This window comes from Chinchilla lanigera, unplaced genomic scaffold (assembly GCF_000276665.1).
Source record: "Chinchilla lanigera isolate Chin_1 unplaced genomic scaffold, ChiLan1.0 scaffold00092, whole genome shotgun sequence".
Classification (NCBI taxonomy): domain Eukaryota; kingdom Metazoa; phylum Chordata; class Mammalia; order Rodentia; family Chinchillidae; genus Chinchilla; species Chinchilla lanigera.
Genome location: NW_004955493.1, coordinates 5,084,085 through 5,156,173, shown reverse-complemented (window position 1 = coordinate 5,156,173; position 72,089 = coordinate 5,084,085). Strand labels below are relative to the sequence as shown.

General features: G+C 45.4%; 1 long non-coding RNA gene across 1 annotated transcript; it reads left to right on the top strand.

Moving 5' to 3' along the window:
• The first annotated feature begins 37,302 nt into the window (after positions 1 to 37,302).
• LOC102005154 lies at positions 37,303 to 47,345 on the top strand. Its single transcript, XR_264083.1, has 3 exons — positions 37,303 to 38,355; positions 43,946 to 44,013; positions 46,392 to 47,345. It is a non-coding gene; the product is annotated as an uncharacterized LOC102005154 (long non-coding RNA).
• The last annotated feature ends 24,744 nt before the right edge of the window (positions 47,346 to 72,089 follow it).

Sequence of the window (72,089 nt, the reverse complement as noted above, 5' to 3'; positions counted from 1 at the left end):
CTCACTTGCCTCCCAATCAGGGCAATCTGTTTTCAACAAGCTCTCCAGCTGAATCTGATGTGTTAGAGTTTGGAATACGAGGATGTTTTGTTCTGAATAAAATGGTTCTACCGGGGTTTTTGCAGTAGCCCTGTGCCAGGGCAGAGGTGCAGAGGCTGAGGCCACAGGAAATAACAGTTGCACAATTAAGGTCATGATTTGAATCCAGAGATCTGACTTCACCCACGACCAGACTGAGTCTCTGGTCCCAGAGCTGGAGTGTAAATAGAAGCCCTGACCTCCACAGGGCAGTTTGAATATCCAGTGCCACCTAAAGTTGGTCAGTTCCATGGTCTTTTGGCTTCACAGGGTGCCCCCCACCTCATGTATTTCTTAACCATTCTAATCAAATCTTTAATCTCAGAGACAAGTGATACCTCAGTACTTCTGGTTAGAGGCCAAGCACACAGAAGAAAGTCAGTAAGGACTGAACTGATAGTGAGCTAGAACTTAAATGTCATTTCAAAAGTTATTCCAGCCTGGCAGCCCCTTTTACAGGTGGGGAAATTAAGGCCTGGGGAGAGGTTAGGATGCTGGTCACAGGCTAGTGAACCAGGCCAAAGCTCAGAGCTGTGACATCCAGCCTGTGGTGGCCAGGGAATGCAGAGGCCCCGGGGATCTGGTCCGGTGATGTCTTGGGAATTGGGAGTCCCAAGACACAGGGTCCTGACATTTGCAGTGAACTTGTCCTGGCTTAATCGTAGGCCCAGCCAGATCTGGAATTGAATTATCAAGATGCTCTGGACATAGCTGATCAAGTCTTACCTAGCTGACCCTTTAAGGGGCCTCCCCAAATTGAATCTTGGGTACTTTGTGTTGTAATCTTAGCTTTGTGTTAAGCAAGGGGCTGGACGACGGCCATGGGGACTGAAAGGGTGAGCTGAGCTGTGGGAGGGAAGAGCGTTCACATGCCTCACACCCTGCTCGTCCCTGATGGGAGTGTCAATCAGGCATTGAGTTAAGTAATGGACACTCATCGTCTCACTCCTGTCGACTATTACAACAGCCGTGCCAGGCAGGAGTGTGTGGTATTCCAAGTTTACATGGAAGGGGGTTATAGAGCATCCCGGGGAGCCTGAGCAGGTCCCTGGGTTGATAGGTCAGGCTCCACACCACACCCACTCTGCCATACTACCTGGGAGGAGCTAGTAGACAGATGAAGAACACACCTGGGTTCACCTCCAAAGTCCAGTCATTGAGTATCCTGGGTGGGGTGAGCCCTGTTTTGCAAGTTTCACAGAGCGTCTGGCGCCTTCTCTAGAGGGGGATCCTTTACAAAGTCTTACACTGTGATGGCCTCTCTGCCCCAGTTAACAGCAAGGCGACCAGTGCCCAGAAAGGCGGGTAACTTGCCTGAGCTCACACAGTCTGGGGCCCCACTGTCTGGATTTGAACCCGGGTTGGTCACACTCTGGAACACAGTGCTGTCCCTGCCCCCACACTACTGCTCTTATGAGAAGCACAGTGCAGTTAGGTGCTCCAGGCTCCCCATAATTCAAGAGACACTTGACACCACAATCTACCCAAGATGCCATCCATACTGGAGTGGTGACAGACAAGCCATCCTGATGACAAGCATGAGATCCTACCAGTCAGACCCTTCATCACCATTACGCCCGCTGCATCTCCATTATCTTCCCCGTATGACATATTTACAGCAACGTGAAAGGGGGAAGAAGGGACATATTATCTTCCCTACATATGGCATGTATTATATGCCCATACTCCATCAGAGCTCTGCCGATGTCAGACAAGCAGAGCCCTCCAAGCCATGGCTGCAGGAGAAGAGTCGTCTCTCTTAGTTTCAAAGGTGGGGCTGTGGCTGTGAATGCACCCCTGCTCATCTGCTCAGTACTCGACAGTGTGTAAGGTCTTCAGCCTGCATTTGCTCCTCTGATTGGCAGGGAGCCTGGTCTCCATCACGATCCCCAATCACAGACAGGAAGCATGTGGCTCAGAGGAGCCAACTCTTCACCTCAGGACCCCATGAAGACTGATGGAGGCAGGACTGGAACCCAGACCTTGTGACTTTGTGTTCCCTGAGATCTTCATGGAGCAACTGTCTCTGGGTATGCATTCATATATTCATCCACTCACTCATTAGCTAAGACTTAGTGCATCTATTCATGTCTCACTCATTCATTAAGACAGCGCATTCATTCATCTATCCATTCATTCATTAAGACTTAGTTCATTCAACACTCACACTATGAATTCACTCATTTACCCAGTCATTCATTAAGACAGTGCATTCATTCATTTAGACAGTGCATTCATTCATTTATTCACTCATTCATGAAAACTTCATAGCACAGGCTGTGAATTCATTCATTTTTGTCACTCATTCATTAAGACAGTGCAATCATTGTTTACTCATTCATGGAGTTCAGTGCATTCATTCACTCACTCATCACTACTCACCCATTCATAAGACTTAGTGTGTTCATTCATGTACTCACTTATTGATATGCCTTAGTGAATTCATTCCCTCAGTGTCTCATTTATAGACTTAGTGAATTCATTCACTCACTCATTCATTCAGACTTAATGTGTTCATTCAGAATTAGCGAGTTCATTCAGAGTTAGTGTATTCATTCAGGTTAGTGCATTCACTCATTTACTCATTTATTAAGACTGCATTCATTCATTCGTTTATTCATTTCCTTTGATGCTCAAGTCCTTGGGTGTGGGAAGGAGATGGTGAAGGAGGCTGACATGCCCCCTGCTCTCCCAGAGCTCAGAGCAGCAATACTGCCAGGACTTGGGGGAATCTGGGGACATTTATTGTTGTCACATAAGGGGTTCTCGTGGCATGGAGTGAGGAGATTGTCCTACTATGCACAGGATGGCCCCTGTAGCAGAGTCGTCCACCCTCAGTGCCAGTAGAGCTGAAGGGTAGGAGCAGGTTGCAAACATACTGGAAATTAATCAACTGAGCACTCTCACAAGGATGAGTCACCACAGGGAGAAGTTCCCCGCAGCAAGACAGGCATCAAGAGCCACTGCAACTGCTTGGGCCTGTGCATCTCTCATCCGCTGTAATGCAGTGAGGCAACCAACCCCGCAGGAGTCATCTCCACTCTTTAGGGAAAGAACGGGGCTCGAAGAGGTTAAGAACCTTGCCCAGATTCACACAGACCTGAAGAGGCTGCACCGGGATTTGAACCTAGACCACTGGCCTCAGTTTCCAGGCTTCTGACCACTGTGAGACAGTGGAATTTGCTGCACTATGGGGGTTGAGGGATGCTTGGTGGGGGGAGGAATACGTGGCTTGAAATGTAAAGCTCCCTACAGGGGCAGAAGAGGGAAAAGCCTTCTCGTCAGAGTGAAGAGCATGTGCAAAGGACACGTGTCAAGAGGCAAGTTAGAAAGCAGATGCAAATAGATACAACTGGAAAATGACTGTGGAGGTGAAGTGGATGGAGGATAACTCAGGGGCTGCCTGGGCTACACCCACAGACCTGAACACGACTAGGAAGTGGGTGGAGCGATGTGGCAATGCACAGGTGCTGAGGCAGGTGGAGGTGATGCCTTGCTCACTGTAGGGCTCTGATCCTCTCACCCAGTCGCCTAGAGGATGTTGGGCGACAGCTCTGGATGGTGCTGGGAAGGCTCTGCGGCCTTGGCTCTGATCTCCCAAACCTGAAAGTTCGTGCCCCTGCTCAAGGTCCCAGCTACAAGACAGAGGAGCAGAAGTGACGCCGCATTGCTTTGCTGACAGTCCTGTGTTTGCGCTCTCAGAGGCCTCTAACTCACAGATAATTAATGTCAGCTGCTGTCACTGCACCTCAGCTAATCACTGTATGTGAGGGTGGGCACACTGGTCGATGAGCAGCCCGGGGATCTGTCAGAACCAGGCAAGGGCGCATCACCTGCCAACTTGCCGTGAATTTTAGCACATGCCTGTCTGCTGCAGAGGCACCGACAGTCTTCATCCCGAGGGACACGGGTGTCCAAGGTCACATCTGCAGGTCTGAGGCCTGTGCCAGACAGGAGGAGAGAGGTGAGGAGGGAAGGTTGCTCCTGGCAGATGTGGACACTCCCTTTCCTGCCTACCTGTGTGCAAGCCACATCTGCAGACTCAATAGCCGTGTTCACAATTCATAGAACTGTGTTTGCAGAAGACTGAAGTGCTTTCTGAATCCATCCTAACACGCTTGGAGCATATTTCTTTGTCCTTCTGCAGCTCCTCCTTCGGGGTCCCAGTGCCCTCGTCCTCACCCCCTCTCATTTCTAATACACACAGCCACTGTGAGCCTGGTCCAGGAAATGAATGATTTCTGCAACAGTCTGTTCTTCAGAGGAGCTGGCATTGACCCTCTGTTCCAACAGCACACTGTACAGACCTCAAGGGTACCTATCCATTCATTCATTCATTCATTCACCTCCATTCATTCATTCACCTCCATTCATTCATTCATTTATTCACCTCCATTCATTCATTGATTCATGAGATCAGCGTTGAGCTCGGCTACATGCGGGCTTTGCAAGGTTAGACTGTGCTGCAGTGAGACATAGGCTCCTGGGAGCCCCCAGTCAGCAGAGAATGGTGCCCAGGGTGAGATGATTTTTGGGTGATCAGGTCTCCTTCCACATGTCATTTTTCTCACCTCTTTCCCTTCCTGTGATCCCGATTCCCTTGGGATCCCTGAGGTCGGAGGCTGTCTGATTTGGGTCTGGGTGTTCAGAGCCAGTGCTGTGTATCTACAGTGAATGTTAGTGAGAGAAAGAGGGAAATGAGTAGATGAGACCCAGATTCGCAGATCTAGAATTTGTACACAGATCCTTGTCTGCCTTCCTGGCCACCCAAGGTGAGTTCTGAGTCTCCCACACAGTGACGCTAGCAGGCTTTGATGGTGCACTCAGAGATCCTGGGCGGGGGGAGGCCACCTCCTCCCAGGTCCCCTGGGCAAAACCCAAGAGACAGATATCTCAAGCATCAGTTACCCTCCTAACACTGTATGCATATGTGAAAGATGGCAGCTTTGCTCTGGTGGTGGATTTCAGGCTGCACAAGGCGGTGGGAGTCAGGACCAGGCAGTGGAGGCCCTCCCCCTGAACCGGGAAACCCCACCAAGCATCAGCTTACCTGCCACAGCAGGAATGCAAAGTCGGAAGCAGCAGGGAAGGAGCGAGCCCCGTTTGGGGAGTGGTAGGGGCTGCCTCACCCTGGGTGCTGCACTGTCAGCTGGAGCAGGCAGCCCGTCAGAGCTACTGGGATGGAACAGGTGTAAGATGGGGGAGAAAAGACGATGAGGATGCAGGGGAGAGCCCTTATCTTAGAATCACACAGACCTAAGATTCAGCCCCAACTGACCTTTCAGCTGCAATTGTGTCATAGTGAGAAAATCATTTAAGTTCTTCGGTCCTTGGCTTCAATGAAACTGTGTGTGCGTAGCTGGGGTGACTGGCACCAGGAGAAAGCACAACCCAAGAGGGCTGCCTGGGGCAAAGCCAGGGGAGAGTGCGGGGTACCCTGCACCTCCCTACAGGAAGAGGGCAGCACCTGGCTGAGCTCCAAGCTGCAGCTCTCAGCTCACGTGGAATCCTGGGGTCGGGGGAGCCTGCAGGACAGCGAGGGTTGCCTTCTGCTCTCTTCCTGCTCTGGGGTGTGGTTTTTAAATTATTATTTCTTTTATTATGGATGGTACTGGGAATCCAACCCAAGGCCTTTGCACTGAGCTACATCCTCAGCTTCTTTTTTATATTTTATTTTGAGACAGGGTTTCACTACATTGTTGTATCCCAGGTTGTTTGCACTAAAGATCCTCCTGCCTCAGTGCCCCAGAGTGCTGGAATTTTAGGCACGTACCATGCCACCGTGCCTGGCTTGGTGTCTAGTACTTGTTGTGATTCTTATGTGTCCCCTGCTTCGGTGGAGGGGACTGTCGTGTGCGGGGGACCCGGTGCCACAGGTGTCATCAGGCCAGTGCAACAGCACTATGTGCTCATGGTAGCTCAGCTGGCTTACTGAGGCTGTGCCATGCTCCCTGGTGGGAGGGCTGGGGCTCCGCCAGGCTGGCTCACACCGCCAAAGTCACACGAGCTTCACCAGTATGCGCTCCTAAACCCTGACAGGCAGCGTCCCCCTGGTGTCTCACTCAGTGAGCAAATATTTATTGAGCATCTATGATGTACTGGGTGCTAGGATCAGGTGCTGCAACAGAGACTAAGACAGCCACAGTCCTGTTCACATGGAGTCCACGGCCTGACCAAGATGCTTTGCAGAGAGAGATACACTCTTCTGGATGATGCATTCACAGGGAAGGTGATTGTCCATTGGGTTCTGAGGCCTCCACAGGAGTTCTCCCGGAAAAATGTGGAAGGGTGGATGTGTGTGGTGTGAAGTTGAGCAAGTCTTTATAGGAAGCAGGAACAGAAAGTGCAGAGGCCTGAACATGTGTTCCTGAGTAATGGGAATGTTTCCCTCCCCATCTTTCTCCCTCTCTCCCTTTTCTCCTCCCTTCCTTTCCCCTTTGCTCCTTTCCTCTCTTCTTCTCTTTCGTTTCTGAGTGGGTGATGTTCCCATAATTAAAAAATGTAAGGGCAAGGAAGGGCACAGAGAGGAATATTCCCCACTCCTTCCACCCACCCCCACCCACCCACTTCCCTCTCTCCTCTCTGCTTCCTTTCCCTCCCAGAACCACCTTCTTATTTCCCAAGTACACTTTCAGGCTGCTTTACACAAACACCCATGCACATGACTATGTTTTCTTGTCACCCCCTTTTGTTTCTGAGAGAACACAGTATGCCTACTATTCCGGAGAAAGGTGGGAGGCCTAGGACTTGGATTCTGAGCGCCAGGGAATGGTGGACTGGGGTTAGCTTGTGAGGGACCTTGAAGGCTTCTTGGGGGTTGAACATACTCTGAGCCATGTCTCAATTTTTCTCCAAGCCAAGACACTTTCAAGGAAACGACAAACACAGGCAGAGTCATCAGGAGCTGTGTGATTGACTTTATTACCAACAGAACCACAGCTGCCACCCACCCCTGTCCCCTGCCCGAAATTAAGAAAAATGAACTTGCAGGAAAGATGAACACCAGGAATCCGTATCACCTTGCCAGCTAGCTGCCTCTCCTGTTTGCTTCTTAATTTATTTTCTGGAAAACATTCCCTGACTATCGGAGCAGCTCTCTTCCCTTTGTCAGCAACCAACCCTTGGAATAAAACTGCTGGCTAAAAATAATGTATTTTTATTAAACACCATTTTAAATGGGTGCCTATTTCTAAGACAGATTCACATATGGATAACCATCCAGTATTGCTTGTTATAGATAAGTGATGAATTATTTTAATCAGAAATGGATTTAACAGCACTGCAAAAATAAATTTGGGAGATTTTTCACAATCTGCATGTCTTTTCTGATTCTTCATATTTATATTTAGTATTCAATGAAGACTAATCGCGACTATTGGGCATTCAATCAAACCTGCCCAAAGTGGATTCATCCCACCCATAATAAAGATCGATACTCCCTCCAGTCTCACTGGGAAATTGCTCCCTTCTCTTGATGCAGGGTTAAATGGGGAAAGACATCCACAGAAACTTTCTCCCCGACACCAGCAGGTGTCCTTGGTTGTGCAGAAGAAGAGCGCGTGGCTGTGTTTAGTCAACGTTATCCGATGCCTGCTGTGTGCCAGACACTGCTGCTAGGAAGAGTGAGTCTGAAAGGACCCAGCTCTGCCCAGGATTCCTGACCAGCTCTGACCTGAGACAAGAAAAGCCCCAGCAGCCTCTATACGCTCATGCCCGGCGTGGAAGCTTGTTTTATTTCTCATCCTTGATTCAAGCATCTTAGTAGCATTGGGAAGCAGGGGTGTTAGGCTCAGGACTCGGAGGTCAGAGCAGGAGCTGGGGGTTGATCATCAGAAGATAGTGCCTCAGTTGGGGTCTCTGGATGTGAGCATCAGAGACAGGTCCAGGCAGATTTAAGGCGGAAGTCCCAGCCAATCAGCGTGGCCGGAAACATCACTACGTATTAGCTGGTACTGCAGAATGCAAGTCTCAGTTGCTCCTTTCTGCTGTTAATATTTCCCCAGCTTCTGCTCATTGCTTTCATTTACGAAGGGAATGTGAATTTCAGACTCTCCATTTTTATTAGGCAGGGATATTTGTTTAGCTCTCATCCTGTGTGTCTTTATGACTACTTTTTACTGGTGGCAAGTAATATCAGTATTTCATTTACAGTAGTGATAGAAAGTGGGCTTTAGTGTGTATTTACTGGAGGTAAAGAACGAGTCAAATTAAAGATAATATAATAATAATACTAGAATAGGGACTATAAGAAAGGTTAAAAAAAAAAGAATGGCTGAAACCATGATGATACTCACTTGAGGAGATAAATATTATTCACATTGGTTTCCGAGGCAAAGAGAGGGTTGGTGGGTTTAAGCAAGAAAAGGAATCTTTCTTTAGCCATCTGTTTTGTAAGGATTTCAGATGTCTTACATAAATTAATTGAACTGCAGCCAGTTGAACTCAACAAATGAGGTCAGTGTCTCCCCCGTATATCTTTCTTAGTCGTATCTTTCCAAGTCATCAGTGCAGAGGGTGCTGGGGGCGGGATTAAGGGCAGAGCAATGGGACACCAGTTCACTGTAGACCTCCAGCAGCTTGACTCCAATCAATTAGTAGCACCCTTGGCCATGAGGGCACGACCTGCTGTGGCTTTCTCTCCTTCTCGGGGCTGCTGGGAATGAAGACTTTCCTTTCGGGAGTCTGGCTGCCTCAGGAATACGCAGGACTCAGCAGAGTCTCACCTCCTTCCTTTCCCAGTAAGCCAGTATCATCAGACTTCGTTGATCAAGACATCTCTCTGGGTTGATGGGGCTGACATTAGCGGCCGGGATTAATATGGTTTTGTTCCCCTTCCATTTATTTGTCGAATCTCATTAAGGCAGGTTTCCTTCAGGAAATTGATGCTTTAATAATCTGCATTGTCAGCTGAGGACCCGAATTTTATTTCTTGAATAACATTTAATTAAACGTGCAGACTGCCTTTCCCTGACGCACCAGTGATCACGGCCCTGGTCCCACCTCTACCGCTCTTTGGAAAATCAGCAGAAAGCAAGGTTGGGGGCCACAGCACTGCTGCACAATAAAGTTTATGGCCTGTGCCTCTATGGTAATCAGTGCCCAGGCTCCTGCCGACACTCACCGTTTCAGGGGCCTCCACGGAGGCACAGCTGCTTTATACTGTAACTCGGTTTTGTGTGAGAGATAGTCCAGAGGGAGCAGGACATAGCAAACCAGGACCCGAGGACCGCATCTGGCTGTCAATCTAGTTTGGCAAATAAAGTTTTACTGGAGCACAGTCACACCCATTTATTCATGTATCACGTCTGTCTGCTTTTGTAAGATCAATGCCAAAGTCCTCCAGGACTCTGCAGCAGGTCTGCAAAGCAGGACCAGAGTGTGATTTGCACACCTCGGCACTCCCTAGCGCCCCAGGCAGAGTGCTTGTTCTGTGTCAAGCAGTCTACATACAGTTGTGCCTGTGTCCGCTGGGAGTTGGTTCTAGGACCACCCACAGGTACCAGCATTTGTAGGTGCTCAGGTCCTTTATATAAAATGTCACAGTTTTGGCAAATAACCTATGCACTCCCTCCTATATGCTTTAATTAATCTACAGAGTACTTGTAATACCGAATACAATGTAGATGATCTGCAGTTAGTTGTTGTACTGTTTAGGGAATAATGTCTCTGTCTGTTCAGTACAGATGCAGGCTTTTCCAAATAGTTTTGACTCCTGGTTGGTTGAATCCTGGCTGCAAAACCTGTGGAAACTGAGGCTGATTGTGGTTAGTCTAATTTTAAGCACTCTTCCAAAAACTAAGGCATGGACCAGATGTGGTTCTAGGCACTGAAGATGAGAAAGATATTGAGGATAAAGGACTGAGCAAGATGGAGGAGGACCCAGCTTCCTATCCCACAGAAGGAAAACAGGTAGTAACAAAGGGTGCATAGAGATATATAAACAAGAGGGTTTCAGGTAGTATGTTACCTGAAAATAAAAAAGTGTGACCAAGTCTGATGGTTCATACCATCAGAAGAAGGAAATCTGTTAACACAGGCTGTTTCTATCGCTATCTCTCTGTCTCTCCTTGTCTCTCACTGTCTGTCTCTGTTTCTGTCCCTGCTTGCTATTTGCCATGAGAAATTTCCCTCCGGTATGCCCTTTCACCGTGATCTTTCTGTCTCACTACAGAACTAAAAGCAATGGAAACATCTTACCATGGACTGAACTCTCTGAAGCCATGAGTCAAAATCTATGTTTTCTTTTTAAAATTGTGTTACTTAGATATTTTGTCACCGGGACTAACACCTGACATCTACACTGCCCCCGGTATTATCAGTGTTCTGGATTTGGGCCATTCTGATAGGTGTGCAGTGGTCTTATTGTTTTAGTTTGCATTGCCCTGAGGATATAGAGTGCAGGGCATTTTTTCACATGCTTTTTGCCATCTACAGATCTTCAGTGAAGTGGTTAATGTGCTTTAAAGATTCACTTACTTTATATGATGTAGTGAGATCAGTATTTTTTATTATAGTATGCTTTCTCTGCTATTTTTCCCATTATAAAGTCTTCTCTCTATTTAGATAGAAATCTTCAGGTTATGAAAACTGTGAGGGCACTGGCCAGGATCACCCATTAGGAAGAGGCAGAATCAGAGTTTGAACCCAGTACCATCTGACGTGGGGCCCACGACTCTGAGCCCGTCTGGGCTTCTACCTGGGCCTGAGGGGAAGGCACTGGGACAGCCAGTGGTGGTGCCTGGAGGCCACATCGCATCATTCTGAGTTAGTGTGCCCCAGTCTGTTGGATCCCCATTCCTGGTCCGGGCACCTCTAAGCAAGTCAAAGTATCTCTGCACCTCTGTTTCTTAAATCTGTAAAATGGGAGGATGATAGTTCCTGCCTGGAAGAGGACAGGAAGCAGCAAAGTACTGAGGAGCCTGGAGGTTTCAGGGAATTCCCACCTCATCCCTCCTTCCCAGCCCTTACCCATGGGACTCACAGGAGGAGAGAGGGAAGGAGAACTGCAGGTGATGGCTGGAGTTGCCCCCTGCTAGTTCAAGGGTGAGCAGCACGGGATCCCTGGCTCACAGCTCTGCAGAGTTTCAATTGGCCTTGTGTTTGTTAAAAGAAGCAACTGGTCAACCCAACTAGCAAGGAACAGCAAACCCAAATGAGGAATTTAGAAAGGGGAGAAAGAAGTCTTCCATCATCTATTTCTCAGGTAAGACGACTGAGGCTCAGAAGGGAAGTTCCAGCCCTGCTCTCAGGAAGAATTAGGCCCTCAGTCCCCTGTCCTGTCTCGAGCTTTTTCAGGGCCCATGACTGTGTACAGAGCTGCTAGCAAGGCTTTGCTCCCCTTTTTTCTTCTGTAGTAAGAATTGAACCCAGAACCTTTACAGTGAGCTACATCTTCAACTATATTTAAATTTTTTTTTTTGTATTTGAAGGCAAGATCTCACTAAGTCACTAAATTGCCTAGGCTGGGTTTGATCTTGGGATCCTTCTGCCTCAGCCTCCCAGAGTCCTGGGACTAAGGGCGTGCACTCCCGTGCCTGGCTTGCTGCTCCCCTGTGCTGTAGTGGAGTTGTGCCCGTATCCATGAGCACCACCCGGGGGCCTTCGCCATGGGCCTGATGACGCTCCTGGCCCCTGCCTCACCCTCAGCGGCTGAACCAGTCTCCGGGGGCGAGGCTCAGGCACCAGCATCTTTACACAGCTTTCCAGGTATTTCCAACAGGCGGGACCAGGACGGCCCAGTCTTTTCTCTGCAAAGTTGAAGCTGGAGCCGTAAGGGAGGCCCCAGTGGACCACACGCTTCCACGATCCCCTCCCGCTCCCCTCCTTCGTCTTGTTCTCTCTCCCTTCCTGCTGTCATGCTTCTTACTCGCTCAGAGTGTTCGCTGTGCGCAGACTCTGTGACAGACGCTGAGAGCAGACGGGCGGAGCTCTGCCCTCTCAGTGCGCACGTCCGGAGGGCGTGGGAAACACAAGCACCCCACATCCTCCGACCACACGTGTCATCGAGAACGGTGCACATTAGGGGGTCCTGGAGCCCCCAGGAGCTCAGCAGGGAGGGCTGAGGAAGGCAGGGGTGTGGGCAGCGCTCCCCTGGGGACAGTGAGGAGTTGAGGTCCAGAGGTGTCCGCTTCTGTCATCGTCAACCAGGTGCCATCTTCTCTCCTGAGGCCAGCGCCTCTGGGCAAGACCACTTTCCAAGGAATCAGAAACCGCAGGTATCAGACGGGAGAACGTTTCCTCCTTTATTTCTTTTGGTTCTACTTCTCTCTTCCCCTCCTTTCCCCTCCCCTCCCTTTCTCCCTCCCTCTGAATCGGATCCACAATTGCTAGGGCAGTTTTGGGGGATAATTATGGAGTCAGCCGTCCTTGAAAGGTGACAGAGGGGTGAATTTAGGAAGGAAGCTTCGGAGGAGGGGCGGAGGCTTCATCCCACACCCGGGGCAGAGATGCTGAGACCCACGGGGACTTCAGGCTCTGCCTCTCCTGTCCTTGCTAGGATGGTTGATGGACAGGTTTTCCTTTTGTCTATTTGTGGAAAATTTTTCTATGTGCTTGCATCAGAAAAGCAAGCAAGCAGAATTTTGAAACAGAGAAGAGCTGTCACTAAAAAGACCATTAGCTACTGAAGAATTCTCTTTCTCTATACAGATAGGCAACCTTCTTATTAGAAGCAAATGTAGATTCACATTTACTTAGCATATAGTCAGAACTTACTAACCTCATGTAACATACAAATATCATCACACTGCAGTGTTGCGAGAGTCTCAGGAGATACTCAGGATTTTTCCCAAGACCATCACAGAGGAAGAGGGGAAGGGGGAGAGTGGATTTGCGTTCTAAGTCCCATGAACAGCACACACAAAGTCCCTGGGGTAGGAGGAGTCATGAGAGGTTTAAGGAGCAGAAATGAGGCTGGGATAGCTGCAGTTTGGGGAGCAAAGGTAAGATAGTAGATCCAGAGTTTGGAGACAGGGTAGAAGCTGGACCATGTATGGCTACAGTGAGGGCTTGGATATTTATCCTTCAAGCTGGTGAGCAGAGGTAGAGGGATGAGCAGTTCCCTGCATCTCAGTGTCTCTCACTACCTCCTCCTTTTTCCCTTCTGCGTCTTTAACTTCTCCTTTCTTCCCCCTGGGTCCGGGCTCATGGCGTGCACCTGTTACCAAGCCACTTAGGAAAACAAAGAGAATGGCTGGACACGTCACAGTACCGCTGCACCACGGCTTCCTGTGCTGTCACTGGGAAGAAGAAGGCACCGGGGGTCTCAGAGGGGTTTCCAGGGGGCATGGCCGATGGCCAGGAAGCATGTGTAACAGGATGCACACACACGCACACACACACATACACACTTACAGGAGTGATGGTCACAACACTGAACAACCATAGCCATTTGGTGTCTGGGCAAGGCGGGGGTGGAGGGGAGGCGGATCAAGGAGGCCATTTATTCCCACCTACACCCCCTTTCTTCATGTGCTTGGATCAAGCCCAAAACCTCACACATGCTAGGCAAGTGTTCTCTACCACTGAGCCGCATCTCCAACGCTATCTCATTTTCTTTTTCGGTGCGGAGAAGATGTACAGAATATTGAACTCAGGTCCGTTGCCCTGAGCTATATCCCTAGTCCTTTTCCTATTTTTTATTTTGAGACCGGGTCTCACTATGTTATTAAATAGCCCAGGCTGTGCTTGAACTTGCCGTCTTCTGCCTCAGCCTCCCCGAGCGCTGGGGTTAGAGGGGCAGGCCCTCTCGCCTGGATCCCTTTGAATATTTTACTGAGCGCCGCAGCCCTCCGGTGGTGCTGGCGGCACGCTGACGCTGCTCTGTGTCTGCGTAGGAGTTTGTGAGCTCGGAGATAACAGGAAGGATGCAGGGCAGGCTGTTACAAGAGGACTAGTGCTGGGTATAAAACACGGATGAAGCAAGAGAGACCGTAAATAAAGTAAAATAAAAGCAAGCAAACAGCCCTACTTAGATGTTTATGACACCGTGTGAAATAGATTTACGAAAAATGAAAGTAACCACAAACACTTAAACTGGACAAGACATTCGGTGGCCTCACTTCCTGCTGCAGCCGCCCTCCTCCTCCTCCTCCTTGGCGTGGGCCTCGGGAAGCGTGGGCATCACTGCCCCTCTTCACCTCCTCCAGCCTCCGGGGGCTGTCGCCCTGGGTCACCCCTCCTCTGTCCTTCCCTGGGTGATTTGGGATCTTTGTCCCGGCTGACATCGGACCCCGTGACGGGACGGGCCCTTCCTGCATCTCCTCCTCTTCTGGGGTCTCCAGGGTCCCTGTGCCTCACCAGCCGGGGCCTTTTCTGAGGGATCCACTTTCTCAAAGCACGGTGACGGGTGGTGGCACGCTCCCCCCGGGTCCCGGCCAGCGCGCGCTCCTGTCGCTGCATCCCTCGGGCCCCTTCCCTGTGCTTCGTGGGTCTCCTTGTCCTGCCGGCCTCCTGCATGGCCTCTTCCTGGCGCTGGGTTCCGCTGTCTGGACCTTCCCAGCTGCCACACACCGGGGAAAGCCCATAAGCTCCTGTCTCACGGCCCCTCTGCCTGCCGGTCTCTCCTACCCAGGGAGACCGATATCGCCCGTCCTCTCGCCCACAGTTAGAGCCCCTGTCCCCGCCCCCACCGTGGTGGGGCCTCATCCCTGCCACACGCTCAGTACCGACAGTCCCCGCCGCTCACCTGGTCACTGAGTGGCACAGGTGGCTGTCGAGCCTTTCTTCTGGGCTTGGTTGTTGGGCCCTGGGTTCTAACTCTCCATCTTTGCCCGAGTGCTGCCCCGGATCCTTCCAGGTCCCCTGCCTCCAGTGTTATTTCCTTCCCGTGTACTTTCCTGATTGCTGCTAGAGGGAGCTCTTCGAAAATGCAAACCTAACTGTGCCCGTCCTCACTGTACACCCACGTCGGCTCCCCTCTGCCCTCCGCTTGGGGTCCTGGTCTCACCCAGTTCCACCCATCTCTCCCGCATCACCTCTCATTCTCCTGCGGCCGCGGCCCGCTGGCTGTGCAAACCGGCAGTCCTCGCTCGCGTGGCCAGCCCTCCGCCTCCCGTGCTCCCCATCCTCTGCCCCGCAGACACTAACTCGCTCCTCCGGACTCAGTGTGAGCGTCTCCTCCTCCGGGCGCCCTCCCTGACTCCTGCTTCTCCGCGCCTGGGCCGCCCAGCCGTCCAGCGCACCCTCCAGGACCACCCAGGAGGACCCAGGGAAGTGGGAGAGCCTGGTGCCGCCTAACCCTCTCCTGCTTCTGGGAAGCGTGAGGGCGGGGCCAGGGTCCACAGGGAGCCTCGTTCCAGGACGTTCACAGAGACTCCCAGTCCAGGAGTGTGAGTGTGCGCTGCTTCCAGCCACCGTTTGTCGGCTGCTTCACTTGTCTGTCTCCCCTTTCAGTGCCGGGTAACCACAGCGCTCCCAGAGGCCCCTTCCTTGGGGCCTGCCTCACACTCCAGGGAGATGCCGGCAGGTGGGCGTGGTGGCTGGCCGTGTGGCCGGCAGGTGAGCAGGGCCGAATTCTGTGACCTGGGCAGCTCTGCTCAGATCCTGTGGGTGTGGGTCTTGTTCTGCCCTTGTGAGGAACTCGGGTAGCAGAGCGCCTCCCAAGCAGGTCAGATCTGCCTGGAGTGAGACCCCCGCCCTCAGAAGGTGGTGGCATGACTGGCAGTTCCCACTCCCCGTGGAACCCTCCTGAGTGACAGCTGTGCTCTGGGGTCCCCAGCAGAGACCTCCAGAGCTCCAAGGCTGTCTGAGGACCCCCCAGACCAACGGGGCTTCTGCCTGGTTCTTTGTGTAGACCCCTTCCATTAAGCTGCCACACTCCGTGAGAGCCACTTTTCCAACTCCACAACGCTGTTCCCGAGGCCGGCTGCTTTATAAAGAAAAGAGGTTTATTTGACTCACAGTTTGGAGGTTCACGGGCACAGCACCTCATCAGCTCAGTTCTGCTGGCAGAGCCCCGAAAATGTACGCGGCAAGAGGCAGGGAGGACGCACATCCACGCCTGCGCCTCTGCTCTGCCTTCCTCACCTGCAGCCCTGGGGTTGCATCACTGGGGCCCACCCTTAACACCGTGATTAATCCCGATCGCCTTCCGAAGTCTCGCCCGTTAACGTCCACTTTGGCAGGTCAGTTCTCGCGTGATTTGGGGCAGGGGGACAAAGTACACGCAAACCCCAGCTCTGACTTGGCATCTGCTCTGGAGGACCCGGCTGGCTTCACTCCTTGGCTCTGCAGGCTGTGCCAGCTCTGGCCGCTGTGTGCTCTTCTCTGGGCTGGGCTAGGAAGGCCCTGGTCAGAGAACGCCTGAGGAGGAATGAATTCGTGCTCTGGCCTGGTCAGCACCATTTTTAGCCTATAGAAAGCACGCAGTAGTGTTCTTATTTATTATTGTTACTATTATTATTACTTTTTTGCACTGCTGGGAGTTGAACCCAAAGCCCTTGCACTGAACTACACCCCCAGCCCCTTTTTTTTGTTTTTAAATTTTGAGACAGGTCCTTGCTCAATTGCCCAGGCTGTGCTTGAGATTTTGATCCTCCTGCCTCAGCCTCCCAGAGTGCTGGGATTACAGATGCGCACATCACATCCAGTGTGTAGGTCTTAGGAGCTATTCTATGCAAGTGGTTCTTCAAGGAAGCAGAGCTCCTTGGGTTGAACACTTGCTAATTTATGCCTCAGGCTGGGATGTGTGCCCCGGGGATGCCTCTGTGTTTCCCCTGTTTGGTTTTCGGGCTCAGCTCCTCCTTGGGCTAACTCCAGCCCAACACCCAGCGCGGCCCAGTCAGAAACCTGGAGCCGGTCGACGCGGACGGCTCAGCGCTGAGCCGGGGTGGGGGTGGGGGGGCTGGCAACTGTGCAGACCAGCATGTTCCGGGTGATCTATGAGGCCATTCCTGGGAAGGACGGCTTCAATTCTGCCTTGGAAGTGTAGCCAGCGCCGTATTCCCCATCAATCTCCCGGGCTGTCAAACAGTTCACAGGAGCCAGCTTGGGCCGGGGCACAGTCGATCAGCTGCGTTTGTAGCCTCGCCATCCGGTTGCGCTGTCTCTCTGGCATTTTTAGTCACATTTTGACTTGTACCTACTTGGGGGCCTGCAGCTGGTCCATCTGTCTCTGCAGCGGTGAGGGTGGGAGGGAGACGAGGAGGAGGAGGGAGGGAGGGCAGAGGAGCAGGGGGATGAGGAACACAGGCCTAAAGAGGACCTGGATGTCCTTAATCCCAGCATCCTGGGAGGCTGAGGCAGGAGGATTCTAAATTCAATCCTAGCCAATTTAGGAGGTCCCTGTCTCAAAATAAAAACAACTAACTAAATAAATACGGTTGGCAACGTAGCTCAGTGTAAAGGTGCTGGGTTCAATTCTCAATACTGCAAAAAAGAGAAACAAAGTCTAGAAAAGATGGGGTGTCCTAGAAAGAGCACTGTACCCCTGAGATTTGCAGCTGTGATGTTGGCTGCGTGACACCTGCCTGGCCCTAGGAGTGTTTGTACAGTTTAGGATCGGGGCAAGCTAGGTACATTATACAACCTGGGCAAGTCAAGCTCCATTTGTGAACTTGGAGAACGCTGGGGCCGCCCTTTACACACGGCCAGGGCTTCCCCCGGCAGAGCCTTGGCCCTGCTGCCCGGCTGCCTGCAGGGGTCGCTGTGCGCTCTGTCTCGCTTACTGCTCATCGCCTCCCAGGTAGCAGCTCACCTGTCACTTCAGGACGACCTCCCTGACCTCTGCTTGCGGGCCTTCATTGCACGCTGATTTTTCCCGGAAGGGATCCCTCCCCGCGTGCAGTGAGGCGCTGTATCCCTGTCCCTCTAACTGTGCGAGCAGGGGCGGTGTCTGTTTCCTTCAGCCAGATGACCCCTGCGTCTAGCACCCTGGAACCCAATGCGTGAGTGTAGAATAATTGGATGGACACATGGAGGGCAAATGAATGACCTAGAGCTGTCCCCAAATATATACCAACGCTCGTTGTCCTGGAATAACCAGGAGCACAGGCCCTCCCCAACCTCACCCCCAGCCCTGGGTTTTGAGGAGGCTCCTTCTGTGTGCTGGTTCTGCGGCTCGTGGTTCTGGGCTCCCAACTCTCCCGAGAACCTTCCCTTTCTCCCGCCTCCCCGCCAGCACGGCTGGCACACAGATCTGGGCACAAGCCACCCCCTAGAAGATGGGCTCCTTTTATTGGGTAAGCCCCTCCAAGAAGCTGTCCAAACCGGAGGATGAAAGCTGCAATAATACCGAGATTGAATTTCCCTCCAGCCTGGAGGGACTGGGGGATTCAAGTCAGATTTAATTTGATTTTAGACAAATAAAGTACTATGACATTTATTGCACACCTGAACTGCTGGAGAAAAATTCTCACCTGTTTTGCGGTGCTCAGAGGGCTGCTGAGTGACAGGCTGGCCGTGTGCTGGGCGAGGAGCCCAGCTAGGGGCACCCTGTTCCCGCTCGGAGAGCGGATGCCAGGTCGCGCAGCGTGGGCGTGTGTCTGTCCACCCGGTCTGGTGCGAATGAGGCTGCAGATCTCCAGGGGGCATCCGTTTCTAGTTCCGAAAACGCCCTCTCTTGTGGGAACAGCTTGGGTTCCCACAGCAAGGGAGGGCGGTGGGTGTGTGCAGGGGCCCGGGCTGCGCTCCCGGAGCGAGAAGAAGGCAGCCTGGACCAGGACAGTGCTAAGGGGAGACGGGACCGGGCTTGGCTTGGGAAATAAGGGGGAACAGAGCAGACGTGTCTTTCTGTTTGTGGTCCTTTCAGTACTTTGTGCTCCAGAGCCCTACTGAACGTCTTTTTTTTTTTTTTTTTGATCCTTTTAAAATTTTTTTTTTTCACCCAATCTACTGGAATGGATCTGAGGAGAGGACATGCTATCCATCCATCCATCCCCTTAAAAGTACTGACTGCACACCTACCGAGTGCCAGCTTCTCTCTGAGGAGGTGGAGCATACGTCAGAGAACAAGCCGGACAAGCACACTTGCTCCTGGCGAGCTTCTGTCCAGGGAGGAAATAAACAGTAGACACAAAACACAAGGGATTTGTATCATAGGATAAGAAAGGTGACCAGTGCCAAGGGAAAATGCAACTGGGTAAAGAGGCTTGGGAGTGTGGCAAGAAGGGACAGTGACAGCTGAAGAGTCACTGGGATGATATTTTGCAAAAGCAAAAGCCAACAGAAGATGAAATGTGAACTGTGCAGGTATCTCTGGGTGAAATTCTTCCGGGCAGAAGAAGCAGCTTGTGCAAATGTCCTGGGGTAGGAGAGTGTTCACCACACATGAATTTCACACCACAGACAGCCCGCATTATCATTTTTTACTTTGTGTGCTCATCAAAGTGGGGTCCATATGCTACTGGGAATCATCTCCTTATGACACAGGAAGATATTCAGGGTAAACAAGGCTCATTTTGCTGAAATCTCCATTTTATGAAATCTTTAGAAAAATTATTTTTGGTTTTGTTTTTGTTTTTTGAGATAGGGTCTCACTGTGTAGTTCAGGCTGACCTTTAACTCACAGCGATCCTCCTGCCTCAGCCTCCCGAGTGCTAGGAGTACAGGGGTGCACTGCCACAGTTGACTGGAAGATGCTAAATTGAATACAAAAGCTGCAGTCAGTTTTATGTGAAAGTGTAAGGCTTGCCAGGAGTATCAGGTTCACAGCTGACTTCCAATGCCTCTGTGGGACTCTTGTCTTGAGGCAGGAGACCCTGGTGCTCTGTCATGTTACACCCTGGGGACGGAGTGGGAGGCGCTGAGTTTAGTGTCTCCGTCCTCCAGGCTGTGAGCACAGACCCTCTCTTTCTCGAGGCCATTTTTGCCTGTGCGGGGCCTCTGACCTGCGTGGAGCGTGCCTGATGGCTGGCAGTTTCCCGCTGCCTTCTGCCTTCCCCTGCAGCCCTGCACTCTGAGCCCTCTGACCTCTCAGGTTCTCTGCACACGGTCCACACCGATGCCCGCCAGGCAGGCGAGGGAGCTGGGGATGGGGCGCTGGGTGTGAGAAGGTGGGGAAAGGACAGAAGCCTGGCAAACCTGAGAGCGCGGGGGCTGCCTCCAGGAGCGGCGGCTCTGCACCTCCATCGAGATATCGCGGACTGGTCTTCCTGTTTGTAAATTTTACTTTAAGAAGAATCAGACATCTGGATTTTTATGTGAGAAATGTAGACAGTTCAATCTAGGCAGCCACATTAAAAATATCTGTAGGCAAAGTTTGGGGAAATGAGACCTTGCGGTACATCCCTAGAGGAGAGGCGACAGGGCTCCAGGAGTGCCCAGGGAGCGGCAGAGCTCTGAGCAAGGCCAGCCACACTTGGTCTCTTGAGGTCTCGGTGGCTCAGGCAGGTACGGCCCCTTTGCATGCTGGGTTATGGTCGTTCATTTTCTGTTACTGTAACAAACATCCCAGAATGATGTGGTGGGCTGACAGTCCACTTTAACACCCCGCTGAGCTGAACCAGTGTCATGTTGGATGTGGACGGTGCATCCGAGGATTTTGCCAACAGGATAAAAAGGAGAACTGGAGAAGAAGAGGTGTTGTTGGGGGCTGCTGGTTCCCCGGAGGAGCTCGTCATGCTGGCTTTCCTGACGAACTCGGCTGTTCTCATCGTCCAGGGAGCTTGGAACATTGCTGTCACTGAGAATGGCTGTGGTTCATTTTGGGGGAGCTCTGGTCCTACCATAGCTTCCTGGCTTTGGAGGCAAAGATAACACATCATTTAGTATCCTGGAGAAGCTTGTAATGTTGGTTTTCCTAATATGAACTTGGCTGTTCTTATCGTCAGAGGAGCTCAGGACCTTGTTGGCACCGAGGATGGCTGCGGTACTTTTTGCGGAAGCTCTGGTTCTTACTTTGAGCATTACTTCCTGGCTCCAGTTCAGATCCCTCAGGCTGCTAGCACAGAGCCTTCATCCTGCTGGCACGGACTTTCTAGCTTCCACCACGGAAGGCCCCACCTTGGGGCTTCTTAGCGTAGATCTGTGAAACCAGCTTGCATGAGACATTGTCATGGGCTCTGAGCCTCCAGTTGGACTCATAGGGGGCTTTGTTATGGGCTCTAGGTCTTCATCTGGACTCATGCAGGACATTCACTGCCTTGGGATCCAGACTCTCAGCTGGATTCTTTGGGTCTTTAGTGTGTGGAAAGATTTCCTGCACTCTTTTGAACTTGACTCTTTGGGTGACTACTATAAAATAATCCTGTAAGTTGTGTGTCCTGTATTAAATTGTTTCCCTGGTAAGCCCTGACTGCAACAAATGGGTAATTTATAAAGAATACAAATTCACCTGGGTAAGAGTTCTGGAGGCTAGGAAGTCCAAGAACATGGTCTGGCATCTGCTTAGCATCTGCTGTGTCATAACTTGGCAGAGGGCATTGTGGCCAGGGAGGGTAAGTGTGCCAACCGAGGTGTCTCTCTTCTAATAAACCATTGTTGGTACTAAAGGAAAGGGGGAGACTCTGATGACCTCACCTCCTTCTAATTGCTTCTCTAAGCCCAGCTCCAAATACTTATGGTTTAGGGATTAAGTTTCCAATACACAAACCTTGGAATACGTTGAAATCACAACACTCATCTTTAAAACTGAATCCCAGCCAGATGTGGTGATGCACATCTGTAATCCCAGCTCTTGGGGGGTGGGGCTGAGGCAGGAGGATTGCCATGAGTTTGAGACCAGCCTGGGCTACATAGTGAGACCCTGTCTATGAAATAAATACATACATATGTATGAATCCCAGGGGCTGTAGGTGCCTAGTACATGTAACATCCTGGGTTCGACACCTAGCATTGCAAAAAAAAAGAAAAGAAAAAAAAAAGAAAAAGATAAAATGTGTCTCTTTGGACAGGAAGTAGGCTGTTATGGTTGATACATTGTGTTAACTTGGGGAGTCTAGAGGTTTGGCTAAGTGACTCAGCAGGAAGCCAGGGTGCTTACTTTGTATACATCCTGAGCCTGTGGAAGAGGAGGGCATGGAGATTATGTGAGAGCTACACACCCCTTAGGTGGTGGTAGCCTGTTTACAAAGTAAGGCAGGGAAAAAAGCTGCTTGCCGCCATTCCTCCCTTTTGCTCTGGTTGCATTGCTGTTCAGCTGCCATTCTCCCTTGCTCTTGTTGCTTTGCTGTCTTCTGCCTCGGAGCCAACAAAGTATGGACTGAAACCTCCACAAACTGTAAGCTAAATAAACCTTTCTTTCCTTCATTTTGGACGTTGGGTATTTTGTCTCAGCAACGAGAGAAAAGTAACCAAGTCATAGGCAAAGGAGATTCAGCTGAAAAATCCTACTTTCTTGCCCAAGAACTGAATTTGAGAGGTACATGTTAGAAATATTTCTTGTAGAAGACAGGTATATTTAATGTGAAAAATAAGGCACTGGCTCATGAAAATAAAACTTGGGAGGGTCTAGGTTCAGGTGTGGCTGAATGTGGGTGCTTAGCAAGGTTTGTATTGTTTGGCTTGGTTTTCTGCTGGGTTGAGCTTGGAATCGGGGAGATTCCCACCACAAGGGCCTTGTTATCTGCCGTGGCAGGGGTGGAGTCCACCAACTTATCAACCTCAGTGGAAGCACTGCATATTTTCTGATAGCTCCAGCGAAGTCCAGGTTTTGCTTTCATGGGGCCAGCTTGAGTCTCACGATCGCACTCAGAGCCTGGTTATGGGTCAGCCTCTCCAGGACCACAGAGGTCAGGAATAGAGGAGGGAGTTTCCAAAGGAAAAGCAGGGTGGGGATGCAAAGCGGGGGGACGCAAAATCAGGGCAGGGATCCAGGAGATGCAGAGAGAGGGATATTGGGCAGGGTCCCACTGGATGCCTCAAACACGGGCAGGAAAAGTCAGCTCTGGAGGCAGCATCTGAAATCCTTTCTTCCTTCTCTTTTGCGTCTCCTGCCATCCACCCCTGTGGCCTTTGCAGAGGAGACGCGGCTGCTCCATCTCAGGGGCGTATTGATTGCCTGTCAGAGCTTCACAGCCTTGACACTGGTATTCAGTTACACAGGACGCAGCGGCCTCCAGCCCTATGCTTCCGCTCCCGCCCCCAGCGGCCGTTTCCGGCTCCCTTGTCTGCAAGAGAGGAGCTGTCCTGTGCCTTAGCCCTCACCTGGCCAGCGCCTGCTGAGTTTTGTTCTTTCCACCTCTTCTCTAGACCTATGACTCTGTAATTCCCTCGTGAAGTTCAAAGAAAGCCACTGTTCAGATACCCACCAGCCCCTGGAGTCCAGATGTTCCCACCTTATCCTCGGCACGGAGACCTTGCCCAGCGGTTTTAGGCTGAGGGTCTTGGGGTGGGCACACATACACACAGATCTTTGCAGCCAAACGGGCTACTGAGCCACCAATGGCTGAACAGAAGACAGAGGTTACTGCCTGGAGGCCATTTACAGGCCACAGCACAGGAGAACTCTGAGCAGAGTCCACTGGACACTCTGACTTGAAGGGATAAGGTTAGGAGTCTGGGAGGTGAAAGCAGCTGGAGATCTGTTTAGTGGAAGATCTCCATCAAGTCTTCAGTTGAGTAATGATCAAAATGTGTGCACCAGGAGAACATCTGAGATGGAGGGGGAAAAAAAAAACTAGAGAAAATCAAAAGGAAAAATTACTGAAGTTCCCACAGGGATAACATAATTCCTGTTTGTACAAGATAATAATTATGGAACACTGGTAGAGTACTCCAGAGGGATATTCAATAGTCCAGCCTAAGAGAGTTTCAAAGCAAAGGTCAAAAGGATCATGATTTTTTTCAAGTACTTTTACTTAATCTCAGAACAGAACTCAAATATATAGGAATACAAAAATGTCCAGCACTCAACAAAAGCAAAATTCAATAAATTTTGAATTCAATTTAAATTCAATAAAAAGTAACCTGCAATGCAATGAAGCAGGAAAACATGATCTATAATGGGGAGAATTAAAATAAAGTGAAAAAATGACAGAATGGAAGAATTGATAGACAAGGACAGTGAAAAAGTTATTATAACTGTATTCCATATAGTCAAGAAACTAGAAGAAAAATTTAGTATCTTCAGTAGAGTTATGTAAGACACAAGAAGACTCAGGCTTCTATTTAAAAGGAATGACAGACAATTAGATTTGAATTTAAATGAGAATTTCAGATAATGAATTTTTATTATGTGTCCAAAATATTCATAGAATATGCACATACTCAAAAATTCTTCATACTTATCTGAAATTTGAAGTTAGTAAGGTGTCCTGTACTTTATTTATTAAATCTGGCAACTCTGGAAAGTACCCAAATTGAACTCTGGAGATAATGTCATAGTGACTATGACACAAAATGCACATACAGTGGGTAGAACTGACAGCAGATTAGATATAGTAGAAGAAAAATAAATGAATGTGAAGACATAGTAATAGAAACTATCCAAAATGAGAAACAGAAAAAAAGACTAGAAAAAAAATAAATGAAGTATAGCAGCCTATTGGATAAGTAGAGTTCCCTCAGGACAAAGACAGTGAGAAATGAATACATCTGGGGAGATAATATCCAAGAATTTTCTAAAATTAATGAAAACTATAAAGCCACAGATTGCAGAAGATACATTATCAATATCAAGAGTGAAAGAGAGGTATAGAATCATTATCGATTTTTACAGCTATTGAAAGTAGAGTAAGGGAATGTTATGAACAACTTTATATTAGTACATTTGATAACTTAGATGAAATGGGAAATTTCCTTGAAAGATACAAGTGTCTAGAACTCAAATGACTAGAACTCACTTCAGGTATAAAAACTGAGATGAGCAAAATAATCCTACACTTCTTATGGGTTGGGCATACCAATTGTACACCAACAAAAACATTAAACAATATTTTAAAGAAGCAACACACAGAAGCTTTGACCCAGAAATTTCTAAGGACTTGTATGCACACACACACATAAAAAGATACCTACTTTAACCCTGTAAAGCCAAAATGCTGGAAAATACTTAAGCGCCCAACATCAATATTTGTTAATAGGAAACAAGTTATATAAGTATGCAAGTTGAGCATTGCTGATTTGAATATTCAAAATCTAAAATGCTCCAAAATATGAAAACTTTTAAGCACCAATATCGTACTGTAAATGGAAAATTCCACACTTGACCGGACATGGCAGATCATGGTCAAAATGCAATCATGGTACAAGTATTATATAAAATTACTTTCAGACTCTGTGTATAAAGTGTGCCTGAAACATACATGAATTTCATATTTAGATCTGGGTCCCTAAGATATCTCTAAGATAGTTCATCATATAAAACAAATCTTCCACAAACCTGGAAGGCATAGAAATCTGCAACAGCTTCTGGTCCCAAACACTGCAGGTTATAGGGGCTCTATCTGGAAAAAGGAACATGGTGCATTCAATTTAAAAGCTGTTTAAGTACTAAAGCAGGAATCTCTCCAGAATTCAGGGTAAAAGGAAAACAATAATGGTGAAAAAGAGCATATATAACCTTAGTGATTGTGGCAAGGTGGGATGATTTTTTCTTTTTCTTTCTGGTACTGGGAATTGAACTCAGGACCTTGTGCTTGCCAGGCAGGCACTTGTGTTGCTGAGCTATATCTCCAGCCCCTTGATTGTGGCAAGGTGAATTGGGAATTTTGAGGTTATGGGCAGAAGGAAGCTCTGTGTCCATTGCACCTGGTCTCATAATGCTAGCAGTTTTTTTTTTATTTTATGCAAGTACTATCAATTTCTGTTAAGTTACCAAGAAAGGATGATCAATGCTAAAAAAAAAAATGAGGCTTCAAATTTGAATTCCTCTGGGCGTGCTCATGCGTCTGGTTATTTCTGCTCAGGCACTGGGATATGTGTCAGAGTGGACTAGACTGTCTGACAATAGCAGATAGACCCAAACAGGTAAAGGATCAACACATTAGATGTGTGTTCTTTGCTTATACGTAATGGTCCCAGTTGAGTGTTTCGATCAGCAGGGTAACTTTTTCTCACAGAGTCTTTCAGAGACCCAGACTCCTTCCATCTTGTGGCTCTTCCATCCCTTGGGGTCTTGTACTAAGTCTATACATCCAGCAGAAGGGGGAAAAAGGGAAAGATAAGCTAGCACGGTAAGCTTTATGAGCAGGCCTGGATGTTGACTACATTCTTTGTGCTCTCCCTCCATTGCTTGTAATTTATCACATTTCTATATCAGCTGCAAGGAAGTCTGGGAATTGTAGTGTGCCTGCTGCATAGGAGGAAAGGATGGTTTTTGGCAGCCAAAGGAATTTAACAGTCACAATGTATTGTGGTCACTGAAAAACATGCATTGTATCCTTTGGGAATGGAGCCACAGCATGAGTTTTAGGTCCTGTGTGCCTTCCTCCCGTTATTGCCCAGTTTCTCTGCCCGGCTTCCTGAGGTTCCCAGGAGGAGATGACAGAAAGCTTGAGGCCAGAAGGCAGGAGACCTGGATTGCAGTCTCCATTGTGACGACTTGGGTCTTATTTCCTTACCTGGTTATCTTAGTCAGCTACTCTTTAGGAAGGCAATACCTCCTCACTGTAGGTCCAGAGGAGGAGAAACCCAGGATGGGAGGAACAAGCTAAAGAGAAGCAATGAAAGCAAAGATGGAAAGGATCTTACATTTTTTGAGTGCTTACCATATGCCAGACTTGGTCGGTTGCTTTTTATGTGTTCATTTTTTGTAATTCTCATGACAACACTGTGAAACATATTATAAGCTCCACCCCCCAGGTGAGAAAACTGTGGCTTGTGAAGTAGCATGTCCCAGGGTCACACCATGAGTCCACGACAGGGCAGGGATTAGACCCCAGGAGTTTATGACTTCGAGCTTTTTCTTTTAGCCAGTAAAATGCAGCCCTGGGGCTTTCCAGTAAATCTACTTTCTTTGCTAGAGCTTTGGATCATAATCTTGTCTGCTCATAAACACACTGGCCAGGAGAAGGGAAAGGTTCTCTTGTGGTTGATTTAATATTTTGGAGGAAATAGGTTTATGACCTAAAATATTTCCCCCTGTTAAATGTTACAGCCTCTTTGAGCTTCACATTTGGTGCAACACAGGTTTATGGTGGGGCTGGGGTTCCTGGCAGTGGGCTTCGCTGGGGACCTCCAAAAGCTTCCCGCTTTTCCATTCTCCTGCTATATTCCACCCTAAGTCTTGATGGTTCTCAAGCAATGAGAGATTGCTTTCTAATGCATGTAAAACAAAATCTAATCGCTGACCTGGAAAAACAGATTTGTTTTTCTCAAGTAACAAAAAATCTGGAGAATGTCAGCCCAGAGTTTAATCAGTAGCTCTGTGATCTCATCAGAATATTTAGCATTATGTTTATTACCTCATGGCTCCAAAAGGGCTGCTGCACCTCCTGCTATAGACTCAAGATTCTAGGCAGGACCAAAGAAGCAGCATGAAAAGAAAATGCAAAAATAAAGCTAACTAAGTCTGCTTCCTTTTTTAAATGTCCCAAAGTCTCACTCACTATCTTTGTATATATAATTGGCCATGACTGAATTACATGATCACCCTTGTAAACAAGGAAGATCGAACAGTGTGAATTTGTAAACATACCTTGCTAACCAAAACATAATTGGGATTTTATTAGAAATAGAGTGGGTACTGGAGCAGGCAACTATTGATGTCTGCCACAATCTTCTAAATATCTTTTGAATGTGTCCATTTCCCTTTATTGACACCAATAGGCCAGGCCATTATTTCTGTCTTGGACTCTGAAATAACCTCCTCTTTGGTATTTCCACATTCCCTCTTGACCCCCACCTCACATAATCTATTTTCTACACTGCAGCCAGAGAGAACTTTATAGAACATAAATCTGGCCATGTCAGTCCCCTGCAGGATAATGTATTGAGTAGTACTATGTGTTTTATTTTTTGCTGCTGTTAAAGAAAAAATGGGAACTATCTGCCTGCCTTCTCCTCAAATTGATGTACAAGGAGGGAGTTGACGGCTTCTTCCGCCCAAGGGCTGAGTGAGGGGCTGCGGCGATCCTTGGTGAATGGAGACCAGAATGCACAGAGCAGGAGGGTGCTCCGTAGGAGTGAGGCTAGGTTTTGGGGTTTAGCCTTCAGCCCTGATTCCTTGCAGTGCCCTTGGGACCTGGCAGACTTAAGAGAAAGGCTACATGGTCTAGGAAGACAGGGCTCAGATGCCAGGGCACAACCATCCCTGCCAAAGATCCCATGCCCAGAGCTTAGGGAAGCTGCACTGACATCTGGCGTCAAGGGACCATAAGAACTGTAGAAGTCACACGCACCAGGCAAAGCCAGCCTAGCCTCATGGGCAAACCAGCTATGCATTCACACGGGGCCCTATCCTACGAAGGAGCCAGTGCCCTCTTTTATGCTCTGCTGTCACCGTTTTAGAATTCTTAACCTTTGGGCAAGGGGCCCAGCAATTTTACTTTGTGCAAATCATGTATTAATGTCAGGTGATGCATGTGACTTGGAAGCCTGGGCAGAATAAGCCTCCTGAGACCTTTGTAAGATCCGGGGAAGCTGTGGAAGACACCTGCTATACCGAGGCTGAGTCTCCTGCCAGGCTGGCAGCTCACAGTCAGGTTTAATGTGATGACTGGCATAAAGGAGAAAGGATGTGTTTCTGGTGCCTGGGGATAACGGTGGAATAACCTTCACACCTCAGGCACCTCTCGGGGCTCCTCTCTATGCTCAGGACATGCTGTAGTGTCATTGATTCCTGCAAGTTGCTCGGTCCTGCGACCTCTGCAGCATCATTCTTCCTCCCTCTCCCTTTGTTCTTTGTCTTCCAACTATACTGATGCCCACGGCTTCCTTGAGGGTCTCTTACTCTTTTCTCAGGTCTTCTCATGTTCCATTTTTTCTGCCTGTAGTAGTCACTTCCCCACTACCTCACTCGTTTGTTGAGTTTTTCCTTATTCTTTGGGACTCTACTTAGGTGATACTTTTTTGAAGAACGTTGATATGACCACCCCTCCCCCAAACCTAGATTATGCCCTCTCAGCATTCAGAATAAATAATGAAAAGATCAAGATCCCAGCTTCTCCTTTTATGGGCAATGTGACTATAGGCAGCCACTGCCCTTTTCTGTGCCTCAGTGCTCCCATCTGTAAGATGGGGGTAACTGTCATTTAGAAGCAGCCCCTGCAAACATTAGTTCTAATTTTTGTTAGTTCTTGCTTTTGTTTCTCTGCTTCCAGCATCCAGCATGGCGTTTGGGGGTTAGTGGATCAATAAATATGTATTAGATCAAAGTTTGTGGCTGGTGGCACCTACAAGCAGGAAGGTGACCCAGATCCATGTTTGTGACTCACAGGAGGACTGCAGATGTCCTCAGAGACTAAGATCAAAGGATCTGTGGTTTCCTTTAAAGCTTCAAGATTTGCTTGAACTTGTTTGACTTTCACCCTAATCTGATGCCACAGCTCCTTTTCAACCACTAGGCTCCTGTCTTGCTTTGTGTCAGTAAAATCTACTTTGTGTCCCCACCCAGAGATCCTTTTCCCCTCTGTCTTCTTTTTCTGGTTAGTGTTCCCCATTATGCCAAAAGCAGAGGGTTCACACTATGATTTGACTTTTGTTTCCCCAAGAGATTGCGTGAGGGAGACTCAATCCCCGAAGGTGTATGTTGATGTTATTTGGGGGTGGGGCGTTGGGGAGGTGATCAGGACCACAGGAGGCCATGAGGATTGAGGAGGAAGAAGAAGAACAGCGACAGGACCTTGTGTGCTTCTCTGTCTCACAATGTGCTCCTGTCTGCCGTATTATGATACAGAAAGAAGGTCTTTACCAGGAGTCGGCGCTATGCTCCTGGACTTCCCAGCCTCCAGAATTGTTAGTTAAATGAGTCTCTATTCTTTATAAGTTACCTAGTCTGTGGTGTTCAGCTACAGCAACAGAAAAAGGGCCAAGTTCTCTTTCTTAAGGCCATATTTCTGGTGCTAGGAGTCCACCTCAGTTTATTCTTCTAAACCAGCCCCAGATGCCTAAAGCTTTTTGGTACCTGATTCTCAGAAAAGGATGTGCCTCCTATTTTTGTCTTGTTGCTGTTCTGGTAACCTGCTAGCTGCTTTTTAAGAAAGACATCTGGACACCAGGAGAAATGGTGCACGGAACGGTCCTGCCAGAGTGTCTGTTGGTTCTCACAATGGTCATCTTCTGTATTGTGCTTTCATCTGTACTCTGGTGACCTGGGAGTGGGCCAAAGCCAAATTCTTATCTGGTTCCTCAGAGAATAAAATAGATAAAAGTGGAGGTCCTCTAGTAGAGAGACATAATTTTGGTTGGGGTTGACTTAAGTATCTCTGTACTATGATTTTTAAAATCTAAGGGAACTTCCCTTTGAATTGGTCCCTTCCGCCAGACATAGCCACTTAATTTGGGCCCCTTCTGGCTCATGGACAGTGTGTGTGTCTTGCATGTAAGGCAATCACAGTATCTTAATTGCTTGTCTATAGTAATTGATTCAGATATGTGCATGAGACCTATCAGAATAAATCAGAAGGAGCCTTTTCCTGGGGATTTTGTTAGGTAAGCTATTTCCTCTCCTACCCAGCAGTAGGGCAACAAAGCTGGGAGTGAGGACACACTGTGACACACTGTGACAGTTCTCACCTTTTGTACTCTTCTGCGAGTGCTGACCACTGGGTAAATCCACTGGGAGCTGCTGTGCAAACTCTTCCCCAGAGACCATGCGAAGTCTGTTCAAAACTGGCACCTTGCAACTGGGAGGGGACGTCTTGTATGGGAGCATGGTTCTCCTAGAAGAACATGGGTTTCCCTCCTATTGAAAACCTAGGATCAAATTTGCACCCTTTCTCTCGTAGTAAGCCCAGGGGCAGAGAGCAAAGTTCTGAGGGGAAGGCACGTAACATCTCATGCTCTTTGATTGGGTCACGGGCACATTTCTGAACCAATGTTGAGGCCAAGGTTATAAGACACAGTGAGTAGCTTCTTAAAGCCAGGCCCACCCAAAGATAGTTGGGGTATGTGAACCCATAAATCACTTTTCTTAAGCTGGTTTGTGTTTTCTGTTAATTGCCGTTCAGAGAGTTGTTCCCTCTAGAAGCCAGATCTCAGAACTCCCAGGTTTTCCCACTGACCCCTGTAACACAGTCACCTTCTCCCTGTGGCTATCAGTTCTAAATGAAACTGGTTCCACGGAGAGATCAAGGCCAGGGTTAGTTGTCACCCAGAGATTCCAGAGGAGAGGGGCCATAGATGCTCCTCTTCTCAGCTCTCACCATTATTCCCCCCTCTTTTTATCATTAAATAGAAAATATTTTAAAAGATTTAAAACTTTTAAGTAGGTTAATTATTTTCAAAGAGAAGTGAAGTTTTCAAAACTGCTTCTGTCAGTAAATTTAAAATACAATAAATAATTTAGGTTCTCATTTTCTATCCACAATGAAGAATTAAGAAGGTTAAATTTCTGAAATTTTTTTTTTTTTTTTAAAAAAGCTACAATTTCTTCTTGCTCTTCTCTGACCTCAAAACTCGGCAGTACACTAACACAAAAGACGCAAGGTCAGACTGATCATTATGTGGTAACAAATTCTAGTGAAATTGGAAATTCTCAAAAGAAGCATTTATTTTCAATTGGAGTTATTCCCAGTTTTTAATTCATGAGCAGGAAAGACAGACATATTTAGGACCATTTTTCAGATGCCAAAACTGACTCTGAGAGGTTTAAAAAATACAAATAAATTCATTTCTCCTAAAAATCCCGTTTCTTTTCTCTGGGTTGGGATCTAGCCTTATTCTAATGGGTCACGTCAGTCGTGGGGGGGGGGTGGAGCAAACAATGTATTTTGCAGAAATTTGAATATAGGAAGATCACACAGTCAAGTAGGGTGAAAGGGGGTAGGAAAGGCTGTTGTTGCAGTGGGAAGCCTGTAGTGTGAGTGGAGAGAACGGAGCTGCTGAAGTCCAGAAAGAGCTGGAGGCGAGAGGGAGCCACTGAGCAGAACTGCAGATAAGGAGTGAGCTTGGGAGGGTGAGGGAGAGGGATACACTGGTCTTAGTTCCCTCTTTGGTCCTCCAGACTCTGACCAGCCTCCCTGTAGCTCAAATGCAATTAGAAGGCAGAGTGCAGAGGATCCCCACTCGGATATCCCACAGGGGCAGCCTCTTGGGACATGGAGCAGAGTAAAGAAGCATAGAGAACGACTAGTCGGGTGATAATTATTCTTCCCCTCTCAAAAAAGTCACCGTTCTACAGCTCAATTGGAATTTATTAAGTTTGCCACTTGCATGACATAATTTTTCTTATGTCTGTATATTCTTAGCAGATAACTTGCAGTGTGGACCGTACATAACCCATATGCAGTTGGGTAATCTTACTTGTGACTTGCCTTGGTTCTATTTTGGAGCCTGCAGATCCTGTGAGACACCAACACATGGCCTTCTGCACCTGCAGAACAACCCAGAGCAATACTCCTCTGTCTTTTACAGATGAGAAATCTGACGTCAGAGAGTTCCTGAGACTTTCCCCAAGTTGTACAGCTGCCGAGTGGCAGAGGAAGGAGTTGCAATAGATCTGTAGTGAAGAGCAATAATCAAGCTGGTCGTCCCCACTTCTCTGTAGTTTGGCTTTCTGGTTGTGACCCACAGTTGCTCAAAATATTCCGTAGAAGACTCCAGCAATAAGCAATTCATACATTTTAAATTAAATGATGCTCTGAGTAGCATGATCAAATATTGCAGCATCCACCTCTGTCCCACCTGGAATGTGAATCAGCCCTTCACCTCGTCTAGCATACTCATGCTGTACGTGTTGGCCAGCTGCTAGTCACTGAGTAGCTGTCTCCTTATCAGATTGACTGCTGAAGTTCTACAGTGCTCATATATGGAGTTCAATACTAGATATGGTCTCAGACACCCACTGGAGGTCTTGGGGTGGATGCCCTGCAGCTACGAGGGGAGGGCTAATGGGTCTCTCTGTGAGGCAGAAAAGAAAGGAGGAAGGGGAGGGGACTAAATGCAGACACATTTCACAGCCTAGGCTGCCTGTGGGAGCTGGCAGGCTCCACGTTCTCATCCAGCAGTGCTCCACCATGTTCTGAGGAGTATTCAGAGATGCCCTGGGCTGCCCTCGATTTGCTTAAAAAGCGTTTACTAATGCAAACACTGGGAGGCTGTGTCAGTTCTCTGACAGCGTCTCTTCTGGAGACTTATTCTCTAAAGTTCTTGGGCACATGATCGTAATGGTTCTGGTATCTGCTCGCTTTTTCCCATGGTGCACTGCTTCCTTTGCCGTTTGTTGGCTTGAGATCTTACCTTCAGTGGGACTCTATCTGTAAGTCTAACACCAAAGAAGCAAGGTCAGATTAATCATTATGTGGTGACTGAAACGATAGTGAAAAGTGTCTCACAGAATCTGTGGGCTCCAAAATGGAACCAAGGCAAGTCACAAGTAAGATTACCCAACTGCGTATGGTTTATGTACTGCCTGGCTGTCTGATTTGAGTGACCTCCAATCTCATGGCTCTGGGCAGGATAAGACATCTACTTGTGCCAGTGAGCACCGCCATTGTTTTTCATATTTTTCTGAAATGTCCCTCTTTGAATTCTCTTGTCTTCGGCATTCATCAGTGGTCCAGTTCTTTTTCTTTCCATGTGCAGTCTCATGTCTAGTGCCTTGATGGGCTTCAAATCATCCTGGAAGATTTTCACAGGAGCTCTCATCTCAGCGACAGCCATGTTGGCTTGTATTGCATAACTCTTCCTATCCTTGGAGGCTGCTCATACCTTCATGTGAGGTTGGTCATGCATTGAAAGGGGCAATGTTTATACTTATCTTCCATTTTCAGATGTTTTAGTACATGAGAGTTTTCCAATGATCTTTTCTAAATTTTGCTGGAAATGATAGCCCTGTTTTTTTCTAAAAAAGAAATGTCATGCTCAAAAAACAGGGCTGAAAAACTAGTGTTCTTGTCCAATGAGAGCATTTTATGAATGAAAACAATCTTGATTCTTGAGATCAAAAGCTTCTGTTATGTTGAACCAATAACAGTACCTACATTTGACCTCTTTGCCTTCCAAAAGCAATTACACAGGGCTTATCTGAATACCAGAAGGCACAGTGACTCAGTTCAAAGGCTATCCAGGAGGGACGGGAGTGTAAGAATCATAACAAGAAAGGATTCTTAAAGTGGTCCATGGACCAGCTACCCTGAAATTATCCAGGATCGTGCAAAATTACAGATTCTCAGACCCCACTCCCCGATATTTTGATGAGAAGCCTGGAAATGAATGTATCTCTGCATATCTTCCCAGGTAATTCTGCTGCATAGCCCTATTTGGGACAATACTCCATGCAGAGAAGCTGTACTATCCACAGTCTTGATGGGGGACATCTTTCCTCTGCTCATGTACTTCTGGTGATAAGGATCTCAGGCACACATGACCCCCCGGTTGGTGGGCCTGATGTTCCTTCCTGTGCTGTGCTGGACGGTCCACTCCCAGTGCCCACTGCATGCCTCTAGGTCTCTTCAGTCCCTAGCGTAAGTCCTGGAGAGCCACCAGAGCCAGCTCATCCCTTTTTCTTACACTGACAATCACCTCGGCGCTGGCTGTTATGGTTTAGATCTATCGTGTTCCTTCCTAATGGCAGGGCTTTTGGAGGGTGGTTGGATTATGGGGGTGCTGCGCTTCGCGGATTCATTTACTCGTGAGCTCAGGAGCTGCGTGTGCTGTTGGGGGTGGGGCCTGGTCTGAAAAGTGGGTCGCTGTGTGGGACCTGGGCGGTTGCGTCTCACTCCCCAGCCTTTTCCTTCTCTCTTTGCTTCCCGGCCACTATATCAGTAGGCTTCTGCCACAGCAGGCCCTTCCACTACGGCACTTCTGAGTTTGAGCCAGCCAAGCATAGCCTGAAATTTCTGCAACTGTGAGCCAAATAAACATCATGTCCCAGGGCCTAGAAAGTCGCTAAGACACTGGCTTTGCGTTGTGATATGTGAAAAGAGGGAGGAGAAGGAGGAAGTCAGTACGGTGCTACACATGCGTGATTATTCTCAGCAAGGAGGGAAACAGGTTCTCTGAAGAGGGAAGCATGGGAAAGGGGAGGAGCTTATGGGCAGTTTAGAGCCAGAAATTAACTTTCCTGTGCAGGGAGCAGCAGATAAGACTCCCCAGAGGTGGCGGACTGAACTCGGGGGCAGGCAGGGAAGGCTGTCCAGCTTCTTCCGATTGGACCCGGTAAGGTTGGTAATAGCGAAAGTTCTTCTGATTCAGTTTCCACAGAGATTATTGTCGATACATTTCCTGGGCCCTGCTTTGAAAATTCCTTCCATCGGGTGCTGCCTGGGCCATCTATTCTCAATCCTGGCAAAACGTTTGACTGCAGAGGAAGAGAGGGTGGCAATGTGTCCAAAATCCCCTTGAACCTGGGGATTTTAGGGTACATGGTGGATGAAGCGAATGACATCTGGTATTGCCACATCCCATGGCCTTCATAGGCTGGGACAAGAAGAGCATAAACAAAAGCAGGACACTCCTACTGTGTCTGGTTAGCACGCCTCTCGTCTGACCAGATGAGCCAGATGTTTTAGGATTCAGATTCTGAGGATGGTTCTCAACAAGGTGGTGATAGAACTCTGTCCTTTGCTTCTGACTCTTATTCCTCTGAACTACTGGTTGGTGCCTTTGTTATTCTTGCCACAACTTCTGAGCAGAGCTGGCCACACACTTCTTCCTCTCTGTGCCTGGAAAGAAACCAGTGTATGTGTGTATGTGTGTGCAGGCACACACACATGTGTGTACACACAGTCATCTCACAGACCTTCTATATCACTTGTACTGAGAAGGTGTACAAGAGTGTTCGAATCTACCCTAAATGGTAGTGTCATTCCAGCACTCTGGGAGGCTGAAGCAGGAAGATTCAAAGTTCAAGCCCAGCCTGGGTAACTTAGTGACACCCTGGATCAAAATAAGAAAAAAAAATTTTTTTTTTTTCAAAATGGGTGAGGATGTAGCTCAGTGTGCAGGCCCTGGGTTTAATCTCTAGTGCCATAAAAATGAATAAATGAATAAATAACTTGAAAATGCTATGAGCTTTGAGATCTTCTGTCTGTTGGAACTGAATTTTCCGCTTTTTCTCTCTGCTGCTGGCTACTCACTCTCAGTTTTGCTGCTTCCAGAAGCAGCTTGTCCAAAATCACCTGTATTTGCTTTAAGTTTATTAGAGGTTCATGTGACACATGGTAAACAGTCTGAGGGAGTACATGGGTTCTCAGCAGCAATTTTGGCTTCCTAGAGGAGTCTTTTTTTTTTTTTTTTAACTCTGTGGATCAGTTGGTTACAGGTTAGTGAGGAGGGGCAGAGGTCAGCTTATAACAGGCGAACCTGCTTATACAACGGTTGAAGTGAACTTCCGTACACCGGAGGGGAGTTATTTGCACAACTATTGTCTTTGACCCTTTATGAAAGGAACCGCTTCAGGTTCTGTCAAGGAGGATTTTTCTTGATATACTTTGGGATTCGTTTACATATAATTACATATCTCTTTCATGAGTGTGTTTATAGGCGTTGAAAAAAATATAATGACCACTGCTGGAACATGCCTTCCAACAGAAACACAGGCTTGTGAGAGCTTACAGAGTGTCCTCACCCACCTTAGTAGCTGGATCTGGCACTGTGCAACTTTTTGCTCGTCCCAAAAGTCAAAGTGACCAGAGAAGGTGAGCATTTGGAATTGATTCAGGACACTGAGGCAGCCGTGACAGTGCAACTGAAGACACAAAAGAGGGCTTGCAGACCTGCTTCAGAAAGTGGTGAGAAGGATGCGATAAATGTATTGGAAGTGAGCAGGAGTATCTTGAGGGGGATTAAAGCAATATGTCTTTTACTGTAACACACTAAAAAAGTAAACATTCACTGTATCCTTTGATCATACTACCCTATGCACTGTGTGTGTGTGTGGGGTGAGGGATATAAACGGATCTCTATATATACACACATACAGAATTGGGGAGGAGAGAGAGACAGAGATAGAGAGAGGGAGAAGGAGAGAGAATTATAAGCAATTCTCCTTTTCTGGTTTTGTGTACAGTGTACCAATTTCTCTCGTATCTCTTTCCTTAACTCTGACTGTTGCTTTGAGCTGACTGGGAGCCTCACCCTTCCTAGTCTTGTATTTCTGAAGTCAGCAGAGACTTTTATTGGCCTTCCCCAACTGAATTCCCCAATTCTATACCTTAGAATCCTTAGCTACCAGATGTTTCCTCTGGAATCAGCGTTGTCACACTGTCACAATGGAAGCAATGTCACAATGGAAGCAATCTCCCGTGTGCCTGAGGAAGTCTGAGCTGCAGAAGTCTCAAACAAAGAGGCTGGTGTTGGGGGGAGTGCTTCATATTTAGCTTCAGACAGTTTTGTTTGGTCTGAAAAGTATCTTAAAATATGTGAAAGTAGCTGCCAACGTTTCAAGTGTGTGGGATTTTCCTACAAGCTCTGAATTTCTGGTTTCTCTTGAAAAGAAATGGAAGACCTGACCGTGCTGGACTGCGGCAATATTTTGCAGCAATAGAGCGGAGCTGAGTGGCAGATGCTGTTCAGGTCCCCGGTTTTCACTGGGCCATATGACTCAGGAGACCTCCTTGGGCACAAGCATTGAAGTCTGAACCTTTGCTTTATCTTCTTCGGCACCTGCTCTGTGGCACCTGCCTCATCTTTCCTGCCTGTGTCTTCTGTTGTCCCCTAGATCTGGACTGTTGACTTGTTCTTTCACCCCTTTGACTCCCAATATTGAGGTTCCAGTATCGTCTCTGGATAGCGCTATCCTTCCCCTGAGGAAACAGGATTTTGTTTCCGGTTTTCTCAGCATTTTCTGAAACCTTGCTATAAATGAACAGAAATTACAATCATCCCACGCAGCGGACTTTAAGTGCCACCTGTCAACTGGGCCCTGGCTACCTTCATACACTAATCACTCTGGATGATCGGGGGTTTTTTACTGTCAGAAAATAGAGCTGAACACAGTGGGCATTTTGGGTTATGCACATCCAATCATGGCTCTTGCCTTCGGGGAGGGGGAAGCTGTAGGTTTGAATCTGATCTCTGAAGTTCTCCGCCCCATCCACCTCAGTGTCTGCTGAAACCCCAGCACAGTTTGTCCTGAAATCTAGTAAGGTCAGGCAGAGGAAGGTCAGGATTCCTCAGGATCAGTGGAAGGTCATTAACATTCAGCATCCTGTAATTGTCACCCTCTTTCTGGATGATTTTGTTACTGTGGAATTCTGAGAAGGTACAAACCATGCAAGAATTCCCTTTCCTGGACTCCGCCCAGCTAATTAGACCTACTTTTAATCTAGTATTAGCGCAGAAGACAGTGCTGCACTGGTAAGTGAGCTTTCCTTTTCTCTTTCTTTTACTATAAAGTTTCCCCTATTGTTATTTTTCTTCCTTTGGGCAGGGGAGAATATCAGGAGGAGGACTAGGTGATCTGGGGCTTTGTGTATCATTTATTTCATTGATTGAGGCTTTTGATGGGGGAAGGAACGAAGGCAGAGAAAGTGATTTCTGAAAGTCTGGTTCACTTGGCGTCTGTCCTTGGGCGATACAAACCGCACATGATCAAGTTCTTTTTAGATAGAATATGATTGATACAAGGACAAACACAGATGAGTCACTTATTTTTGCAAGTTTATTAGTTGGATAGAGTTTGCTAGAGTTATAGCATCATAGTAGCTGAAAGTCGACTATGACTCATCCCTGGCTTTTGCCCAGAAAGAAAAAATCTATGTTCAGAGAGAGAGCTGGGTTTCTAGTCATTCATTCCTTCATTAATTACAGCAGTCAAATAGTCGCTGACACCCAATAGCTGGTATTTCAGGCTGATGGGAAACAAAGATAAAAGTTGCAGATGTTATTTTTAAAGACCTGGTCTTTAAAAGACCTCCCACCTTGGGAGGCTGATTGGGCACAGTAAGGATTTGATTGGTCAATGTAAGGATTTGTGGTCAGCCTGTCTGGATCAGACCCCAGTCCTGATCTTGAATATTTTTCTGGCTCCCTGCCTTTGGGAAACTGACTCAAGCTCTCCGTAGTCCTATATCCTTCATTTGTAGGATGGAAATAATAGCCTCCTTTGAGTATGTGTCATGGGCATTAAAGATAATTGGGGTAACTGACTGGCACATAGGGAGCTCAGCCACTATAGCTATTACCAAAGTAAGCAACCTCGGTGAAAAGTGGTGTGTGTGAGGAGGGTAAGGGCGGAACATCTCAAATAATTTTTGGTGGGGGGAGCTTGGAGGAAAGCTTCAAGAATGGGACAGAGAAAGCATTCCGAGCAGATCTGGGAGCACGGGGAGGAGGGAATGCTTGTTCAGGGTGATGAATGAAATGAGGGTGAGGAAGGGGAGAAGGGAGGGGAAGGGAAGAGAGGATGAGGAGGAGGAGGCAAAAACAAGATACCACAGGTGTTACCAATCCAGGGAGGACTTGTGGATGGCGTCCACTTGTTGATCTTGTTCCTGAAGGAGGACAGTGTCTTCCAGGAGATGAGGACCATTGGGAAGAAAGGCTGGAGGGAAGGCCAGAGGTGCAGGTCTGAGTGTACGGGGCTAGTGGTGATGTTAAACTTCTGAGTGGAGATATCCAGCAGGCAGTGGTGGCATCTGGACAGAGGAGGAGCCAGAGAATGTGAGACAGAGAGCTCACCTCCTGTGGTGGACAACTCAGACGTAAGGACAGGGCCTGAGGGAGGAAGGGGAAGAGTGGAGAGGGGAAAGGGCCCTTGATGGTGTCTTCAGGATCAGTGGAATTTAGGGGCTTGGCAGAGGAGCCTGTACCCAAAGAGAAGAAAGTGGAGATGATACTTAAACTAGAAAATGTTTTGTGGGTCCGTGATACTGAAAAGTGGGGCAACAGCAAAGCCGTAGGAGTGTCTGGAACCAGGGCATATACATGCGTCATCCTCCTTTCCCCTTCTCTTTTCCTTTCCTTTCTTGCCTTTTTTCTTACCTGCCTCCTCTTCTTTCTTCTCTTCCTCTTTGTTTTGCTCCTTCTCTCTTTTCTCATCTCTCTCTCTCTCCTGGAGCCTCCTTCTCTTCTCCTCCTTCCTTCTCTCTTCCCTTTCTCCCTTCCTCCCTGTCTTCTCCCCTGGCTTCGTTCTTCCTCAGCTTCCCTGTGCTGCCTACATAACTTGGGAAGGTTTTCCCATAGGGTGGCAAAGATGGCTGCTGCCAGCCTCCCATTTAGCAGGGAGCATAGGATCCATGGACCTCATCAACAGACTCAGGTTGTTTCAATTTTCATTTCTCGGATGACCAATGACGTTGAACATTTTTTCACATATTTATTTGCCATTTGTAATTCTTCACCTGAGAAGTGTGTATTCATCTCAGATGCCCATTTTTGGACTGGGTCTTTGAATTTTGGGGGTCTGATTTTTAAAAAATTCTTTATATAGTCTAGATAGAAGTCCTTTGTCTGGGGGACAGTTGGATACATTTTTTCCCAATTTGCGGATTTTCTTTTCACTCTGTGGCTCTTTAAAAAAAAGTCTCAGGCCGGGGATATGCAGATAGAGTGCAGCGGCACAAGCACCTGCCCAGCAAGTGCAAGGTCCTGAGTTCGATTCCTGATACCAAAAAATAAGAAGTCTCAGGTTAATTCCTGCATCATTCACAGCTATGTGACTGGTCAGTGGGGCAGGAGAACTGTGTTAAGTATTAGGCAATCCTGGATTACGTACCATCCAACCAGCAGGCTCAAAACGACTGAGAAATAATTGTTTTAAAGGTGAGGGTGAAAAATAGCACTGGGTCAGCTGAAACACATTTCTTTTTAGAATCTAGGAAAGGATATAATCTTAAAATGAAAAGTTGCCTGAAGTTAGCAGTTTGCAAACCTGAAAGCAATCTTCTTTGTTTGTTCATCTTGCCCCAGAAAATTAACAACATCCTCTTGGGTAAATCTCTGTCGACTGGGGCTCGGGGACCCAAGAGCAAGGAGAAGACTCGGTTTCTTCCCATCATTTTTCTATTTTCATAAAAAAATCCCCAAGTTCTACACTGTTGTGGAACAAACATAGCTGTGACTCATGTCTCACAATTTCCGTAGTCTGCTCCACACACTTTTGACAGCTCTATCGTGTTTTAGATGCTGTGAAATATTTGTTTTCCTCTGTGAAGCTGGGTTGGCGAAAACCTTCTTGCTTCGTGATTACTGAGATTCCCTGTCAGGGTTTCTCGGCTTCAGCCCTATTGACAGGAACATTGACAGGCTATTGAGCAGATAATTCTTGTCACAGGGCTGTCTTGTGTGCTCTCCTTTTCCTCCTCATCTTTATCATCTCTCTTTTCCCTTCTCTTTATTCTTCCCCTCCTTCCCTTTTCCTCTCTTTTTCCTTTTCATCTTCCTTCCTTCCTCCCTTCCTTTCTTCTTTCTTTCCCTTCCCCTCTCCTCCCCTCCCCTCTCCCCTCCTTCTCTCCTTCCCTCCTTTGATGCAAGTTGGACCTTCAGCAGGGTCCTGGCTTCTATCCTCTATGCCGGTACAAGCACCCTCCCTTGTGACAATAATAAGCATCTCCAGACATTGACAATTGTCCTCTGGAGAGAAAAAATCTTTCTGGTTGAGAGCCAGTCTTCTACTGTTTGGTTTCTAGCGAGGTAACGTGCTAGGGAAAGGATCTATGGTAACCGGAAGGGATTGAAGGATAGGGATAAACTACAAAAGAAGGGCTCTTCTGCCGCTTTGCATCGTGTGACCTTGACAAGGTGCAGTTGAGGAACACCTGCCACAATCCCTGACTTGTCTTATCACCTAATCTCAGGAGAAGGAAAACAGGAGGGGGGGGCGCTCACCCAGCAGTAGGATAATTAAAATCTGATTTTAAAATGAGAGCTTGTGATATAATAGAAGCCAGTTGGAGCTCTTCAGCCAGAGAATGGAGTAAGTTTACTGCCTATAAATAGCACAATTGGCAGCTAAACTCTGAAAAACATTCAACATGCCAGTGTCAGAGGAAGATATGTCCAATGCTTTCGATGCTGAAAATAAATACTGTGAGTGGAAAATAAATGGCATTATTAGCATAAAGGGAGTCCCTAATTAACCAGCAATAGCCCATTACTGTAGCCTTCAATTCATTAAATTGCATAATTACATAAAAACTCAGTTGACGCTTGATTCAGTCAGTGTATCTGGTATTGTCTCCTCAGTAATTAGTTCTATAATTGTCAGTTTGACAGGGCAATTAAAAATGTTTGAAGACATTGTGTCAGCTTCCCTATGCGAAGCTGCACTCGGCAGGATGCGTCTCAGAGAAAACTTCCATCCGGGAGGCTGGGTGGACTCAGTTCCTGGGGTGAAGAGGAGGCAGGGTGGGTCCTGCAGGGTCAGAAAGAAAATAGTCTGCGGCTTCCTGGGGGAAATTATTCTCTCTGGGTGAGCTGGGTGTGCTGCGATTTAAATGTGCCTCCGCAAGGATGCATCAAAATTTCACCTCTAGTGCAGCGGTATGAAGAGGTTGGAGCTTCCAGAGACGATTCGGCCATGAGGTCTCTGCCTCCGCTGGTGGGTTCACGCCCGTTCCAAAAGGGCTCGGGGCTGCCTCTTCCATCTCTCACTCTCGTGCTCTCTCTTTCCCTTGCAGCACAGGGCGGCTCAGTAAGGAGATGCTCACCTCAGACACGGGATTCGATATCGGACTTTGCAGCTTTCAGAGCTATGAGAAATCCACTTATTTTCTTTAAGACTTACCCAGTCTGAGATTAACTTGGTGGCACATGCTTGTAATCCCAGACTTTAGGAAGTTGAGGCAGGAGGATCACAAGTTTGAACCCAGCCTGGGCAACTAAAGGAGATTCTGTTTTGAAGTAAAAATTCTAAAAAAGGCTCAGTGTAAAAGTCCTGGGCTTAATCTTTAGTAGTGTGCGTGCGCGCACGCGCGCGCACACACACACACACACACACACACACTCACACACACACACACACACACACATATACGCACACTACCCAGTGGGTGGCATCCTGGGTACCACCCCAAACAGAGTAACACTGTATTTTCCTGGAGCGGTCTTAGATGTAACTGCTGGAATGTGGAAGACGTGGAGAGGAAAGCATAGAGCCGTGTGTAAATGAGCATGGAAAGCTCTGACACTGCGCAGGTATCAGTGGTCAGAGTGAGGACTACGACCTGAGGTGCCCAGCATCAGGCTGGGGTCTGAAATCATCCTGTCGTGGAATCCATTCGGGTGTATTTTAGGATTACATAGCGCGGGACTGATTCTACTCCTCCTTCTGGCAGTCATCTCAGTGTTCAGGATCCTTCACAGGGCCAGAGAAATCAGACCCATGACCCGTGACCATGAGACTGATTCTACTCCTCCTTCTCCAGACAGGCCTGGGCTGTGCATGACCTTGTTCCTGGTAGGAACTGATGTAGGGAGGAGTCTTCTTGATAGAGAGATCCTGAGGCTTTGCTGGGAGCACTGACATCATCTGGTTATGCTGAACTCTATGTAGATAGTACCTGATTATTCCCATCTGCCTAGAACTAAGAGAGCTCAGCATAAGGATGAATCAGCTCTCCAAGTGGAGGACCAGAAATGTGTGTCTTGCTCTCACATTTCCTTTACTCTGAAGCCTGCTTCTTGCTTGGATATCAAAAGTTGAGGAGGAAGGTGAGCTTTTCCCTCTTAGAGGCAGTAGCCGATGGACATGTTGGTCAGATAGAAAAGCAAACTAAAAGGGAAAGGCTGGTTCAATGGAACATTCTACATGGGAGAAGGATGTTCAGTTAAATACTTTATTTCCTTGAACCATGAGCCAACAAATCTATAATCACTTAGTAGCCTACTGTGTTAGTCAGATTTCTGTGGCCGTGACACCATACTGAAAAACAGCAGCTTCAAGAACGAAAGCCTTAGGTTTGACTTGTGGATTCAATCTATTATCATCTGGTTCCACTGCTTTTAGGGCCATGGCAAGGCAGACATATCCGGGCAGAAGGGTATGGCAATGGAAATCTGCTCATCTCATGGAAGGTAGGAAAGGTAGGGGAAGGGGAAAGGGCCAGGTACAAGGTCACTTCTCCATGGGTCACACCCTTCAAGTAAACCCCAGCTCTTAAATTGCCCTTACCATTCAATAATGTCACCAAATTATGAATCTATTAATGGATGACTACACTGATAAAGTTAGAGCCCCATGATCCAATCACTTTCTAAATCCCTCACCTCTGAACACATGAGACTTTTGGGGGACACTTTTGATACAAACCATAATGCCCATTTTCTTCTTAGAATATCTGTGTGTGTGTGTGCATGTGTGTGTGTGTGTGTGAGAGAGAGAGAGAGAGAGAGAGAGAGAGAGAGAGAGAGACAGAAACAGTGACAGAGAGACAGAGAGACAGAGACAGAGAGAGACAGAGAGAGAGGAAGCTGAAAATTTCTATTTATATTTTACTCTTCTCTTATGACTAACCTGGAAAAGAAGAAAATATGGTCTTAACTAGGACCATGACCAACTAGATGCATTGCTGTCCTTGCCTTTTGAAGGAATCTTCTCCAGTCTTGACCAGTGGCTCTAAATACATGTCAGTGAGATGGATGTTCATGTGCTGTGTTAGTTAAGATGTTCCCCAGAAGAACAGAATCAGTAGGAAAGGTGTGTAATCCAGCAGCTGCTCCCCTTGAAGATGGAAGCCACAGAACAAGAAGGACCACGAAGGCAGCACCACCAGTTCAGATCAAAAGCCTGGGAGCTCACTCATATTCTAGCATGAATACGCAACAGAAGGCTGAAAAAACTGGAGATCTGCACACTTATGTCCAATGGAGTGGCAGCAGAAGACCCACCTATCAGGAAGATTGGAGTGTTTAAAAACATTTCCTTCTTCTTTCCCTTAGTATTCCGTCCAGGCTACTAGCCTTTTGTCTGTTCCACCTACAACCAAGAGTGTACCTTCCCACTCAGCTTGCGGCCTACATAGAAATCATCCTGAACTGTGCTTTACTAATCTGCTTGGTGATTCTTAACCCATTCAATTTGACTAATGGTTGTGATTCATGGTCACAGGTACTCCATCACTTTGTCTCAAGAAGTCAGTCCGTGAGACCTATAGAGCAGATCTCTATGTATGTGAGATGGAGAAAAGCTAGGAGTCCATGGGGACAGGTTACAAAGTGAAGGGGGGTTTTGGTAGAAAATCACCTTCAGCTCACATTTTATGCACTGGTTCAATTGGCTGGGCTGCTTGGGATTTGGTCTTGATGTATCCCTTAATCATCCAATACTGGAAATCCACAATATCCTCATTTTGATATTGGAACTAATTCATTCTTTCTCTAAAAGATTTTTGAATGCTCCTCTGTGTCAGGCACTGTTTCAGGTGCTTGTGAGATATCAGTGAATCCAGAAAACATATCTCTATTTTTTAAAGAATGATATTCTTATCTGAGGAGGTAGATGATGAGCAATAAATGTAATAAATAAGTAAATGAGGTGTTAGGTCAAAATGGAGCAGATTAAAGGAGGTGGGTGGAGTGCATTTTAAACAGAGTGATTAAGGTGACATTTTAGCAAATAAAAGCCAGGGAGCCTCAGTCTGGGAGTATATTTGAGACACAAGGAGGAGGTCATGTGGCTAAGTAGGGTAAGGAGGAAACACTCATAGATAAGGTCAGACAGGTAACAGGGAACTTGAATGTACAAGGATACGTAGGCCAAGATAAGGAATTTGGGTTTTACAGTAAGTGTAATCAGGAACCACTGAAATGTTGCAGGTGGGGAGGAGATGGGGCACAACTTGTGTCTTAAGTTGATCTGCCCACTGCATTCATCAAAAGTCACCAAAGTTTATAGGCAAAATCAAGGAGACCATGAGTAGAGAATTAAAATAACCCAAGCAAGAGGCCTCGGATGACTTGGGCCAGGTCTGATAACAGCACCCACATTACAGATTTGTGCAGTAAATGAGATCATGTATGAACGAACTTGGAGTGCTGTCCCGTATATTGTCAGCAGTCAACAAATTGCAACTATTAGAACTTAAAAGTGACCCAAGGTCAAGAGTGGGCCTTGTGGAGCCCTAAGATTTATCAGAGTCTTAACTCTTTCAATTTTGAAAAGTTTTACAGGTTATTATTCTACTGTTTCTTAAGGCAGAACTAATGTCTTCTATATCTGTACAAATTATGCTCAGCTGACTATTAACACAGTTTCTCTGGAAAGGGTTCTACTATACTCCTAAAATAACAGAATGGTCCAATTATAATATATTAGTAATATAAAATGCTCTCAATATTTCTTTATTTTATTATAGCTAAAAGTCTACATTTCTTTTTTCCAGAGAAGAATAAGTGAAACAAAAAATTGCACAAAATTTTTCCTAACCCTATAACTTTATTTTTCTTTGTCACAGGTAAAAGTGCTTCACTGGAGGAGCCTATAGGATTATGATCCTTATTCCAGGTAGCTGGAATCTGTACTCTCAGCTCTTGAACTGATATTGGTACATTGGCCTCTCAAAGTTAAATACTCCAAAACCCATGCTTCTAATATATCCTGTTATTTCAAAGTTGTAGAACTATTGGGGTCATAGGGCAAACACAAATTTCCTTATACAATAGCACCTTTTTTGCAGAAACAAAGGAAGATAGTTCTGTATAGACTCCAAATGATTCTTTCAATCTCCAAGTGATTATTGCAGCTGGCCATAGATGATAAAATATCTCATTTTTATTAGACAAGAGCAAATATATAAGGAAAGCAGAGTAAATACAAAGAGGGTGACATTTCAGTTTCAGTAAATTCAGCCCAATTGCCCAGAGTTGTCTGCAGCCCTATGAACTTGAACTCCATCAAATAACTCCAGTAAAAAAGGTTGACTGCAACACCATTCTTCTCACATTCCAGAGAAAGTTTTCACTCAATTGTCTTTTCTACCAAAATGTATAAATCATATCCCCCTAAGATGAAATGAGATAACCTATGTATGAGCTTATCAAAGTGACTGATAAACGAGTAAGTGCTCAGTAAATATTAGCTTTAAGTTAGTTACAATTCTAGCTGGATTTGGAAATGTGCCATGGGGATGCCTCCAATTCTACATTTTTCCTTTGATTCCTGTTTCTCATACTGTACATTTAAAAGTATATATTTAGAAATGCTCTAATACCGTGCCTTCTGAACTCACGGCATCTCATGCCAAGAAACACACGGGCTCTGTCCAAGGTCCTAAACTCCAGGTTTCAGAAATATCAATACTTCCCATACCAACCGCCTTGGATTTCTTGAAAGCCAAATTTCCCCATCACGTATTTCACCTTACACTATTTCCTCCTTTAGCTTCTCAATATCTTGGGCTTTGGGCAGTGCTCTTCATCTACATGAGAGCGTAAATGCCTCTTGAAGTGGTGGTTCATCCTATCGCAGTGAGGTTTTTCTAGGCTTCCTCTAACGTTCCATTTTCACATCCCTCTGGAATTCTCCTGTTTCTTTCATGTGAATCCTGTCAGAATTTCAAGCTAAAACCCGCCTCTCCAATTGGCCCCGTGCTTTCTCGCCCACATGCAGGGATTGGGCTGTTCATAAGAGCCTATTAGACTGCCTCATCTCCTCTCCCTTTTATTTCTCTCTCCCACTGTTTCTCTTCTAACTACAAGCTAAAACCTTGCATTAAAAAATCTCTCCCATGTATTAGAAGATCTTCCTTTTAGGCCCCAACTGCTGTTTTGGTTTCACTGCTGATATTGAAGGCTTCTTCCCTGCTAACAATTTTTCTTTGGGTCCTTAGTCACACCTGTCTTTGGCAGCGATACTGGTACAAGCATTGGCCTTTTAATTTCTGTTTTATGTCCTTGTTACAGCTCTGATGAAACTTTAACAATAATCAAAAACACAATACTAGGATACCATATGTTGCCTGTCATAAGCCAAGCACTGTGTTAAGCCCTTTACACTAGATAGGATTGGCCCCCCTAGTTTACAAATGTTGACATAGAGATTCAATCCAATAAATAAAATATCATCTCCACAACAATATCCCCCCATCCTTCTTCATCCACTTATTTATGAAATCTTTCACCAGAAGTGCCCAGAAGCCACCCTGGTAAAGTGGTGCATATAACCCAAGTACCATGAATGGGGGTAAGTAGTGTTCTAGCTCCTCAGATGTGAATAAGAAGAATAATAAGAACCTGAACTTGGATTCCACATTCCACCCCAAACCCCTGGCTCCTATCCACAGTCCAAAAAGTTCTGGCTGGATTCAAAGAAACCTGACCCAGCCTTAGAGAGGAATACAGATCACCACAGAGTAGGCAGATGACCGGGATCAAGATCTTCCTTGGATCAAGATCTTCCCTGGATCAAGATCTAGGCCCTCTCTCTGAAAGCAACTTTGTTTAGAGCACAGCTGTGAGCCCTAAGCTATCCCTCCCAACTGTTGAAATACCCCAGATGTTAGTGAGATACAGATGGAGGGAGATCTTGGCAGAGATTCAGAATGGCCTGTTCTAATCTGCTGTCTCTTATGGATGATGACACCCCTGCTAAGTCCTTGAGTGCATGGTCTATATTTCATGGGACCATGTACTGGCCACCTAGTGAACTGGACTGGGTGGTGCAACTAGTAGTAATAGGGCCTCTGATAGCAGTCAGGGCTGTCTGACTCTTGCCCTTACAATCATATTGCCCCTCAGATGGGACCCTGAGAGATCATTGCACATGGGACAATAGCAGCAGCAGACAAAGCACCGCTTTGCTGTTAGTGAGCTTCATGGGCAATGCCCGGAGGGAGAATCTCAGGACAAGCTGGAATCACAGAGAAGGTAGCATACCCTAAATAACCATGAGACCCTCTGCTGTTTCCCAAGCCAGACCCCAACTGGGCCCAAAGCTTGAAAGGAGTGCACCATAACATGTACATGGGGGAAGATGAAGGTAGAGCACTCACCCCATGGGTGCACAAGGCAGGGGAGAGGGCAGAAACACCCAGCACTGGTTTTCAAACTTAGTGGTGCATGAGGATTGGCTTGGGAAGGTAAGAAAACACAGATGCCAAGAGATAGTTGAGAACTACTGAGTTAAAATCTTTATTTTTAAAATCTGCCTTGGCAAATTATTAGGTTGCATGGTGAAGTCTGAGAACAACTGAAGTCTAAGTCTTGCACAGTTCACTCAGTCCCATTTGGTCCGGGGATTGGATCCAGTGCAATTGGCAGAGCCCCCGACCAGCGTGAGATTAAGATATGGGTGGAGAAAAGGTGTTCTCTTCTACTTGCTTCAGGTGCAAGATTTAAGGACCCTTTTTTCTAAGTTAGCAGCCTTCTATGGCCTCTGTTACTGGTCTGACCTATCTTTCCTTTGAACTGCTATGAAAAGCTCTTCTGCAAATTCCTGGTTTAGAGGAATTCAGGTTCATAAGTAGAAAAAAGGGAGACCTTTTAGGGCAACAAAAGAATAGTTTTAAAGGCAGGCCTCTGAAAGGAAGAGATTTTAAGTTACTTGATCATTCAACTAGACACCCACCCCGTATTACCAGGTGCAAGAGTGTCTTTGGCCCTCACTGGTGATCTGAGCCACAACAACTGGCTTCTGGCTTTCCTAACATATGCTAAGTTAGGGGAGGGGAGACATCTGGCCTGTTGCTTCCTCTGCCATCTCTAGTATTCTTAGTTAATGCTCAGTAAATACCAGTTGAATCCCTCCATGGGTGTGTGAATGAGTAAACTGGAAAGAATCGCTGAGTGGCACACATAATGTCATCTTGAAACCCAGAATTTTGTGACCATGGGCAACTCACTGATCATCTCTGCTCTCAGTTTATTCATCTAGAAGTAGAAATAACAGTAGTACTCACTTCATAGCATGGTTCTGAAGGTCAAATTCATTATTCCAAGTGTGGTCTTTGGAACAGTACCTGGTTAGCTAATATTCATTGGCTATTATTGTACCACTGTCATTTTTTGTTGTTTTTTCCAGTACCAGGAATCAAACTCACTGCCTTGTGCTTGCTAGGCAGGCGCTGTGCCGCTGAGCTAAATCCCCAGCCCTATACCACTGTCATTTAAATTAAACCAAGATTGAAAGGATTCATATAAGGTTACTGATTCAGTTTTGCCAAATATGTCATTAAGAATACACAGGAGCTATCAGTTATTATCAATAATTCATACAGAAAGGCCATCCTCACATGAAAAGGAAGAAAGGCATAATGTCAGACCAAGGGTCATTCTTTTATGTTTTTAATAAACTTAACTCTATGAAAAATTCTCTGCAGTGTATTCATTTTTAAAAACACATCTTGAGGACTAATGGAAGCATTTTCACAGCAGTATGCATGGTTTTTTCTCTCTCTGAACCATTGTACTGAGATCACTGTCTCTGAAAGGACTGGCATAAGATTGATGCTCATGACCAGGAAGACTTGGCATATCTCTGTTCCAAATAGGCACTGGGTTCTTAAGAAGAAATAGGGACCACGTGGCCCTGGCTATAGCTTGGCAGGACATATGTTCATCACTGTTGCTCCTGGAAGATTGTGTACAGACTTCTCAACACATCGGAGAGAGTTCTGTCACTTAGTGTGGCAGCATTGACAGTAAGGCTTACTTTTGTGGGATTATCAGTGAGAATACTGTAGAACTCCCCAGATTTTTCTGGAAGTCTAAAAGTAAGCAGGAACTCTGAAAATTAGATGGAGGTACAAGTTGCAGTGTCATATTTAAGGAGATAATCTATGTGCCTGGGGGTGGAGGGTAGAGGAAAACCATTCTCCTACCCTAGTGTCCTTTCCCAGTGAATGACTCATCAGACCTCATCACCTACACCAGAGAGGTAGGAATTATGTCCTTGCTTCTCTGTCCTTTCACCTTCAGTGACCGAGTGTAGCTGCTTATTCTTCTCAATATCTCTAATATCTGATTCTTCCCAGCACAGCTACTGCAATGGTCTTAGCATTAGTCTCTTTTCCTGCGACTTTCTTCTCTTCTTTCCTCCGAATTTATTCCAGTATATGAAAACCACTAATAATAAACTATCTGAAAACAGTTAAGAAATCAATCTCATTTACAGTAACATAAAAATATTTAGGAGTGATTTTAACCAAGAAGGTATATTGAAAACTATAAAACGCTGATGAAAGAAATCAGAGAAAATAAAATATGTGAAAGCACATCCCAGGCTCAATGGGTTGCTTGACTGATTAATCCATGCACCCATCCACCCATTCACATTTATGCAGAGTACATAGACAACATGAATGATTTTTCTAAAGCACAGATTTGAGCTCATCATACTTCTTTATATCCTAAAAACCTTTACTCATGTACAGAAAAAAAAAAGTCATTAACAACAGAATGTGTAGCTATTATTTAATGAAACAATAAATTAATAGATTTTAAAATCAAGGTTATTGATACAATTTGGGTATATATAATGATCATATTCATCACAGGGAATTTGTACCTGTATACGATATACTTTGATTCCTCTTTTTTCTCCAGTCCCTTCCCCTCCCTTCAACCCCTCTTATTATTTACTAAGCTTAGTTTTGATTTTATCCTTCTTTTATCTTTTCCTTTTTCCTTCCTTCCTTTCCCCTTTCCCCCTCCCTAGGTCCTCTTTCCTTTTGACAGTTTCTTACTATTTCATGATATCTATCGTACATTTTAGTCTTTATTTACTCTTTCAGTTTCTCACACCAAGGAGACAATGCGATATGTACACATATTTAGTTTAGGATGATATGGTCTTTGTGCCTATTTTGTGAATGTGGAAATTGTATCTCAGAGATGTTAAATAATGCGCTCAGGTCAGGGCGTCAGGAATCGGTAGAAACCTGAATTTCACCTCCTCTTGACCCCTCACTACCCTGTCTCTCTCATAACCATTTTGGAGATGTCAAGAGAGACATGAAATATGCCCGTGGAATGAAGGGAAGGTGTGATAAATAGAAGGCTTCAGAGGAACTCGGTCTGAGGTGAGAGCTGAGGGATGCCCAGGTATTAAGGAGTGGAGATTCTAGCTGGCAAGAACAACACGGGCGAGGGCACTGAGGCCTGAATCTACAGTACAGACCATCCCTTGTGAAATACAATACATGAAGCATCTACAGAACAAAGAATTCCCGGAAGACTCTAGAAGATAATCACTCAGCACACACGTGTATAAATACATGGATGCGCATATGTACAGCTATGATTTTAATTGGATTGGAGTGTGCTGCAGTGCATTTGCGCGGTCTGCATGTCACAGCGCAGAAGCTACAGGGTGGAATGAACTGCTGTGGGTGCTGATGTGTGGGCCCTGTGGTTAGGCAAGGGTTTGAACAGTTCCTTGATGTTTACAAGTTTTGATGAGAAGCACTTGGCTTAAAATACTTAATTGAAATGTGTGCATTTATATATTTGAGGTGTTATAGTACATCTTTTTCAGCCATAGTACTATTTTGGAGCTTATAAAATAAATACATTTCAGAAAGATTGTTGATAGCAAATAAGACAGCATTTAGGATAATGATCTTTTTCGATGCCTGGCGAGTCTGAGAACTGTCAATAACATAGCGTGGGTGGAATTGAGCGTGCTATTAGCTACAGGGAAGGCTGGCAGGGCTTGTGGCTTTTGACAGGCCAGTTACCCAAACTCTATTACCTCCGAATGCTTGTTCAGTTTTACTCAAATCCTCTCTGTTTATGTATCTCGTCCAGGCCTTGGTCCATCTGGCATCTCCCACTCACCTGCTCCAAGTGGGCTCTTTCCTAGCTGTAATCACTGCAGCCACCAACTTCCTTTGCATGTTGGCTGAATTCAAGTTCAGCACTTGAGGAAAGCCATTCCTTCCTGTTCCAGTGAGTCATATATGTAGCTCAGACTGCCATGATATTTCAACATCCATCATTACTATCCTTACTAATCAAGCATCCATTTATTTTTCCATATAACTGTCCTAAGGCAAGGACAATTACCATCCTAGACTTCTGTAAAACTGTGTGACTAGGTTTTGGCCAAGATGAAGCCAAAGAAAGCATTATTATTTCTAAACAGATATTATTTCTGGGAAATATCCTTAAGGGAAGAGGGTATCAGTCCCTGGAATGTAGATGTGAGAGTTCAAGCTGAAGCAGTCAAACTGGACCAAGACACAAAGACTGTTCTGAGAATGGCAAAACAAACAAACAAGCAAACAGAACAAAGGTGTTTGGTCCCTGCAGATTGAGTAGCTTTTTTCTAATCTTGCCTTTATATCCTTTACAACAAACCTCTTATTTTTCTTTTGTTTTGAATCACTGTTGTTTTGGGTTATCTGTCACTCATAGCAGAAATTAATCCTATCTGATCAGATTAGATAGTTTTTACTGCATAACAAAACATTCCAAACATTGGTGGCTTTACACAACAATGGTTTTGTTTGTTTTTTTTGCAGTTCTGTGGGTTGGATTGATTGCTTTGGTCTGGGTTGGTATGGATGGTGTCCTGGGCAGCTGGTGACTCCACCAGGAATGGATTAACCAGCATCATCTCACTCACATGTCTGGAGCCTGGCTCCAAGGTGAACTGGGATGATGATTGTTTGCGTGTCATCTAGCAAGTCCGTCTGCACTCATTCATATGGTGATTCATATGGTGATTGCAAGACACTGGAGAGCAGCGAGGTAGCATACTCCTGTTCTACAAGCATCATCATTTTGGCCATAACAAGTCACATGCTATTGGCCATAACAAGTCAGATGACTAAACTCATATTGGCCATAACAAGTCACATGACTAAACTCATATTGGCCATAACAAGTCACATGACTAAGCTCAGTGTCACTGTGGAATGGGACAACCCAAGGGCTCAGACATAAAGATGGGTGATCAACCTATAGATTGCTTTCATAGTCTACTATGCTGAGCGAAGCAGGATGTGATTTCCAAGAGAGGCATAATTTTCCCTAGGTTAAAATGACTTACCTGGGGCAGCACATAAGGCTTAGATTGGGAATAAACTACGTTCAAATTCAGCCCCTTCACCAGCAATGCTTGTGATTCTGGGTTCTGAATCAAGATTTCCTGACTTCAAACCCCAGAATTGCCACTTTCAGTTGCCAAGTTTTTTTTTTGTACTGGGACTCGAACTCAGGACCTTGTGCTTGCCATGGTGGCACTGTGCCACTGAGCTAAACCCCCAACCCCAGAATTGCCACTTTTGAGATCAGTTCCCTTGAGGAAATTGCTTTTCCTCTCTATGCTTCATTCTCCTCCTCTATAATATAATGACTATGAGGCTGTTGGGATATTAGGGGCATTAAATAAACTGATATATGTATAGAGATAAAAACAGTGCATGGAATGTAATAAGTGAACAGAAATGGTAGCTAATATTATTGCACCAAAGGTATGGCAGCAATTTCAATGTCTTTGTATCTTCCCTGCAGAAGCCATTGGTGCTAGCACATATGTAAGCCTGTTTGTAAGTTAAGAGCTTTACCCACCTGTGAGGAGCTATCATTTTTACTATTAGTGCTCATACCATGGGATTTTCCTCAGGTTCATACTGGTTAAATTAGAAGATAACTGTCACTCTAGGACAGATCTAGCCAGAAGGATGCACCCAGGGGTCTCCCCAATGAAGTTTCTTGTCATTGCTGCTGTCTGTTGAGCCCTAGAACAGAAATAGAAGGCTTGAGGCTCAGTGGCTGATTGCAGAAAAGAACTCAACTTTGCAGCACTGCCCTGGAAAAAAAAGGGATGAAACAGATCTAACTGTAGGTAATTAATTCTCTTGGTGTTTTTGGTATGTGCATCTGCTTCAGCGGCTACATTTGTTAATATCAAGCAATAGGGATTTCCTTCAGAACAATCGTAATAAAAATTTAAAAAAAGGAAAAGGAACATTTTTGAACTGCTAAGCTGGCCACCCTAAATCTCTGGCCTGTTTGGTATGTAAAACCTTTCATCCAGCATGCATTTTTTATGAAAGGATTGAAAACCCAAGAAATAAAACATGGGGTACAGAACATCATTATGCAAAAGCAAGAGCTGTCCAGGCAACTGCAATCAAACCACCGGTCTCCAGGAAATGGACAAATTCTGGGGAGCACAAAGCCTACAAAGACCAGGAATGAACAGGCACGCTGGAGGCTTAGCTACACCCCAAAAGAGCCAGTGACATGCTGAATGGTGGTTAGCTCCTGAGTAAGCTTGCCCAGAATAATAGAGATGGTCACCTTTCTCAGACTCTGCAGAGCCTGACACCCACAGGTGCTGGACAGTCAAGTGAGTTCCCAAGACACTGTCTGAGTCTAAGCAATTACTTACTATAATCAAAGTGAAGCTCAATCAAACCCAAAAGTACATATTGGCTTATCTATTGAAGAAGTTTACTTCTCCTGCAGGTAAATTCCAAAGTGGGTACTACTCATAAGCGGTCAACTCTCTTGCAAACTATGATTCAGGGTTTTGATCTACTACTAGCTGTGGCCTCTCCATGTTTTGAAATGGGCCTCTCAAGTTATTCATCTCTTTGGAGAAGAAACAATGCATGGTCAGATTCCAGGGGAAGGCCTGCAAGGGGGATACAGGATTGATGCTCACGTATCATTGGTTAAATCTCAGTCACATGACTACATCTCTAGTGAAAAGGCCTGGAAATATTGTCTTACTGAATTCTCTGCCTCCCACTCCTCCTCCAAAGAGGTCAAGGTTCTGGCAAATACCTAGCCAGTCTCTGCCACACCTGGACTTACCATAGTCACTTGATCCCATTACTTGCATTTTTTGCCCCGGTCAATCTACTACCTACTCCCATGGGTAATTCAGTTATTGACTTCAAGGACATCATGTTGGAATATGAACAAAACTCAACCCTCTTCAAAGCTCTGCCTGGTTAGGAAACTGCCTAAGTTGTAGACTGATCTCTTGACCTCTACTCCTCCATCCAGATGATAACTCCCTCTCCTTGCGCTGCAACCGAAAGTTTCATGAAAACAAGGACCTTGCCTATTTATTCACCACCATGTTTTCATGTCTTAGTGTAGTGATGGATAAACAGTAAGAATTCAAAATGAGGTAAATGGATGACAGTACACTCCTGTATGGTTAATTCCCCACTATTTATTGTCTCACATAATGGGAAGTACAGGGGTAAGTCTAAGGCTGGGGTAGTTCCACCCTCTCCAGTTTACACTCTTTCTACTGAAATTCGAACTTAGTGCTGCTGTTTGCTTAATTGTGTTGGTTAGTTATCCTCCTTGTCCCATATTAAGGGTTATGACTTGGCTGTAAGTTCAATATCAAGGGGGGAATATGAATAGAGTTACCCAGGTCTTTCAAACTAAGAGATACCTGGTATGACACCTACCATAGGTGAGTTCATTCCTTCATTCCGGTTCCCCTGCTCACTCCCTTCTCGTATGCCCTCTGCAGCTAAAGGCTGTGAAGCAAAAAGTCTTGCTCCTCCTCCTTACTCTGTTGTCATGATTGGCTCTTGTTATGATTTAGATCTAAATTGTGCCTGAAAACGTTCATGTGTGTGGTTGTTTGGATCATGAGGGCACCACAGCTGACTTGTTGTTAGGAGGTGGGGCTTGGTGGGAGGCAGTCACTGGGGGCATGACCCGGAAGTGTTTATCTCCCTCCTGGTTCTTCCTTTCAGTCTCTGATTCCGGGTCACCACGACGTGAGCAGTTTTCCTCCACCAGATCTTTCCTGCCTCGGAGCCCCCAGATTATGGACTCAATCCTCTAAAAAAAAAACCAGAAAAACCAAAATAACCTCTCTTTCTTTATAGTTGTGGGGACAGGGTATTTTTGTCCCAGCATTGAATAAAGCGATGAAGACAGCTGTGTAAAACAGTGCTGGTCAATTAACTTAAGTGGAATTCTGCTGAACAGGGCTTCCGCAAAGAACATTTACTGTTTTGAAGAAACGAGACTTGACCATGCGTCCTTTTGGTCCTTCTTGATGGTGCTGTAGACACGATGCCAGCAAATGCAGACTCTGTTGGAACAATATGACAAGACGAGCCAGGTGCCATGTTTGGGAAGGCAGCAAGATGGTGGCCGTCAAAGTCAGCTTTGAGTGGCTGCATCTCTGAAAGTTCACTGGGCTTCTTTTTATTTAAGGCAACAAAACTCCCTCTGTGTTGAAGCCACTTTGAGTTAGATTTTCTTTTGCTTTTCCCTGAACACATACCCAACTAATATACTTGATAGCTGTTATTATTACAGTAGTCTGTTCCTGGGCCTTTGCTTTCCTCTCTGCAAATCTCAATTACCTTGCTTCTAATCTTTTCTGACCTTTGTCTGCTTCTCTCCATTTTGTGAATCACCTCCTGATCAAATCACCAGCAGAGTTTGGAAGGGAGTAACCAGGAAACTGCTCTGTCTGAGGAAACACAACTCTTCCAGGGACACCATGAAGAGGGGACTCCATGAAGATTGGGTAAGGTGGACAGTGACACCTTCTGCCATCTTGGCTGTGAGCACACGAGCCTCCAGTTTTTCTGATGCTAGGCTGACTCAGGTGGCATCTTCTGTAGTCACCTTATAAAGTCTTTTAGGACTTCTTTTATATCTGTGGGCTTCTTAAGCATTTCTCTGGTTGGTTCAGGGCAGTATTTAAGACAGAGATGTAGTCATGCTATTCTTAGAAGGATTTTGAAATGGTCCACATTGATGTTGTCATTAGAACATTTCCTCAATGAGACAGCAAGCTAATATGAGGATCTAAGATTTTATTGAGTCATTTATTAATTCATTTCTTTTCTTTTTTTGTGATACTGGGAATTGAACCCAGGGCCATTGCACTGAGCTACATCCTTAGCCCATTTTTATATTTTATTTTGAGACAGGCTCAGTGTAAGTTGCTAAGTTTCTCAAGCTAGACTTCAACTTTAAATCTTCCTGTCTTACTCCTTCCCGGAGTTCTGGGATTACAGATGTGCACCGTCATGTCTTGCCCTCAGCGTACATTTCTTGAATACTTGTATGTGTGCCTGTGCTGTCTTTGGTGAAAGCAACACACAAAATCTGTTCCAAGCCTAGAGATGCTTGGGGGTGAATGTTGGTGAAGGACATGTCATCAAATTATTCCACTATGAAGAGAAAAGTGGTATAAGGATGATACACAAAAGAGATCAGGAAAAAAGACAAAGGGTGGGTAATTCTGGCGGTGTGGGGATGGGTTACAGATTATCATTTCACCTGGACTCCTGTAAAACTGCTTTAAATCAGGGTGGTTAAGGTCATTTCTGGCAGGGGAAATGGTCTCCAGAGATGGGAGTGAGCACAGAGCATTCTGAGATTGATCAGGAAGTTGGTCTGGCCATAGTGTGGGCTGCAAGGATATGCTGGAAGGAGCCCTGGCTTTGGATGATGCCAGACTCTGATAGAAAACTTGGACTCCATCACAGGCTCAGATGTATCCTGAGAAAATAGCCCCCTGAATCATAAATATGTTTGTACGTGTAGTATCAGGCTATAAGTATAACCACAACACCAGGAATGAGAGTGGAGATAATCAAGTATATTTTACTATGGACACTGCCAATGTGATCACTAACTTTTAATTTGCAAATTCTATTTGTTGTTCCTTTTTAAAGATACCAGCATATAATGTTTTCTGCTTACTCTTAGTAGTATAACCAAATCACTTCCCCTCATACTGGCCTTTCACAGATGGGAGTGTTATTGGATCTGAGGGTGTTTATGCAGGATTGTAAGTATCGATTGTACTTGAGAAATCACACTGTTTTAGAACTGTCTCAGAGAGCACAAGCAACACACAGGGAAGTATACACGGGCTTGTACAGTGCAGAAACATGCGTACATCCTACAAGGATTGCCAACGTGTGGCATTTCTTGCCAGGTGCAACTCAGGCAGGCAGGACATGGGATACAGTGACATCAGAAAGTACAAGAGCAAACACTGCACCGTACCCAGTTCAGTGAACTCCCTTCTCTTTCACTACATGTGACCTACTTCCTTTCTGAGGTTACCTAACTTTTCCCAGAAAACTCTATCATTATATGGGATTTTCTGAGTTTGCAACAATTCTGATTCTAGAATTTTCCACTCCAAGATGTTGTGCTTTGAAGATTCTACAAGGACAACATACCACAGATGGGATTTGGCCACACAAAGCATAATCTTTGGCTTCCTGATTCTTTGCTATCACAGAGACAGAACCATCTCCACAGTTGGGCATCTGACAGAAGCAGTTTCACTTCGAGGTTTCCAGAGAGAAATTAAAATGCTATTGGGTAACAATGCCTAATTCTGTAACAGCAGGAGGGTCACTGATGCTGGAACACCATGCCAAGCTTCCTGCTGGCATCTAAATACACTGGGACTGGTGAGGAGGCACACGATGATTTTGTGGGTCACACGACTTGGTTCCTGTGGGCTGCCGTTGTCATGATTCCTTTTCATTTTACATTTTAGCCTTAAGAAGAAATACCAACTAGTGCTCTTGGAAATGGATCCCGTAGCAATTATGATACTTGCTGGGCATGTCCTGGCAAGGAATATTGAGTCAGAAAGGCTTCCTGGATATGTTCATTTTGCAGCTATGAAAAGATCATTGGGGAAAACTTAAAATTCAGATTTTTATTTTGTGTGGCATTGTTAAAGTGGCTTCTCTTCTTTGGGCTCCAACCTATCTTGTCTTGAAAGGGTCAAGTTGTTCTAAGAGTCACAGTGGGCAACTTAATGTCAACAAGGGACAAAATAGATAGAGTAATAGAGCCGGTTGTTTGTGCATCTCAAGCAAGGGTGTGGAAGGCAACCGGAACATGTGGTGCAAAGGAAGGTGTGGCCTGTCCTATCTCCCCACCAGGCCATAGTTTCCATGCAGGAACACCGGCGTTGAGTTTGGAGAGCTTCTGGGTTTTCAAGCCAGTAATCCAGATTTTATGAGAAGTCTAAAAATTTTTAAATGTCAACCAAACTTCCTTTGAAATAATAAGTACGCCAAACATTCTCATCCATTGATCAAATTTCAACCCATGGGTGACCAGTTTCCATCCTCTAGACTGGCTGGCCCGAGTCCCTGTCTATTGTTCTTTGCCCCAATGATGGCATTTTGCCAGGGCTGGCATCCCCACCAAGAACTCTGGGCATGCTCCTGCAGCTGTTGAAAAAATAGGCTAGGATATTTGGCTGTGTGGTTTGGACAGATCGTTTCACTCTTCTTTTGTAGATTGGTTAACAATGAGATCTATTTCATGGGGTTGTTGTGAGAGTATTAGGAAATAGTTTGTCCATACTACTGTTCTTGGAGGTCCAGCCCTGAGCTACACTTCCTTTCTTGCTTCATCTTTCAGTTTTGAGTGTCATTTTCTTCTTTAGTCACTTACTAAGTACTAATCGGTCACCTACAATAGAACAGGCAGTGTACCATGTGATGTAAATACAGTATCAAACAAGCTGGGCAGACTTAATGAATGGCTGGAAAAATTAATTATAATATAAATACTCATTATTGAATGCTAATTATATGCCAGGCAAGAAGCTTACTGCTTTATAAGCATTAACCCTTTAATACTCCTAATAGCTATAAGGTATTTACTACTCTCTCTCACTTCATCTTGGCATTCAGTGGCAACGAACCATTAATAAAGATGGTTTCATCTTGTCTAGTAGTTTTGAAACTACGTTTTGGGGCACCCTCGAGTTTAAAGTGGCTAAGTGCCAAGGAAAGTATGTTTTCTTATTGTTCCCAGACTTTAAGTAGATCAGCCCCTTTTAATTTGTCATAAACATGCAAATTCTGCATGAAGTTTCAGTTGATTAAGACAGTCAAGCTGCTATAAAATGAAACACATTCTGATATCCAAATATGATTCTATCCTTTCATTTTATCATAATGAAATTGTCCAAGATACATGAATTTACTTTCCCGAAGTCCTACTGGAGTTGAATGTCATAGTCAAGACCTGCATTAAATGTAACTCCAATCCCAATTCCCTTTCCATGGTATAATTTGCTCATTGACTTATTAAAACATCCAACACACATTTATGGGGTACCCATTCTGTCCTGTACCCAAATTTCATACCTCAAAAACAGGCACTGGGGGTATAAAGAGGAATCAGATCATCAACTTTTCTGCACTCTTAGAACAGCTAAGAGTGCAGAAAACCAGACAATTTTGAATATTAAACTTCGGGAAACCAGAATAACTTCTGAATATGGATAGCAGTGATGGTGGTGGGAGACATTTCAGGAACCTTCTTTGAGGATCTTAGCTGCCAACAAGTGTGGGCATAGCTCAACAGACTTTCTCAGTGGGAAACAATGTCCTTCCTCCTAGAAGAAAAAGAACTTGGTTAAATTTCCAGACTTTCACTCATCCTATTTCTTCTTCCCATCTGGATTGAAAACCCTTTCCAGCAAACTGGCTCCCAGGAGCCCACATGATAGTGTGGCACACGTGTTTTATTGCTTGGTAAGCCTAGGATCTGATTTTGATGAAATGCACTGACGTGTATGTTTTATTGGTTAGTAATCCCAGGATTGGCCTTTTATCAGCCTCGCCGCCTAATTTTCATTTATTGTGCTCCTACTTCTGCCATACCCATTCACATCAGATGACGGGAAGTTTATGCTTAGATGGAATAACAGCATGTTAAGACACACAAAGCGAAGGTTGCACTCTTCAGAATGGCTCAAGATGCAAATGGAACTGGAAAACTTTTGGACATGCCCTTTGGTAGTAGAGATGGTACTGATAAAACATGTAAGAGAGGTTATGGGAAAAGACTGTTCAAAGGAACTGCAGTATTGAAGGGCTACTGGTACCACCCTTTAAGGCCCTTGAAACAAGTGCTTTTGGAGATATAAGGAACACAGCTGATTTTGCACCTTCCTAGACTAAACTTGGGGCAAGTTTGACATTTTATTTGATTCTGCCAACATCAAAGGTATATATTTTTAACCACTACATCCCCATCTTCTGAGATTCAAGGTAGCCTATTCTTTAAGACTATGTGACACTAGATAACTCCAGAAGCACTCCGTGAGCACCTACTGTGTGTATAGTGTCTCATGATAGGGACACAAAGGAAAGGATGTGGTTCTCACTGTCAAAAATATCCGTGGGAGAGTAAAATGGAGGTTCTCAGGGAAGAGGCAGGAGATCAAGGGGAGGAGGGAGGAAAGGAAAAAGAAGGAATTGGGGGTAAAAATAATCAAAGTATGTCAAATGCATGTAGAAAAATGCCAAAATGAGGCTTACTCTTTTATATAACTAATGTGGACTAATAAGTTTTTGATGTCCCTGGAAAATGTGCCATGACTGAGGTCAGTGTTTCTGGTAAGAAGCTGATAGCGAGGGTTTGTTGGCAGAGAAGGTATCTGCTGAACCATTTGCAGAGCAGTGGCTGTACCTGGTCCCTGTGTCCTCAGACCCAACACCAGCCCCAGCCTATCCTTCCTCTGGAGCTTCTGTCTCAAGAAACCCTGTCTGATGTGTCTACCTGGATACGGACTCTGCACTGCTTACACTTTAGCCACACCTGGCTGTGTTCAGTTTTCACCTGTAGTGAAACCACATTCTGAGTTGTGGAAGCACAGAATTCCTTGCATAAAAATGTTATTCTTCAGGAACAGTTGGATCCAGGAGCTCAAAGTGTCACCTGTTAGATTTCAGGTTTTTTTCCATTCCCTTTAACAAAGCTCTTCCTTGCTAGTGGACTTGAAAGCTTCAGAATACCTCTCCAGTTTGGCAAATGTAGAAGAAAGTTTCCATTTCGATATTTAATAAGATCCAGCAAGTGGATCTCATTGAACCAATTTCAGTCATGTGATCATTCCTGAACCAATCACTGGGATCAGAGGAATGAAATGTTCTGATTGGCCAACCCTATGTTGGGCTCTCTGCTCTTGCCCTGGGAGAGTGTGGTCTGTCACTCTCATGCAATACAGAGTTATTATGGGTTGCAGAGTGGTTATGAAACTTGAAACTCAGAACCGCTTTCCAGAGAAGGAGAAGTAGATTGTAGCAGGGCAAAAACAGTCCCTATCCCACTCCCCAAAATGACTGTTTTTATCTCCTCTCCCAGATGTGAGCTTCCTTAGGACAGAACCTGCATCTGTTTCATTGTCTCCCGTTTGATTTGGGGGAGGTTCCTCTTCACATGGCAGGTGCTCAATAAATCCAGCTTTAGTAGAATAACATAAATCCAAGCTCTGCTTTTACTTTGCCCCGTGTAATTACTTTAAGAATCCTGCTGTAGAAGGAAGTGCTCATTTCAGCACTCCTTTCCAATAGATACATCTTCATGTAAAAGGCAGAGCCTTTAGAGTTTGTATAGCTCCTCGTTTTTATGGTTAACAAACAAAGTTGAAGAAAATTAATGAATGTGTCAAAATTCCTGAGGCTCTGATGACTCAGACTCATTGGGTAAATGTTTCCATTGAATGAAACAGATTTATCTTTCCATTGTTCATATCTGTGGGTCATTTAATAGATGAGACAGGCTGAGCCTTCTGAGGAGACAGAATGTTCAACTAAGAATACAGAAGGGTTTTCAGGCATCTGGACAGTTTGGGACTAAATAAGTTTCATTAAAAATAAGGCATGGGGTTCATAAAAATTTTTGTTATGTCGATTTGGACTCAGTGTAGGAAAGCCAATGTCAAATGAAAGGTTTATGTTGGGTAAGACGATTTATCTCTTTAGAAGGATATCGTTTAGAAAGACTGCATTCAAAAAAAAAATACCAACCCCATTTTTGAGCAACTCTTAACTTCATGCATTGATAAAGCCATGTAGGAATTACTCGTCAAAATTAGTGTGTTGAAAATACGTATTTCTGGACCCCTCTCAAGATTCTGATTTAATATGTGAATGGGAAGGATGCAGACCTCTGTTTTTGAAAGGCACTAGGGTAAATTCAGGTAGTTGGGATCTAGAATGTTTCTCGAAGGGCCATGCATTGAAGGCTCTGTTCTCAGCTGGTGGTGCTATCGGAAGGTAGTAAAACTTTAGGTGCTGGATTTAGTCGGATGATCTAATTGGGGGTTATCTATCTTTGCTTCTTGTCTGTCATGAGGTGATGGGTTTTGCCTCACCACACAATCATAGCTTTTGCCTCACCAGGTCCCTGCTCTGATGTTCTGCTATACCTTTCCACAGGCTCCAAGTGATAGAGGATATTAGTCACTTTACCATTGCTGGGACAAAGTGTGCAACATGCACACCTGGAAGGAGAAGAGGTTTATTTTGGCTCATGGTATTAGTGGGGTCAGGCTATAGTTGGCCAGATCCAAGGCAGGAACAGCAGGCCCTGGTGGAGGAAAGCTGTTCACCTCATAGCAGACAAGAAGCAGGGAGGGGAGGGGAACCAAGGACAAGAATACGTCCTTCCACTGAATGTGTGTAATGTTTCCATGGAATGAGACAGATTTATTTTTCCATTGTTCACACCCCCAGTGATCCACTTCCTCTCATCAGGCTCCACCTCCAAACAGCACATTTGTCTATTAACTCATCATGAATAGGGCACTCATGATCCCACCCTCCAGAGCTCCACTTTGAGGGGCATCCAAGATTTAAACCATAAGATAGAGCCAAGATTTAAACCATAAGATAGGGCCAAGTAACCATGGACTGAAGCCTTTGAAACTGTGAACCAAAATAAATCTTTCCTCTTTTACTTTTTTTGTTTTGGTACCAGGAATCCAACACAGTATCTTGCGCTTGCCAGGCAGGCACTTCTGCCACTGTGCTATATCCCAGGCCCAATCTTTCTTCTTTAAAAGTTGATTTCCTCAGGAATTTTATCATAGCAACAGAAAGCTGACTAACAGAGCCTCTGCATGTGGCTTCCTACTCACCTGCTCTAGCAGTGAATATAAGGGTTAAAGGTGAGGATCTGGATGGAATTGGCCAAATCTGGGTGAGACTCCCCGCTTTCAGTAATGAAATACTGGAATTTTCTGACACTGAGGAAAAGATTAAATTAGTCATAGCCTTTGCTTCCCAAGGTCACAGGGGCTGCAGGTGAGTCTTGCTTGAAACAAACACACTGCTTTAGATGAAAAAATAGCAATCACATTAATAACATCACCACCAATAGGCTGGTTACTGCCTACTGGATGCAGTTTTAAGTGTTTTTTCTCCAGTACTGCTTTTTTTTTTCCAGTACTGGGTAAGTGCTTTTTCTCTACTAACCCATTTTATTCTTACCAGAATTCTACAAAGGAGGGATTATTATTACTCCCACAATACATTTAAGGAAGTTGACACATATAGAAGGTCTTCCTTTGTAGACGACTACCTCATAGGAGCCATATGGGTGGCGAGAAGACACCTCCACCCAGCTTGGCATGGAGGTACACATCTATAGCCCAGCACACTGGGGAGGCTGAGGCAGAAAGATCATAAATTGGAGTTTGGCCCATGCAATTTAGCTAGGTCCATGCAATTTAGCTAGACCCCTGTCTCAGAATTATAAGAAAACAGGTCTGGGTATGTAGCTCAGTGCTACAGCATTTGCCCAGCATATGTTAGGCTCTGTGTTTGATGCTCAAGACCATAAGAAAATAATAATAAAAGAAAATTATGAGCCAGACGTGGTGGTGCACACCTATAATCCCAGCACTCCGGAAACTGAGCAGCATGATCCCATCTCAGAAATAAAAAATAGAAAATAGTTAAGGAGCTCGGAGAGAAGACCATGGGTTTAATCCCCAGAAAAAAAAAAAGTAAAAGAAATTACGTCCACCCAAGAGTATGCCATTTGATTTAGTAGAACTGGATAGGAGCACAGTTCTTGGGGGCAAAACTTGCAGTGTGACCTAAATCCAATCCCAATTGCCTGTGTAGGCTTGGATTTCCAGCACGGCTCTCAGCTTCTGAAATCTTTGGGTGTGGTTTTTGAACAGGCTTCATTATTTTGTGCAACCACACCAGTATAGCTGGTGACTCTTAAAACACCGCTGCCCTGGGGTCTTGTCAGCTGAAGTAGCCAGGTGGAGCTTTTGCCTTTCTCTCAGAATTTTCACGAGAGAAAACATGTCCAAAACTCTGGTTGGTGAGTCCTGTCTTGAGCTCCCAAGAGGATCACCTGACCCTAAGGCTGTGTCCAGGGCTCAGATTGTGGTGTACATCCAGGCTGCTTTGAAGGTCTGGGCTTCCTGTGGGTCCAGTTGATGCAGGGAGCAAAGCCTGATGGCTCTCTGTGGGAGAAAGCAACACATCGAATTGCTGATTGATACGGAAGTGCCTGGATTACAGAGATGGCCTGGATGCCTGTGCTGTTGCCTGTGAGAAAAGCATCTGCTTCCCAAGGAAATCAATTTCCAGGGCTTACTTAATGAGCTGCTTGCCTCTTCTCCCAGTGTGGCGTAGGCAGCACGCTGATCTCCATCAATTCCTATTGATATGCAGTTGGGCTTGCTGCTTGCCCTTTGCCCACCCAGCAGAATCTAGGAGGCAAAGGCAAATTCCCTAAATCCAGACCCAGTAATGGTGTCCCCTCTCTCCTGCCTCTCTGCCCATCCTCTCTCTAGGTATACAGATTGCGCTTATGTCTTAAACCTCACCCTTTTGGGTTCATTTGTTTGTGCTTGAAGACCATCTTATATCGTATAGTTTTTTCTTCCCTTCCTTATTACTTATTAGATTTCTTTTACATGTTAGCAAAGATTGCATGCTTATTGGAACTAGACAGCCACTCAAGGACATTGCAAAAAGCTAGTAATTTCTTTCCTAATTCCTAATTTTTCCTCCACCCCTGAGAGGAATTATCTGTTTTACATTATACCACAACTTTTTGCATGTCTATCAATCTGCACAAATATATAAACACATTTATAGGATTCCTCTCTTTTTCTTTTGGTCAAATTTCCTTTTTTTTTTTTTTGGCTAAACTACCATATGGATTGCTTTTTTTTTTTTTTAACTTAGCACACTAGAAGTTCCTGCAGATATATGATTAGATCAGCTCATCTTTTTAAATAGCTGCATCGCACAATATTTCACAGCTTGGGTTTACTTCATGAATTCAGCCATTAGTTTACTGATGAACATTCAGGGTGTCAGGGTATTTGTATGTGTACATCTGACACTTCACACAAAACAGTGCTGCTATAAACATGCCCATGTTTCTGTACTGTTACTTTCATTTCTGTAAAATAGATTACCCTAAACTGAGATTGCTACATCAAAGGATGTATGTGTTTTATTACAGTAGCTATTGTCAGATTCATTCCTAAGGCGCTTCCAACAGAAATATTGGAACAGTTGCTTACAAACACACACACACACACACACACACACACACACACACATACACAGACACACACACCACAGGGACAGTTGATAGTATCAATCTTTTCTCACTTTTTTACTCTGATGAAAACGATATCTCACTGTTGTTTTGCATTTCTCTGAGTAATCATAATTTTGTGCACCTTTTCACACTTTAAATTGTATTTTGTCCTCAATAATTTCTCATAACATGCAATTATTCTTGAAAAGAGCATTGCCTAAATGTCATGAGGTCACAATGACTTGTGAGCTCAGAGTGAAGCCTTATAAGATGGTCCCCGTGCAAGGAGACAGGAGTGGAGGACCTCTTCTTACTTGCAAATTTGTTAGGTCTTGGATTCTATCAATGTCAGTATTCTGGTTGTAATATTGCACTATAGTTTTGAAAGATGTTAACCTTGGACAAAACTGAAAGAAGCATATACAGAATTTCTGCATTCTACTTCCCACCGCATATGAACCCCAAATTATCTCAAAATAAAAAATTAATTTTAAAAATGTGTTCAGAGACAGGTCTGCTTGTATTAGTGATATTTGTTCTGACTTTAAGGATTGTGTTTTTATCCCAAATTTATGGAGGTTATTTAAAGTCAAATTTTTTGATTGACCTTTCCAGACACAGTCCTGTAATTTAGTTCACTACTACATGGTAAGTGGTGCAGTTCTTATAGAATAAGTACTTAGATTTTTCTTTATTTAAAGGTAAGGTGGCTTGGGAGAGGGACACCACAGAGGAGGAACAGTACATGGTGGGCAGAAGATAGCAAAGCAAGCAAACCAGGGAAAAGACAAGCTTTTATTTGTCCTTTATATTATATCCAGGCTACTTAGGGCAGGTGGCACTCACACCCTTAACCCTAGTGCCCTTGAGCCTAGCATTGCACCATGAATCTACCCCACATCACACACTCTAGATCCAGTCACCTCTGAGAAAGCCCCACCTATGACTGCATGAGGTTTTGGGGGACATCTGACACAACCATAACAGAATGCATCCAAAGTTTCCCATAGATCTTGTTGAATACCAGGTGACATCCGGGTACCATTTCACCATTGGCCACGAGCACCACTGCATATATAAATGGGCAGGAAGTCTGAGGTAAGAGTTGTAGATTTTATTATCAACAGCATACAAATACTATTAATGCCACAGGTAGAAGGGGAAAAAAGAGGAGGGTTCTGGACTCCTGGGGTGTTCAGACCTGCCTCCTGAACTGACACTCACATATCTAAATACTCCACCGACTAGTCATTTAGGCAATGAATAATAATCTTTCACTTAACATACCCAAACTAGTCATTTTGATATTTGCTTTCAAGATGCTGGACTAATTATGGATCGCCATCATCAGTTTAAGGCAATTTCTTTCTCTAGTATCGAAGGCCAAAATCCTGAGAAACTCTTGGCTCGTCTCACATCCCACATGCAAACTCTCAGCTGGCTTTCTTGTTCTATCTTTGCTATTTATCAAGAACTAAACACTTATCACCACCTCTGCTGACAACCTTGCTCTCCTTCAGACCCATCCCCTCCGACCAGCAGCATCTTTTAGCTCAGTTTCCACTATGATATTGGTAAGTGGGATCCTGATCACCTCTTTGCTCCAAACGCACTCCCCAGTTAGAAGCTGAGATGCTCCCTTCCTAGGTCCAGCATGATTTTGTCTTTTTTATCTGTTGCAACGTGTATATGTCAAGTCTCTCCAGAAGAAAAAAGAACCCAAGAAGAATTAGATGTTGATACAGGAAGTATAGTTGAAAAATATAGTGGATGTTTACATCTAAAAGACCTACTGACATTAATTCTCCTCTAAATACTTTTCCTCCCTGAAAACATCCACGTGTTCTGAATGCCGCTTTCTGAAGCTGTTCAGGAAGTCCTATTTTGTGTCTGTGTTTGCTCTGTCATAGTTGCCTTGATGTTCTGAGTTGATTCAAGATGTTTACCTCTCATGATCATTCTGAGTTTGGGGAAGAGCCATGAATCACATGGTACCATATCTGGTGCATAAGGGGGTCGGGAGACACCTCCATGTTTGAACAAACCTGCATTTCTATTGGCTGGCATTCAGTGGCAGGATTCACTGGATTTTTGATCACACTTATAAAGATAACCAGAAAAGAGGACTTTCAGAACTACTTCAGAAAGTTGCAAAAATAATAAGATAACTAAGTTAGAGTGAGGTGGAGATTTCTTTTTTATTTTATGAAATCATAAAACAAAATTTCATAATCAAACAATAAGAGAATAACAATAGTTACTACACTGTGTGTCATTATCCTCAAACTAGTGACTCTGTACAAGACAGTAAACCAAAAAGATTCTTCCAAAAAAGAAACAGACAAGAAAACAAAACTTTCACTTTCATGAACTAAGATAAAGTAGTGGTATAAATAAAACCAATTATGGGTGGAGTTTTTTGAGGGAGATTAATGGCAGTGTGTGTCTTACTGTCATAATTTTTTTCCTTAAGTATTCATATATTTGAATCACACCTCACCAATCTGTAGATAATAGATGGTAGATAGATGCCTAGGTGTACATAGACTTCATGTGGGTGGTGGCTTACCTGATGTGCAGGCTGAGAAATTCCACAATCTGCCATCTGAACTGGGAGAACCAGGAAAGCCAGTGGCATGCCCAGATCCACATCCTGTGTCAGGGCGGGGGGAGGAGCGGGGGCGGGAGATGGATGGCTCAATTCCAGCAAACTTTTTTGCTTCTGTTGAGGTTCTCAGTGGGTTGGGTGATGCCCAGTCACATGGGCAAGCACCAGCTTTTTTACTGTCCACCCACTCAAATGCTAATGTCTCCTGGACAGACCCTCAAGGACACACCCAGAAATAATGTTTTGCCAGTATTTGGGCATCTCTTAGCCTAGACAGGTTAGCATATAAGGAGAATCCTTACCAATTCACTATCCACTTTTGACTTTGTTTCCTTGCTGTCCTTGAGTCCAGCCATGCTCTCTGCCTCAGTACATTTGCACTTGCTGTTTCCTCTGACTAGAACAGTTTTTCCCTGGATATCTGCATGACTTGTTTCCTCACCCTCTTCAAATATTTGCTGAAATACTGACTCCTCCCCTGGGCAGTCTTTATCTCCCATATCACAGCTTAGTCCTTGTAGTACTTATCACCTTTATATAGTATATCATTTTACTTACTTTTTTATTGTCTGCTTCCCACGGCTGGAGACTAAGCTTGCTACAGATAGGCATTTTTGTCTGTTTTATTTACACATGAATTCCAAGTATCCAGGGTAGACACAGAGCAGGAAAACAATTGCTTTTTGTTGAATTAATGAAAATCATAGGAGATTTTTTTTTTTCTTATCGAACCTAAGGAGTTTAAAAATATCTGTTTAATAGAATCTTGTTTATTCTATTTCTAGGGAATTCTTTCCCCCAGTTGTGTTCAACAACAGACCACATCTGAGGAGAGGTCAGAAATTTTCTATCAGTTGTTTCTTGGGCCATCTGAGAAAAAATGACTGCGTTACAGGGAGATTTTCCCTCCCCCTTCTCTTCCTTCCCCTCCCCCATCCTCCTCCCCCTGATCTGCTCCCCTCTCCCTGCCCCTCTGCCCCCTGTTGCTGCTTAGGACTTATTTGATGAAATGAGCTACTTGAGGCAATTATGCCAGAGCTCATGGGCAGCACCTTCCTATGTCTGTTGTTTGAAGAAATAATTTTTCTCTGTGGGGGAGAAGCTCTTCTCCTTCAAGCATGGGACACAAGTAGTTTGGAACTTGGCTTCTCGGAGTCAGACCTGATCTTCAAGCCCAGCTTCCAGCTCCTTCCAGTCCCATTGGTAGGGGGAATCTGTGGGCAGTGCATTCTTCTTGAACAGACTAATGGCATTCATGCAATTAACATAATCAGCGTGGTGGTCTGGGCTTAGTTCCTGGTATGCAGTAACTACTCAGTTAATAGTCAGGATTCCTTATTTTACTGCCCCTTCGATATCACTTTCCTTTCAAAGCCAGGGGAAAATTAAGGAGATAGGAACTTCAGTTGAGGGTGAGTTGGTCCAGCATTGTATTTGCAAACATTTATCTTATTTCTTCAATCAGAAAAGAGTATCTTTGCCCATGAGCTTATTCCAATGTAAACATCATTTCTTTCTCTTTCAGGCTACAATCGAACGATTCTTGCCCATCCTGAACATATTTGGGAAAATTGTGAATGCATGAAGACCTTACATTTATTCTCCAAATATACCACCTTGAAAGAATCAGCCTTTTGAGACACACCAGGCCCCAATTTGGTATTTAGTGATCCATACGAGCAATTTGTTTTATACAGGTACATTTTGCAGCCTTCCTTTAATGACTGTGCTATGGAATCTTGCGTATCTTCAGTACCTGTGTCCCTGAGCTTCAAAAGGCTGAGCAGGCGAGCTGCAGAGAAAATACCTGTGACTGTCTGGGCTTTAACCACCGGAGCAGAGTTGAGGCAGATGACTCAGCATTAGAACACTGACTCAGCATCTCTATCTGTGAAATGCAGGAATGATGCAATTTTAAGAGCTGTTTTAGCTCTGCTCTTCATCCACTAATTATCATGAGTAATAGTAGTAATAACAGCAAGAATAGCAGTGGGAGAAATAGGTATCCCTGGTCTTCTTTGTTTGTTTTGTTTTGCTTAGTGGGATACCTGCCATGGACAAAGCACTCTGCTAAGGATTCCTTAGCTACACGGAGATGACCTTATTTTTGCAGCAGTCCACCATTTCTGCTGGGAACGTACATGGTATCATCAACAAAGACAGTGAATATCTAAAGATAAATATCCATTACAGTAAAAAGCACATGGGCCATCAATCCTTCTCAAAATTCTTGCTGGCTTGGAACACA